Genomic DNA, 72089 nt, shown 5'->3' on the forward strand with positions numbered 1-72089 from the left:
CCAAGGGACCTCACGTCCTTGCTTGAAATGACTGCTTGTTTGCTTGTGCTTTGGCAGAAGCTCGAAATGTGGAGGCGATCAGCTTTTCTGTGTGCGACTGCCACCATGAATGCGCTATTTGTGTATTCAGTGTAATTTTTGGATTGGTACATTGATAATTCTACTATACCCAATATATTATCTCCTACTGTAACTCAATCAATTGTATCCAAGAATATTATTGAAGTATTTTTGGAGTATCTTTCCCTCAAATGTGCTTCTAAGGCTATTTTCACTTTTAGCAAAAACTACATTTCAGGCTCCTACATGTTGTCAGCCATTTTTGGAGCATCATCAGTGTGCCAGTTAGAGCAATCTTAAGGTTGTACTGGACTACCAGACCAGAGTATCTTCAGTCTGAGCACCCTTACTTTAGACTGGATCCTCAGAGTACAAAAAGACTGTCCAGTAGCAGCTCCATCATGTTTGAACTGACTGACAGACCACAGAGCGCAGGAAATATCACAGTGTCATATGTTGTGTAGTGGCCATGGTAGCACAGCTTTTTCATATTCACTTGAATAAAAAAACTCTTTAATGTCTTTCCATCAAAGATATTATAAAATGGTCCACAACTCATAAATGAAGATGTCCAATAATGTATTAACTCTTAGTTTGCTCTCAATCAATAGTTAAATGCATTGTTTTTAGTGACCATGGGTCAATGTAGAGCAGCACGTTGGATCAGTGGTTAGCACTATTGATTTTCAATGCTAGGGTTCTGGGATCAAATCCCACCAAGGACAACATTTGGAAGGAGTTTGAATGTTCTCCTCATGTTTACGTTGTTTCCACCAGAGTCTCAAGTCTCCTCCTACTCTCCAAAGATGTACTGATAGGGAATTTAGATTGTGAGCCCCATTGGGGGCAGCGATGATGATCTCGGTAAAGCTCTGTGGAATTAATGGCAATACAGTTTTGTGAAAAAGTGTTTACCCCCTTCCAGATTTCCTATTCTTTTGCATGTCTGTCACACGTGAATGTTTCAGATCACCAAACAAATGTAAATATTATATAAAGGGAAAAAGAAATCCAAACCTACAGGGCCCTGTGAAAAAGTGATTGCGCCCTAAACCTAATAGCTGGTTGGGCCATCCTTAGCAGCAGCAACTGCAATCAAGTGTTTGCAATAACTGGCAATGAGTCTTTTACAACGGTCTGGAGGAATTTTGGCCCACTCATCTTTACAGAATTGTTGTAATTCAGCTTCATTGGAGGATTTCTGATCATGAGCCCCATTTTTAAGGTCATGCCACAGCATTTCATTTGGACTAAGGTCAGGACTTTGACTAGGATACTCCAAGTCTTTATTTTGTTTTTCTTAAGCCATTCAGAGATGGACTTGCTGATGTGTTTTGCATTATTGTCCTGCTATGTAACCCAAGTGTGCTTCAGTTTGAGGTCACAAACAGATGGCTGGACATTCTCCTTCCAGAATTTTTGGTAGACAGCAGAATTCATGGTTCCATTTACCACAGCAAGTCTTTCAGGTCGTGAAGCAGCAAAACAGCCCCAGACCATCACAGTACCATCATCATATTTTACTGTTGGTATGATGTTTTTTTTCTGAAATGCTGTGTTACTTCTACGCCAGACGTAATGGGACATACACCTTCCAAAAAGTTAAACTTTTGTCTCGTAGGTTCACAGACTATTCTCCCTATTCTTCTCGCAAAACTGAGAGGAACCTTTATGTTCTTATGGCTCAGCAGTGGTTTTGTCTTGTAACTCTCCCATGCAGGCGATTTTTGCCCAGTCTCTTTCTTATGGTGGAGTTATGAACACTGATCTTAACTGAGGCAAATGAGGCCTGCAGTTCTTTGGATGTTGTTGTGGGTTCTTCTACGCTCTTGGGGTAATTTAGGTTGGCCAGCCACTCTTAATAATAAAGACCTTCACTTAAAAAGTTCATTTTGTGTTTACTTGTTTTATCTTTGTCTAATATTTACATTTGTTTGGTGATCTGAATCATTTAAGTGTGACAAACATGCAAAGAGTAGGAAATCAGAAAGAGGGCAAAAACTTTTTCACACAACTGTATCAGCGAGTATAGTAAACTAGATGGTGGCCCGATTCTAACGCATCGGTTATTCTAGAATATCTATGTAGTTTATTTATGAAGTTTTCAGAATAATGCAATTTATACACAGGATTCGGCCGGCCGCGACCAATTAGCGAAGCGTGGTTTAATTCGCGGGTGGACTGCAACTGTCGCTGACTGTTCGCAGCCGGGCGTGACCAATCAGTGAAGCCAGGGCCGGCTCCAGGTTTTTGAGGGCCCCAGAAGAAAGAGTCTCAGTTGGCCCCCCTCTTTAACACATACCACGATTCATGATGCATAGATGCGGCAGAGAAATATAGCACAGCCAATTAGCATATAACACAGCCCACGTAGTATATAACAGCCCACGTAGTATATAGCACAGCCCACGTAGTAAATAGCACAGCCCACGTAGTATACTGCCCAGCCACATAGTATATAGCACAGCCACATAGTATATTGCCCAGCCATGTAGTATATAGCACAGCCCACATAGTATATAACACAGCCCACATAGTATATAGCACAGCCACGTAGTGTATTGCCCAGCCACATAGTATACAGCACAGCCCACATAGTAAATAGCACAGACACATAGTATATTGCCCAGCCACGTAGTATATTGCCCAGCCACGTAGTATATTGCCCAGACACGTAGTATATAGCACAGACACGTAGTATAGAGCACAGACACGTAGTATATTGCCCAGCCACGTAGTATATTGCCCAGCCACGTAGTGTATAGCACAGACATGTAGTGTATAGCATAGACACGTAGTATAATGCCCAGCCACGTAATATATTGCACAGCCCACATAGTATATTGCACAGCCCATGTAGTATATTGCACAGCCACGTATTATATAGCACAGCCACATAGTATATAGCACAGAGACGTAGTATATAACACTGCTCATGCAGTATATAACCCAGGCCACGTAGTATAGAGCACAGCAATGTAGTATATTGCCCAGCCACGTAATACATACCACAGCCACGTAGTATATAGCACAGGCCACATAGTATATAGCACAGAGATGTAGTATATAACACAGCCCACATAGTATATAGCAATGTGGGCACCATATCCCTGTTAAAAAAAGAAGTAAAATAAAAAATAGTTGTATACTCACCTTCCGTCGGCCCCCGGATCCAGCCCAGGCATTTACCAATGCTCCTCGCGACGCTCCGGTCCCAAGAGAGCATTGCGGTCTCTCTCGAGATGATGTAGCGGTCTCGCGAGACCGCTACGTCATCATCTCGTGAGACAGCAATGCCTGAACCGGACCGTCGCGAGGAGCGGGAAAGGCGCCGGAAGGCGAGTATATAATGATTTTTAATTTTTTTTATTATTTTTAACATTAGATCTTTTTACTATTGATGCTGCATAGGCAGCATCAATAGTAAAAAGTTGGTCACACGGGGTTAATAGCAGCGTTAACGGACTGCTTTACATCGCGGCATAACACGGTCCGTTAACGCTGCCATTAACCCTGTGTGAGCGCTGACTGGAGGGGAGTATGGAGTGGGCACTGACGGCAGGGGAGTAGGGAGCGGCCATTTTGCAGCTGCACTGTGCCCATCGCTGATTGGTCGTGGCTGTTTGACCGCGACCAATCAGCGACTTGGGATTTCTGTGACAGACAGAAAGGCAGACAAAAAGACAGACAGACAGACAGACAGAAAGACGGAAGTGACCCTTATCAGCGAGTATAGAAAATAAGTAAACATATGCATGGTCACTTGCAATTGCTATAAATGAAAAGTTCTAGTTACTGGTCGATCATTAATAGAATTCTTTTGACATCTCAATTTTAAGTGCCAGCATCCATGTATATTGATGATACTTAGGACAATTAGAAAAAAAATCTCTTAATGATGAATTTCAGATCCATATTCCTTTATGTGAAAGTATCCAACTAGAACGAAAGCCAGATGACATCCCTGCACAAATTTCTATGATACCCAGTTTATACCAAGCTGAGGGTTTTTTTTAAGCCTGGGGCCCAAGTGTATAAGAATATAGTTGCACATTTCATAATACTGTTGCCCTTTCACATTCAAGGTAACTACAAAGGCTATATTAATGCAAAAAAAAAGAATCTTGAAAGGAATGAGCACATCGATTCTTGCACATTTTGTAGGGAGTAGCCACAGATTAGCAACATATATGCTCCATTGAATGGGGTTAAATACTTATGCAACGTTGCTGACACATTTATTGCAGACACTTAGATTTCAGCAGTGGACTATGCTGCAAATTCATGATGTATATTTTGCATCAAAAATTGGAACAAATTAAAAAATGAAATTATTACCTAAAAGGGAAAGTAGTTGTATACTAATATCTCTGTGATTAAAATAAGGATAAGTAAGTTCTGCACCAGGACTGCTGCAGAAAGTACAACCCAAAATGGTTAAAAAGTCAACTTTTACGTAAACCCTGTCTCTTTTCCAGCAAAATTTGCTGAAATTGCTTCACAAAATTAGCGACTTTTGTCAACTATGCCCACGGGGAAAGATGGGATTAAATTAGCAGCCTTTGCTTATCCATTCCGGTCCATGTAGACCATCTAGTGAAGATTCAGGAATGGACAAAACTGCTCTTTGAGTAGAAACCACTTAGTGGCCATCTCTAAGACATTTTAGATTTATTAGGAAATGAGCCACGAGCGATTTGGGTTTTTGACGATTTTGAGGCTCGCAAGCTTCATGTGATAAGTTGTGATTCCAGTTCTACATTATATTATACTCACTTTATTGGACTCTGTGAGTTAATAATTTGGAGGTCGGGCGGTCATCATCCATCTCAGGCTGTTTTCATGGTTGCTATGCCAGTGTAATGAATAAAGGCTTTTATCTCTTCTAAACAAATTAGAAAATCTGTATCTTGATTGCAGGGCCACCTGATTAATCACCCAACATTTTGTCACATGAGAGCCTGTGATTGCTCAGCTCGCGAGCCCGGGCGCAGGGTGTGAGGGAACTGACAGCTCATATGGGTGTTTGTGGTGTGCACAGAAACCACAGAGCCCAAGGCATATGGCTCTCATTCACCGGACTGATGGGGCTCACATAGATCTTCGGAGAACCAATACCTCCCTCTGCAGTGAAATTTTTCTTTTACATTAGGCAGGTCGTATATAGCTGCTTGTAAGCTGCAAGATTCAAGAATATGTATTATTATATTTATTTATTATTTACTTTTCTAGTGTGTGAATCATTGTAACACCTGATTATTAGAGGACTGTGCATCCTTGGGCGTACAGTATATTGCAAAAGTGAGTACACCCCCTCACATATTTGGAAATATTTTATTATATCTTTTCATGGGACAGCACTGAAGATATGACACTGTGATACAATGTAAAGTAGTCAGTGTACGGCTTGTATAACAGTGTACATGTGGTGTGCCCTCTAGATACTGTAACTCAACATACAGACATTAATGCCTAAACCAGTGGCAACAAAAGTGCGTACACCCCTAAGTGACAATGGCCAAATTGTGCCCAATTAGCTATTTTCCCTCTGTGGTGTCATGTGACTCATTAGTGTTACAAGGTCTCAGGTGTGAATGTGGAGCAGGTGTGGTAAATTTGGTGTTATTGCTCTTACTCTCATACTGGTCACTGGATGTTCAACATGACGCCTCGTGGTAAAGAACTCTCTGAGGATCTGAAAAAAAGAATTGTTGCTTCACATAAAGATGAGACCTGGGCAAAGTGCGGCCCGTGGGCCACATCCAACTCTCTGGCTGTCTCAGTCTGGACCTCAGGTTTTCAGCCCCATGGCTGTCTCGGTCCGTGGGCCGCACTGTGCCCGCCCGCTCACTCGCTTCCCCCACAGTCAGCATTGGTGGAGGAGGGGCCTTCGGCCGCCTCCTCCTCCAATCAGCATGTGAAACAGCTGACGTGATGACACCGGAGAGTCAGCGCATCGGAGACAGCAACAGAAGCAGGGCACCTTAGAACGGGACCGAGGTGAGTATGTGGTGGTTTTTTTTCCATGTGTACGAACATGGCGATTCTATGGGGTGAACATGGGGATTCTATGGGGGTGAACATGGGGATTCTATGGGGGTGAACATGGGGATTCTATGGTGGTGAACATGGAGATTCTATGGGGGTGAACATGGGGATTCTATGGGGTGAACATGGGGATTCTATGGGGGTGAACATGGGGATTCTATGGGGTTAACATGGGCATTCTATGGGGGTGAACATGGGAATTCTATGGAGGTGAACATGGGGATTCTATGGGGGTGAACATGGGGATTCTATGGGGTGAACATAGGGATTCTATGGGGTGAACATGGGGATTCTATGGAGGTGAACATGGGGATTCTATGGGGTGAACATGGGGATTCTATGGGGTGAACAAGGGTATTCTATGGGGGTGAACATGGGGATTCTATGTCGGTGAACATAGGAATTCTATGGGGTGAACATGGGGATTCTATGGGGTGAACAAGGGTATTCTATGGTGTGAACATGGGGATTCTATGGTGTGAACATGGGGATTCTATGGTGTGAACATGGGGATTCTATGGGGTGAACATGGGGATTCTATGGGATGAACATGGGGATACAGTGGGGTGAACATGGGGATTCTATGGGGGTGAACATGGGGATTCTTTGGTGACATGCAGCACATGGGGAGGCTATGCGGTGACATACTGCACATGGGGAGGCTATGGGGTGTCATGCTGCACATGGGCTGGGTATGGGGGTATCATGCTGCACATGGGGAGGCTATCGGGGTGACATGCTGCATATGGTGAGGCTATGGGAAGGCTGCATACTCTCATGCAATATATGGGGAGGCTGTGTGGGGCTCAATCAGTATATGGGGAGGCTGTGGGGGCCTCATGCAGTATATGAGAGGCTATGTGGGGCCTCATTCAGTATGTGGAGAGACTGTGGCGCTCATGCTGTATATAAGAAGGCTGTGTGGGGCTCATGCAGTTTATGGGGAGGCTGTGTGGGGCCCCATGCAGTATATGGGGAAACTGGGGCAAATGCAGTACATGGGGAAGCTGTGTGGGGCTCATGCTGTACATGGGGAGGCTTTGTGGGGCTCATGCTGTACATGGGGAGGTTGTGTGAAGCTCATGCTGTACATGGGGAGGTTATGTGGGGCTCATGCTGTACATGGGGAGGCTGTGTGGGGCTCATGCTGTATATAGGGAGGCTGTGTGGGGCTTATGCTGTATATAGGGAGGCTGTGTGGGGATCATGCCGGATATAGGGAGGCTGTGTGGGGCTCATGCTGTATGTAGGGGGGCTGTGTGGGGCTCATTCCGTATATAGGGAGGCTGTGTGGGACTCATGCCATATATAGGGAGGCTGTGTGGGGCTCATGCCATATATAGGGAGGCTCTGTGGGGCTCATGCCATATATAGGGAGGCTGTGTCGTGCTCATGCTGTATAAAGGAAGGCTGTGTGGGGCTCATGCCGTATATAGGGAGGCTGTGTGGGGCTCATGCCGTATATAGGGAGGCTGTGTGGGGCTCATGCCATATATAGGGATGCTGTGTGGGGCTCATGCCATATATAGGGAGGCTCTGTGGGGCTCATGTCGTATATAGGGAGGCTGTGTGAGGCTCATGCCATATATAGGGAGGCTGTGTCATGTTCATGCCGTATATAGGGAGGCTGTGTGGGGCTCAAGCCGTATATAGGGAGGCTGTGTGGGGCTCATGCCATATATAGGAAGGCTGTGTGAGGCTCATGCTGTATATAGGGAAGCTGTGTGGGGCTCATGCCATATATAGGGAGGCTATGTGGGGCTCATGCCGTATATAGGGAAGCTGTGTGGGGCTCATGCCACATATGTAGTAGGCTGTGTGAGGCTCATGCTGTATGTAAGGGGCTGTGGGGGGATTCAAAGATTGGGGGGTGTCAGCAAACTTAATTATGCTCAATATTAAGTGTTACAATTAATATTAATAAATTAATATTGAGTAGGATTAATTTCAAGCTATTAGTTCGGCCCTCCACAACAGTCATGGTCTCTCATGTGGCCTCTCGGGAAAATTAATTGCCCACCCCTGGCCTAGGCTATAGGAATATTGCTAACACCCTGAAATTGAGCTGCAGCAAGATGGCCAAGACTACACATCGGTTTAACAAGACAGGTTATACTCAGAACTGGCCTCGCCAGGGACGACCCAAGAAGTTGAGTGCTTGTGCTCAGCATCATATCCAGAGGTTTTCTTTTCAAAATAGACGTATGAGTGCTGCCAGCATTGCTGCAGAGGTTACAGGGGTGGGGGGTCTGCCTGTTAGGGCTCAGACCATATGCAGCACACTGCATCAAATTGGTCTGCATGGATATCGTCCCAGAAGGAAGCCTCTTCTAAAGATGAAGCAAGAGAAATCCTGCAAACACTTTGCTGAACACAAGCAGACTAAGGACATAGATTATGCTAACCATGTCCTATGGTCTGATAAGACCACGATAAACTTATTTGGTTCAGATTACATCAAGTGTGGTTGCAACCAGGGGAGGAGTACAAAGACTAGCGTGTCTTGCCTACTGTCAAGCATGGTGGTGGGAGTGTCATGGTTTGGGGCTGCATGACTGCTGCCGGCTGTGGGGAGCTACAGTTCATTGAGAAAGCCATGAATGCCACCATGTACATACTGAAGCAGAGCAAGATCCTCCACTTTGGAAACTGGTCCACAGGGTAGTATTCCAACATGATAATGACCCCAAACAAACCTCCAAGACGACCACTGCCTTGCTAAAGAAACTGAGGGTGAAGGTGCTGGACTGGCCAAGCATATCTCCAGACCTAAACCCTACTGAGCATCTGTGGGGCATCTCCAAATGGAAAATGGAGGAGCGCAAGTTCTTCAACATCCACCAGCTACATGATGTCATCATGGAGGAGTGGAAGTGGAGGCCAGTGGCAACCTATGAAACTCTAGTGAACTCCATGCACGAGAGAGTTAAATGGTGGCTACCCAAAATATGGACACTTTAGGCACAATTTGGCAAGTTTCAATTAGGGGTGCACTCGCTGTTTTTCCCAGCGGTTTAGGCATTAATGTCTGTGTGTTGAGTTATTTAGAGGGCACACCACATGTACACTGTTATACAAGCTGTACACTGACTGCTTTACATTGTATCATAGTGTCATATCTTCAGTGTTGTCCCATGAAAAGATATTACAAAATATTTACAAATATGTGAGGGGTGTACTCACTTTTATGATATACTGTATCTGATGTGGGTTTCCTAATTTATGCAAATTTTCTTGTGAAAATGCTGCAGGTTTAGTGCAAATTTCATCTTGTAGGAAATGTTCACTTATAGAAAGATACTGTAGCTACAACTGCTCTGCAGCAGAAACTACAAGTGTGTGTGTACATTTATGTACAGATTTCTGCATACATTCTACAAAATTTCTACTTCAAAATTTTCAGCAATGTGTAAATAAGATTTGTCGAAATCTCAGTTTGACTTATGCCTCACTTGCACATCTACAAAGAAAACCTGCAATGATGAAATCTGCTGTAAATGGATGCAGCATACATTGACAAGCTTCAGAAGTCAAATTTGCAGAGACTTTAATTTTATATGACTGCAGCATGTAGATTAGATTTCATCTGCAAAGCTGAAACTGAAATACGAGGAAAACCTGCCAATGGTCCATACACAAAGGGAACTTTGAGACCCTAATTCTTATGATTAGTGGGAATCTCAACACTGATCATGCATTTATCACCTAGATAGTAGAGATGAGTGAATCCATTAAAATTCAAACACATAACATTCTACAATTTTTTTAAAAAAAATTTGATTCACCACGAATCGATTTCCTGCAAATCAAAATTACTACAAAGTCTCCAAATGACTTCTTTAGTCCTAACCCCCTAATCTTTTTAGCTGCTGTGCAGTTGCACACTATCTGTACAATTTCTTCAGTCTTTATGGTTTTCTCTCCCTATCTCTATGGCTAAGCTGTGAGCTGTGACGTCCTATCACTATCCAGATTCATGACAAAATTGCTGCTTTATTCCCTACTTTTGCTTTTACATGGGTACTGATATTCCCCCCTGATTGTGCTATACCATGTGGTATGAGAGCTGCAGAGTTTTATAGGGAAGCCCTCCAAAGGTGCTGTGCTCCATCTCTGGCTCTCTGGCTGATACAATCTTCAACAATGTATAATATAGAAGTAGCCATTTTAGGCAATTCACAAGAATTGCATATTGTTAGATTTCCATAGGTTCAGTGAACTCCTAAAAATTCTACAATTGATCAATTCATTCTTCACTAATAGATTTCTAACAAATTATGAGACAACCTCTTTAACCCCTTAGTTTTTCGCTCCCCTCCTTCCCAGAGCGATAACTTTTATATTTTTCCATCAATATGGCCATGTGAGCTTTGCTTTTGAATGACATCATTAGTTTTAGCATGTTGTGTACTAGAAAATGGGAAAAAAATTCCAAGTGCGGTGAAATTATAAAAAAAGTGCAATCCCACACTGATTTTTGTTTGGCTTTTTGGCTAGGTTCACTAAATGCTGAAATGACCTGCCATTTTGATTTTCCAGGTCATTACGAGTTCATAGACACCAAACATGTCTAGGTTCTTTTTTATCTAAGTGGTGAAAAAAAATTCCAAACTTTGGTAAAAAAAAAAAAATTGCGACATTTTCCAATACTCGTAGCATCTCCATTTTTTGTTATCTGGGGTCGGGTGAGGGTTTATTTTTTGCGTGCCGAGCTGACGTTTTTAATGATACCATTTCAGTGCAGATACGTTCTTTTGATCGCCTGTTATTGCATTTTAATGCAATGTCGCGGTGACTGAAAAAAAGTAATTCTGGCGTTTCAAATTTTTTTCTTGCTACGCCATTTAGCGATCCGGTTAATCCTTTTTTTTAATTGATAGATCGGGCAATTATGAACGCGGCGATAACAAATATGTGTATATTTGATTTTTTTTATTGTTTTATTTTGAATGGGGCGAAAGGGGAGTGATTTAAACTTTTATATTTTTTTTATTTATTTCATAATTTTAAAAACATTTTTTTTAACTTTTGCCATGCTTCAATAGCCTCCATGGGAGGCTAGAAGCTGCCACAACTCGATCGCCTCTGCTACATAGGAGCGAAGCTCAGATCGCTCCTATGCAGTAGAATTGTTGCATTGCTATGAGCGCTGACCACAGGGTGGCGCTCACAGCAATCCGGCATCAACAACCATAGAGGTCTTCAATAGACCTCTGGTTGTTATGCCGACGCATCGCTGACCCCCGATCACGTGACGGGGGTCAGCGATGCGCGCATTTCCGGCTGGATGGCCGGAAGCGCTAGTTAAATGCCGCTGTCAGCGTTTGATAGCGGCATTTAATCGCGATTCCACCCACCGCTATAGCGGGCACATGTCAGCTGTTCAAAACAGCTAACAAGTCCCGGCTTTGATGCGGGCTCACCGCCAGAGCCCGCATCAAAGCAGGGGATCTGACCTCGGATGTACTATCCCGTCCGAGGTCAGAAAGGGGTTAAGGAAGACTCATACTTCTCCATGATTTATTCCATTATTATAGCTGGTTGCCACTCTCGTCAAAGTCCATAATAATAATATGTTATTGTAAATGTGTAGGAACCATGAGCAAATTTCCCTGACATGGAGGCGGCTGTTGGACTCCGAGTTACATCTAACTGGAACATGGCTTTGTGCAGACTCATACACAGCCGCAGAACTAACCACACTGTAAAGACCAGATTGTTTAATCTATGTCTGCCAGTCTTCTTATTTTTTTTTGTACATATGTATGCAAAGCCTGGACGTTGTCCAAAACCATCACAAAGTGTCCAAAGTTATCAGCAACGACCCACCCACCTACCAGATGATTACTGTCTGCTTCACCCCATCTGGTTCCTCGTGAACTGTTGACAATGGAGGAAATTCTGATCCTGAAAGACAGCAGTAACTTTGTGTAAAGGATATAGTAGCCGGTGACACTGTGCTGCTCATAATGTTGCCAGTTTATAGTGAATCCATCTTAAGAAAACACTATAGAATAGACTTTCTAAACTGGGCTTATTTAAAGGGAACCTCATAGCTGATAGTTGTTGCCCAATCCTCGGGCAGCATATACCAGGCACTAATTGTATGTTTTCAGCCTTCACAGACTCTGTCTTGCCCTGAACACTCTCTCTTTACAGGGGGCAGCTTCCTTACTACTCTGCTCTGGAAGGCACTAAGTTCTCCACCCTGTACAGTACATAACATAAAGGAAACTTCACATGTAACCCAATTGTCATGCATGTCCATCCCCACTTTACTACTAATTTGCTTTTAGGATGCAAGAAGCTCCAACCTGCTCTAATATCCTCTGCAACTTTCACTAGTGGTGGGAAACCAATGCCTAAATACCCTTTATCACATTCTATGATGTGTTCTGCACATCTCCCATGTTTCTGGAACACTAACTGAACTATTTCCCAATGGCAGGAAGCTCCAGTCGCTTGGATTGTCATTCCTGGTATTCTTGTAGGCAAATTGAATAATTGTAATAAGCCATGGATTTCTCTCGGACCCCTGCCATTAAAAGTATGTTCACATTTCCATGTGGGACCCAGTCTGATCCCAAGAATGAGGCTTGCCTGTCCTTTAACTTTGGTGCAACATCCGCTAGGGCTGTGGGGTACTCGGAACTGGGTAGAAGAGCTCTTAAAGGGTTGGTCATGGCAGTAGTGACCCTGGGCGTGCAAAAAAAGGGATGAGGGAAATGTTTGTAGGGGATTATTCGTGATGCCACCTGTGGTGTTCGGCTAGAGATGGCCAACACTGCTTAAGGGGACCAATGGGGCCGGTGGTGTTGCAGCTGAGATGGTTTTATTCTCCACAGGTAGAGCGGGGCCCCGGGGCTACCAGAACAGTCTATGAGGGGTTGTGGACATTGGGGTGCAAGAATAACTGGAAGACACAGGGGCTGTTCAGAATTCCCCTAGACAGGTTGGGTTGGAAGCCTCCCTACTGCGCTGCTCTCTGGATTCCTGATGCTTGTAGTTCTCCTCAAGTCCCTCTCTCAGTCTGTCCACTTAGTGAAACGCTACCTGCATGGCAGGCTGCTTGGGCCTTTTCCAGGTGTCACTCCCTCGTGGTGACTTTGGGCTCTGGCAGCTGTGTGTTTGGGTGTCAATTGTGGCCAGGAGACCTGCAATCTCCTGTCCTCCGGATTTGGCTGCCAGGCCTGTAGTTCCCACACAACCATGCAGTCTGGTGTTGGCTCTGTTGCGCTGCACTCTGGGGTGAGCTTGGTCTCAGCTCCAGTCCCAGGCTCTCCTCACATGCTTCCTCTCCCTTCACTGTCTCATACCGCACTCACTAACCCCGCCTCCAGGCCAGCACTTATAGGGAAGCTACCCTGAAACTGGGCTTAGAGCTCCCCCTTCTGGTCTGGAATCAGGAAATGTATTGTATGCCAGCGTACCTGCTAAGGGAATCCCTTCTTGCTTCCAGGCATGGCATCACCCCTGTGAGGAAGGCAATGCCACTGTGGCAACCGGACTCCTGGGGTGCCACATTGGTACATGCACAGTCAATCTACATATGACAGAATGGGAGATATAGAAATAGTGCAGTCACGAAACCTAAAGGATTTTCTATTAAAGTGAACCTGACTGCTGATGCATGGGTAGGGAGAAACTGACAGGGAGCCGCCTGTGCTAGTAGTCTCCAGTGTGGCTCGTTCCACCACAATGTTACAGAGTCAAACATACTGTACAAGGATGAAACCAAAGAGATCACGCAGAATCCCACCACTGTTACATCCGCAAGATCACGTGGTATAGTCTCCTCACTTGTACCAACTTGATGTTCCACACCCTGTTGGGACACACACGGTCAGCTTGGCGCAGTTTTACACACACAGCCCCTGTCTACACAGCTCCAGGAAAGCATGAGGAGTGAGAGGATGTAGCTCACACAGTCATTGACATGGCACCATACTTGCTCACAACCCTGACAAGCTGAGAGGCCCCTTTCACTAGCACAAGTGAAACAGAGCGCTGCCAGCCTGGTAGGACTGCTACCAGTTCCTTATTAAATATAAGCCCGACCCATAAACTGAATTAAATCGAGCCAGAAACCATTCCTAGTAGCATGGGAAGTTAAACTGAGAAATTGACATGTGGATTTAAGGATCGAGATAAAAGAGCAGCCCAAAGTTAAATTATATATCTAATATAAATTCCTTCACACATGGCTACCATGGCAACTTGCTTCTTCGGGCACCCCATAACTCTCTATCAACTATCCTTTCTTGGTCCAGGTAACGCTGACCTTTTATATCGTTGACACTGTGCTGTGATGGAACCGAGCTCAACTAATTTAATCAAATCTAAAGATTGTTTTTTTTATCCTTGTCTCCATGTTAGCCCTGGCTACCTAATTCATTTTGTAGGGCTTTCAGTACCTCACTTGTTCTTTTGTTTACAGCCCTGGAGTATATACTTAGGGGATGATTACTTGCCATTCCCACCTGGAATACCCCCCTTCTATTTCTTGTTTTTGTTGTTCTAGATATATGTTTTTGTTTGTTACGTTACTGTTCCTTCCTTAGGATACGTGGACTGATACCTGATAACTAACAATCTGGACCGGAATTTTTGTATACTCACTCAGGATTTATGGACGCTTCCGGTGCGAAAACTGAGCACTGGTCATCCCCAGCTTGTTTTTATATATAACTTGTCCTGATATGTCTCATGTTCATGTATTCTTTGCTCTTGTTTTTGTGATTTAAAAATTTAAAATAAACAATTTAAAAAAAAATAAAAAAGTTATATATCTAATAGCCTTAAATTAAGGTTATACTAGACAGTACACTACATACACGATGGTGTATATATGGTTGTATGGTTACACATATACAATGGTCAGATATGCAAATACAGATAGAAGTAGAACAAAAGATATAAGCAGAATATACACTCACTGGCCACTTTATTAGGTACACCTGTCCAACTTCTTGTTAACACTTAATTTCTAATCAGCCAATCACATGGCGGCAACTCAGTGCATTTAGGCATGTAGACATGGTCAAGACAATCTCCTGCAGTTCAAACCGAGCATCAGTATGGGGAAGAAAGGTGATTTGAGTGCCTTTGAACGTGGCATGGTTGTTGGTGCCAGAAGGGCTGGTCTGAGTATTTCAGAAACTGCTGATCTACTGGGATTTTCACGCACAACCATCTCTAGGGTTTACAGAGAATGGTCCGAAAAAGAAAAAAAATCCAGTGAGCGGCAGTTCTGTGGGCGGAAATGCCTTGTTGATGCCAGAGGTCAGAGGAGAATGGGCAGACTGGTTCGAGCTGATAGAAAGGCAACAGTGACTCAAATCGCCACCCGTTACAACCAAGGTAGGCCTAAGAGCATCTCTGAATGCACAGTGCGTCGAACTTTGAGGCAGATGGGCTACAGCAGCAGAAGACCACACCGGGTACCACTCCTTTCAGCTAAGAACAGGAAACTGAGGCTACAATTTGTACAAGCTCATCGAAATTGGACAGTAGAAGATTGGAAAAACGTTGCTTGGTCTGATGAGTCTCGATTTCTGCTGCGACATTCGGATGGTAGGGTCAGAATTTGGCGTAAACAACATGAAAGCATGGATCCATCCTGCCTTGTATCAATGGTTCAGGGATGTGCAGGGATGTGCAGCCGACAAATCTGCGGCAACTGTGTGATGCCATCATGTCAATATGGACCAAAATCTCTGAGGAATGCTTCCAGCACCTTGTTGAATCTATGCCACGAAGAATTGAGGCAGTTCTGAAGGCAAAAGGGGGTCCAACCCGTTACTAGCATGGTGTACCTAATAAAGTGGCCGGTGAGTGTATGTCAATTACCAGGTGATGTTAGATCATGTGTGTGTTGGGCCACAGTGGGCATGAGCTGCCAGCTGTCTCCTTGGTCATTTCTCAGCACGTTACTCGAAGTGGCCCCACTTCCGAAGTGGACAGCATGCATGACAGAGAGAGGGACCACATGGCCGTACAGTAGCCTTTATGCCCTTTGAGTTAATCCCCTCCGGTCCCCGGGGCTGAACCTAACTCCCCTCTCCTTGCCTCTGCAAATGCAAACTACAAAACTTATGAAAGATCATAACTCCTTCCTGGACAGTTCTAGGTATGTGGTTCTGGTGCCATCAGATTCAGTCTGGCCCCTGCAATGCGTTAAGATTAGAACAAACAGATAATTTTGCTATCTGGTTTTTATTGGCTGTTCTATGTATCTCGATACCCCTAAGTGCTAGAAGGGGTCACAACCAAGCCAGCCCCTTGCCATGCTCTGGGGATCTCAGAAATATAACCGGTGTGTGGCCAGGATATATGGTAAGTCCATATTCTCCTTAGGAAATCATAGCTGACTAGTGTTGAGCATTCCGATACTGCAAATATCGGGTATCGGCTGATATTCGCTGTATCGGAATTCCGATACCGAGTTCCGATATTTTTGTGATATCGGAATCGGAAGTTCCTATAAGTTCCAAGGCGTGTGCGGTGCGTATGGTTCCCAGGGTCTGGAGGAGAGGAGACTCTCCTCCAGGCCCTGGGATCCATATTCATGTAAAAAATAAAGAATAAAAATAAAAAATATGGATATACTCACCCCTCCGACGGACCCTGGACCTCAGCGATGCAACCGGCAGCCTCCGTTCCTAAGAATGCAGTGAGTGTAGGACCTGCGATGACGTCGCGGTCTTGTGATTGGTCGCGTGACCGCTCATGTGACTGCGACGTCATCGAAGGTCCTTCACTCACTGCATTCTTAGGAACGGAGGCAGACGCTTGCACCGGTGAGAGCCAGGGTCCGTCGGAGGGGTGAGTATATCCATATTTTTTATTTTTATTCTTTATTTTTTACATGAATATGGATCCCAGGGCCTGAAGGAGAGTTTCCTCTCCTTCAGACCCTGGGAACCATCCACAATAGCTTCCGATATTTGTGTCCCATTGACTTGTATTGGTATCAGGTATCGGTATCGGCGATATCCGATATTTTTTTGGATATCGGCCGATCCAATCCGATACCGATACTTTTGAATATCGGAAGGTATCGCTCAACACTATAGCTGACTCAACAAAGCAGTTAGATGGCATGGTTTGGATCCACATGGCAAGCAAGTATTTTGTTTTGCTCAGAGCTAACTCTGAGGTGTGAGATCTGTCATTCATTTTTTGTTTTTGTAAATATTTTTAACACTATGTCTTTTTACTATTGATGCTGCATAGGCAGCATCAATAGAAACAAGAGAGAGAGCGAGAGAGAATTTCCCTGACTGGAAATTCTTCCAGGCATGCTCAGTTTCAAAAGACGGCATCCGTCACTGGATTCCTGCTTTTGACAGTCAGCTTCCATTATAGCCTACGGTCGTCTACCAGGTCGTCTGACAGACAGCGGTAATTCCGCGTTTGACCACTGTTTGCTCATTGGCGTCGGCTAGTTTTTGTCTGGCTGCTCCGGGGTTAATTTATCTGATCCTCGGATTGGAAGCTGGGCCATGCCCATTTCCTTGAAATGGTTCTCCTGATCTTTGGGCGTCGCCGATTATAGCTTCTGTCTTATCCGTAGTTATCTCGGTCCGGTGTGGAGAGCTGGTTGTTGGAGAATCGTTGCTGGTGGTGTATTTTCCTTGTCTTATTTACTCCTTCCTATATTTGTATTTATTTTGCCCTGCACCGTTATAGTGTATTCCTGATTGACTGCGGCGTGGTGTATATTTTCCTTTATCCTTGTTTGTTATAACTGTGAGTATTGGTCTATTGCATTCACTGGGTGGTGGGCGGTGGTATTCAGTCTAGGGCTGAATCAGGAGTGAGGGTGAGGGTGGAGGCCTGAACATGCACACCTTTAGTGTAAACTTCAGGTAGAGGGTCAGACAGGGTTTCCCTAGTCTGAGGGAAATTGCAGGGGCCCGGGTTATTAGCTCTCGCCCTCCTTGTATCCCCGTGACATGCAGGATCCGTCGCTGAGCAATTTTCCGATGTACAGAAAAAACATTCCTCTGTGCGTTGTCTCTGCCTGACGGACAGCAATTTGACGACGGATCCAGCGCACGACAGATGAAACGAAAGGCCATCCGTCACAATCCGTCACTAATACAAGTCTATGAGGAAAAAAAGGATCCAGCAGAAACATTTGCTGGATCCGTTTTTTTCACAAAACGACGCATTGTGACGGAAAAAGAAAGACTGAAGTGTGAAAGAGGCCTAAGAGATTACTATCTCCTGTATATAGCTCTGCACAATGGTAAAGTCTGTGCCTCCAAATAAATAAAGTACTAGGTTGCATTATAGGCTTTTTTGTTGGGATCCTTCCAATATAACAATAACAATACTGTTCTCCTTTTATGACAATTAAAGTTGCACAACGCACCATTAACTTTCACTATTCTCAAGATGCAGCTCAGACATGGTGGCTTGAAAGAGCTCTATGATTACTAATACTGGCACAGAACTTTATGGTTACACACTCTGCACAGATCTTTGTGGTCTCAGTCACTGGCACAGTGCTTTATGGTTACAGACACTGGCACAGTGCTTTATGGTTACAGACACTGGCACCATATTTTATTGTTACAGACACTGGCACAGAGGTCTACTGTTATAGACACTGGCACAGATCTTTTTTATGGTTACAGACACTGGCACTGAGGCTTATATTTGGAGTCACGGGTGAAGAACATTAATGTTACTGACACGAGAAAAGCGCTTTATGGTAAGACACTGGCACAGAGCTTTACGGTTGCAGACACACACAGTACACATAGGTCGTTGTGGTTGCACACTGCACAGATCTTTGTGATTTCAGTCTCAGGAAGAGTGCTTTATGGTTACAGACCATTCATAGAGCTTTATGGTTACAGACCATTCTTAGAGCTTTATGGTTACAGACCATTCATAGAGCTTTATGGTTACAGACCATTCTTAGAGCTTTATGGTTACAGACCATTCATAGAGCTTTATGGTTACAGACCATTCTTAGAGCTTTATGGTTACAGACCATTCATAGAGCTTTATGGTTACAGACCATTCATAGAGCTTTATGGTTACAGGCCATTCTTAGAGCTTTATGGTTACAGACCATTCATAGAGCTTTATGGTTACAGACCATTCATAGAGCTTTATGGTTACAGACCATTCATAGAGCTTTATGGTTACAGACCATTCTTAGAGCTTTATGGTTACAGACCATTCAAAGAGCTTTATGGTTACAGACCATTCATAGAGCTTTATGGTTACAGACCGTTCTTAGAGCTTTATGGTTACAGACCATTCAAAGAGCTTTATGGTTACAGACCATTCATAGAGCTTTATGGTTACAGACCATTCATAGAGCTTTATGGTTACAGACGCTGGTACAGAGGGTTATGTTTGCAGTCACAGGCACAGAGCTTTATTTTACCAATACTGATAATATACTTTATAGTAACAGACCGAGCTTTATGGTTACAGATACACACAGAGTGCTGTATGGTTACCGACACTAGCACAGATGTTTGTGGTCCCAGTCATAGGCACAATGCTTTATGGTTGCAGACACTGACACACAGCTCTTCATTTTCAAATGCAATTTCTCACACAGATAACTTGGGACACCATGACGACTGGTTCTCAGTTCTAACATGTGGTTCAGGTAGAGACGTAGCCAAGGGTTCAGCTCAGGGGGCAAAACAACTGTGTGGGCTCCTAACCGGGTAATCATGTACTGTATACAATTACGGTGATGCTGCATAATCATAGGTATAGGGGAACTTCAGCAGATGACTATGCTGTTGCTGAAAATCTGTATGCAAAGATTAACACTGATATTACCGCCATATGTCGACCATATAGTGGTAGATACCAGCACTGCCGAACATATGAGAGATTACAGTGCAGTTATTGATGGTGACTCACAGGTGATGTTCTTTCCCATGGAGTTGTTCACTTTTCCCATCTTTTCTATGTGGTTCAAGCTGATATTACAACTTCTCCAGCAACTACTCGTCTGCAGAGATTGCAATAAAGACACAGTTGACTTCACATATTTCCCAATCTATTCCCAACCTGCACAAACTCCTCTGGCTGCCACCCAAATGCTGAGCCGCTGCTGCCGTATGTCTCCCTAATACTGACTGATCCTCTTAGTACCCCAGATAATAATGTCCACCACTGTGCCCCTTGCAATGTAAAATGCCTCCTTTGTGCCCTGTAGATGGTAAAACTGTGCTTTAGAAAATATTAATGTGGAGCGCCCCCAGACGCAGGGCCGCGGGGTACTCGGTACCGGGCCTCTCTGTCTCGTTCCTGGGGTTGTCACGGTGGCTAGACCCGGTCCGTGACCCTGCTAAGGGGCGTCCAATAAAAGGCGTGATGATGGTGCGTGGTGCAAGGCGCGATGAATAACGAGGACACAGGGTTGCAGTCTCTTTACCTCTTTACTGAAGGCTTCGGGATCCGCAATCCAGAGCACTGCTAACAGGGCTGGCTGAGACCGGTCGGTCCGAAGGCACATCCAGAGTTCCCTTTGCAGGTGGAAATCAGTGCCTACCTACTAGCGCCTGTGTGTTGTAGAACTTCCCTGCTGAGCACCACGGGATAGTTCTCACAACTGTTGTGTCTGTTTCTGATGTTCTCTCTCTCTCCGTCCCCCAGATGATATGGCTAGGACGCACCCGTATGACGGGGTAGGCCTGGAGTTATTTTATAGGGACTCTAGAGATGCCCCTCTCCCACAATTGCCTCCGGTGTCTTCGTTAGGTGTAAAAGGGTGAGACAACCAACCTGAAGTTAACTGTCCTGCCGTGGTTCGAAGTAATGCGTAGAGTCTGTTACTTCCTCGGTGCTCCGTCCACCGGCTATGCGCCTCAGTAGGATGTTGCCACGATCTTAAGACACGACTCCTACTGGTTCTATTCTCCTTTGTGCTGTGATCCCGCTTCTCACTTCTCCACAATAAACCTCGCTTCGTGTCCTTTCTAAGAAGCCTGCCGCTATATCACTCAAGCACGGCTCCGTAACGATCTGTCCTTTTCGCTAGGCCACTGTCAGGATCCCACCCCTGACAGGTCCTCTCCCGAACTCTCCCGGGCTGCTTTCTCTCTAACTTCCTGTCCAACCCCCAGTTTTACCAGAGCGTGAGGAGTGGCCTACTAGATAGAACCACTCCCCCTGGTGGCCGGAGTGTGAAGTGTAGTGTGTGTGTGATACCTGGTCAGGTGAACTCCTTTAGTGCAATCAGACGTAACATCACCCCCCTTAGAGGCAGAGCGACATTACTGTAACGACCAGGACTCTGGGGCGCTGCAAATGCCCTGTGCAAGTACCCTAGAAAACAGTATCAATATTTTGCCCATTTGACAGTTCCAATACCCTGAGTGCCCTATAGCAATTATGCTTCTTCAACATCCACTTAACATTAATAATGTCCCAAGTCCCCCCTTATGTAGTTCCCCTCTACACAGCATGATGCCCCCCACCGCTTCCACATACACAACATGTTGAGCCCACAGAGCCCCCACAGCTGCGACATACACAATACAATGGGCTCGACAGTCCCCACATACACGGTCCCACAGCTCCTTATACACAGTATGGTGGGCTCCACAGTAGCCCCCTCCCACTGTATCATAGCCCCCTGTATTCCCCCACTGTATGACAGTCCTCTATAGCCTCCCACTGTATGATGGCCCTCAGTAGCCTCCCCACTGCCCCAAGTAGTCCCCCCACATTGTATGATGGTGCCCAGTAGTCACCCCAAACTGTATGATGGCCCCTAGTACTCCCCCCACATGTCCCTCTGTAGTCCCTCTACACTATATAATGGCCCTCAGTAGTCCACCCCACATTGTAATATGCCCCCAGGATTCCCCCCACACTGTAAGATGGTCCCCAGTAGTACCCCATGGACGCATGCGGATGTATGCGGATCATACCCTGCGCACAGAAACGCTAATGTGAACCTGGCCTAATTCAGATCTCACCCTGACCAGAAGTACAGCACCGTCTCTGTACTGACTCCATTACATGACTCACTATTAGTTTACTACCACTCATCACTCTCGGACAGCTCTCACACGTACTGTATGTCCTCTTCTGCATTACTCTCCAAAATACCCACCATTGGCACTATGAAGACCTTTTATCTACAGTGGGGGAAATAAGTAAATTTAAAAAAATACGGGAAGCTATATGCCATAAAATTACATGAAAATTTTTATTGATATAATATTAAAAGATTCTACGTTAAACCAGTTAGTATGAGCACAGCAATATGCAAAAAAAAAAAACAGCCCAAAAAAGGTAGACAAATTACAGGTGAATCATCACCTTTAAGAATGGAGCTGCTATTAGAATTGGAGTGAAGATTAAATATTTATAAATTTGTGGAGCAATGAAGCTTCCAAAAATCTTTTTTATATATCATACATAGTGAAGTAGTCCAAATATAACAAGCCCCATGACAGTGTTTGTAATATCCTTAGATATTTTCCATTGTCAATCCCTATAATGGTAACTGCCTCCACGTGATTCAGCCACAGAAAAAGTATGAAAAGTTTTCAATTAGTGCCTAATTATGGTGTATACCAGAGGTGTCAAACTGCATTCCTCGAGGGCCGCCAACAGGTCATGTTTTCAGGATTTCCTTGTATTGCACAGGTGATAATTTAATCACCTGCACAGAATGATTCCAGCACCTTGTGGAATGCTAAGGAAATCCTGAAAACATGACCTGTTGGCGGCCCTCGAGGAATGCAGTTTGACACCTCTGGTGTATACAGCAATAAAAGGGGGCATGATTGTAAGGGACAGGGATAGGAAACCTTAGGGATGGAAGTAAAGGTAGTGAGTACTGTACCTTTAAATGACTGTGGCACCCCTGACGCACATTTCGCGTTTAAGCTTTTAAGATAGTACCACTCCCTTGGAAAAAGCTTAAAGGCGAAACTCGCGTCAGGGGTGCCAGCTCACGCGACCAATCACAAGCCGCGACGTCATCTAAGGTCTTTCAAACGCTCATTCTTAGGAATGGAAGCTGCCGGTTACATCGGTAAGGTCCAGGCTGCGTCGGAGAGGTGAGTATATCAATATTTTTTATTTTTATTCTTTATTTTACACATTAATATGGATCCCAGGGCCTGAAGGAGAGTTTCCTCTCCTTCAGACCCTGGGAACCATACAGGATACCTTCCGATGCTTGGTGTCCCATTGACTTGTATTGGTATCGGGTATCGGTATCAGCGATATCCGATACTTTTCGGGTATCGGCCGATACTATCCGATACCGATACTTTCAAGTATCGGACGGTATCGCTCAACACTAGTCATAAAGCGTCTTCAATGCCCCAACAACTACATCATACCCATTTCTATTAGTGGTTCAGGGTTTAATATATGTATATGCAGTACAAGCACCTATTGCATCCTGCCCTGGACACAAAGTCCACACCTATTGCACTGTGCCCCAAACAGTTACTCAAAAACCAGCAAGACAATTTATGCCAATCATTGTTGGTCCACCTTATCTATATGCAGGTTTCACCTTCAGGTTTTTAGCAGATGTGTATACATGAAAAAACACCTATTGCACTGGCCCCAGAAAAATCAATAGCCGACACAATGAAAATATCAATTCATGTCAGTCTAGCTTATCTGTACTCAGGCTTCGCCTCGACGCGTTTCCCTCCCATGATAGAGTTCTTCAGGAGGCTTATGGGAATGTCTGTGTCTCTCTGACATCAGGATCAGATATGGCTCCTGGTTGTAGGTGTCATCCAGTGTAAACCAGTGACTACCATCACAGTAAGGGCAGAGATAGACCGCCGTATTTCTCTTGTGAGAATCACATCGTAAACATGGTACTGGCTGTCGGCTCTCCTGGCCTGAGCTTGACCACTGCATAGAAATACATTATAGTGTCTTGCACAGGTCAGGAGAGGTGCCAGTCCAGTGCATGCAGCGTCACGAGATTCTCGCACAAGAAATACGGCAGTCTGTCTCTGCCCTTAGATACATACTTGCTAAAGCATTTAGGTCACACAAGGAATAGCAAATTAATTATCAACATAACACAAAAAATAAAAAGGTTCAATACTGAATGTTGGGCAATGTGGCCCAACTAAATGGCACTTTGCTCCGAGCCCACCTTACAGTCCCATCATCAGTATCTTTTCTGTTTTTTATCTTCTTGTGTCTTTTTTTTTTCAACATAAATCTATGCAGCGAATACTTTATTCATTTACATCACACTCCATATCTAGATCCTTATTAAATTCTTACATTGTTAAAGTGACTCTTTTACCCCTGCAAGGCTATTCTTTTTAGACTTTGTCTTGGGGTGGAAGTAAAATATATAAAAACGAAAAATCTGCAGGCCTCCTTTAAAGGGAGTCTGTCACCACTCCTGCCTTGTTTCTTTAAATAAATCCCTGTTTACCCCATGGAATAGGAATTATGGATCATCTTTTCCTATAATTATCTGTTTTGTCATTTCTCTATTATTCCTCTGAGAAATGTGTGATTAAATGGACAATTGAATTTTACCAGTTAGGGAACCCGTTGAAGCACCTGTCAGGTGCGAAACGGCCGTCGTTCAGCTTCCACATTTCCTTGTAAATACACCCCCGTGCCGTGAAGATGTCGTTGTAATAAAGTGACCTGCATAGGAGATTGTTGAGTGCTGCCGCATTTCTTTTCGCTAATACTGATTGGATAATGACATCATGTGCAGTGACACGCCCCCAACTGGAAATACTAAAATGACAATTTATTGATACATTTCAATGAGAAATAACCGTGGAACAGTGCAACAAAGAGCTTTAAGAAAAGATGTCCCAGGATTAATAATGATTATTATTATTAATAATAATAATAATGATAATAATAATAATTTTATTTCTATAGCGCCAACATATTCGGCAGCGATTTACATTTTAAAGGGGACTTGTACATACAATAGACATTACAGCAGAATAATAATCACATAAATCAACAGATACCAAGAGGAATGAGGGCCCTGCTCGCAAGCTTACAATCCATGAGGAAATAGGGGAGACATGAAAGGTGGATGGTAATAATTGCTTTCATTGTTCTCACCAGCCATACTGTAAGAATTCAGGTGTTCATGTAAAGCTGCATGAACCGGTTATCAGCCAGAAAATATAACAGTACAGACACAGAAGGCTATTAAATGCATAAAGCATGTGAGGAGAAGGGTCCTGGTAATAAAGAAAATTTTGAATGGGCAACACAGGGATAGTTAGATTGTTGTGTTGAAGCGGTAGTCCAGTCTGAAAAAATGCATTTTTTGTGCACGCTTAAAACTGTGGATATTGGGGATTAATCGAACTATCCTTGGTAGTGCACTCCAAAGAATTGGCACAGCATGCGAGAAGTCTTAGAGACGGAAGTGGGAGGTTCTGATTATTGAGGATGTTAATCTTAGGTCATTAGAAGAACGGAGGGTACGGGTAGGGTGGTGGTAGACTGAGACAAGAGAGAAGATGTAGGGTGATGCTGAAACGTGGAGTGTTTTGTGGGTGAGAGTGATAAGTTTATATTGAACTCTGGAGTGGATGGGTAACCAGTGTAATGACTGGCACAAGCTAGAGGCATCGGTGTAACGGTTGGTGAGGAATATGATGCTGGCTACAGCATTCAAGACAGATTGGAGAGGAGAGAGTTTGGTAAGAGGGACAAGAATGGATAAGAGCAACAGTAAGAGTTTTTGCAGAGTCAAAAGTAAGAAAAGGTAGAATTCTAGAAATGGTTTTGAGGTGCAGATAACAAGAGCGAGCTAGTGATCAGATGTGGGGGGTGAATGAAAGATCTGAATCAAGTGTGACTCCAAGACAGCGGGCATGTTGCTGGGGAGTAATGGTAGAACCACACACAGAAATGGCAATGTCGGGCATAGGTAGGTTAGTGGAGGGAGGAAACACGAGGAGTTCAATATTTGACAGGTTCAGTTTCAGATAGAGGGAGGACATGATGTTGAAGACAGCAGTAAGACAATCACTGCTGTTTTGGAATAATGCAGGCGTGAGGAGTAGAGGTGTATAATTGGGTGTCATCAGCATAGAGATGGTACTGGAGCCCAAATCTACTGATTGTTTGTCCAATAGCGACAGTATACAAAGAGAAGAGGAGGGGGCCTAGGATTGATCCTTGAGGAACCCCAACAGTAAGGAAAAATGAGAGGAGGAAGAGCCAGCAAAAGATGCAGTGAAGTAGAGGATTCTTATATTTTGAAAATGAAAATAATTCACTAAAACCTACATGTCAGGAAAAATGAGATATCCCCTTTAAGTGCAAGAAAAAAGAAGATTACAGTGACTATCTTTCTTCCTTGATCAATTCCCTCCCCCTTCAATAGAAAAGTAGAAAGAATCTATGAGACAGAACTGGTTAAACATCTTTTTCTGCCACAAAGTCCAGTGCGTGTCACGTCACGAGTTCTCAGTCGTTTCACTTTGTTCAGTCTTGTGATCTCGCTGCCAGTCTGAATCTTTCCATGAAGTATTCTTTCTCATGCAGTCTTGTGTGGTGTGAAGCATGTCCGCCTTCTGCTGCTGTGTACAAGCCAGTGATAATGAGGACGAGGTAGGAACAGATTTATTGCTAATTCATTATAGACCATGTCTCGACACTAAAGAACATAACTATTCTGTCTGTTGTTCACTGTTATCAGTCAGCTCAGTCTAGGCTGTATTGATCTTCAGTAAAAAAGATAAGAAAATCAGGGAAATTTCCTTTCCCCATGAACACAACTCAGCTTTATGCCAGTATTTTATAATGAGAACCTCTGTAAAGTTTTACATCTATTAATATGATTGACATCAGCCACTCTTTTTATACCTTGCACCTTTACAATGGCATATATAACGTGCACTGATGATCAAGATTCTTATGCCGGTGTGTTATCTCTCATGCAAGGGTGTACATACTAAAAATGTAGTAGAAGGGGCAGATATATCATTGGTGCAACCTGTGCAGCCACAAAGTGGCCCACGAGGTAAGAAGGTCCATTTCCACCTTCAAAGCAGGTGGAATTGTACATTATGATCAGATATTAGACTGCAAAAGGACCATATATTGTTCTAGCACAGGGTCCCTTCTCTGTCTCTGTCTGCCAGTGGGTAGTAGCCTATCCAGAAGTGGTTCAGTTGATTGGCTCCATCCTTTTCCCCTAGAGATGAGCAAGACAAACCGTTGCGTCACATACCAAATGGATATTCGTAGCGTCACTACCATTACTGTCCAATCTGAAGTAAATGAGAGAACAAGTTACGCAAGGTGTGCCATAATACCACAATAGCATGCCAGCTGTTACCTAAACTGCTCTTCTTGCAATGTAAACAATGGTAGTAGGAAAGTCAGTAAGGACATACTGCCTTTTAAGCAGGGTTGTATCTATAGTCGATAGAAAGGTACAATCATACCAAGGCCTTGAAATCTAGAAGAATCCAACTAGGCTCTTTGACCCATTTGAGAAGACCAATGCTATTAAATGACCTACGATAGTTGGGGACCCTTGAGGATATGTTGTATTGGGGTCTACAAGTTTCAAGTAACAACACTAAATGAATGAGAAAGGTATAGGGGGCAAAAGAGGCACTTAGTGTGTTCTGCTCTGAAGCAAAAACAGAAGGGGGCTATACTTTGATTTCTGCTTTGAGGTCAGCTATATTCTGTAAATGCCTAATGAGAAGCCAGGCTTTGGGACCAGCAAATGTGATCTGCCCATGGTACAGTAATGGGGGCGAACAGAAGCCTGCTCTGCTTTAAACAGTGACCAGTACATGGTCACTGCAATGCACCACATACAACTTTCTTTATTTCCTCATCTGAACCAGATCCTATGAAAAATAATTATAATAACACATTAAAAAGATATAATCATACCAGGCAGAAATACAATGACAATGTATATAGATTAGATCCTAGAGTGAATGATGTCATCAGGTATGGTGCAAGTGATATCACAGTGAGCGTAGATTTCTCCAGGGGCATGTCATAAAGTGACGACTGTGATACTATTGGTTGTAATTTGGTTTAATTGCTGCAATTTGCCTTCACTTTTTTATCAATGAAGCTACTTAGAGGATATATGAAAGCTGTTAAATCAGATTATTTTATAAAAGATAAAAAAAAAATCATAAAAAATAAAGAAAAAATAAAGCAAACTTTTCTTGGTTTTCTTAACCACAGCCTAGTAATAAATATATAACTGGGTATTTGCCATGTAATTACAGGACGGGAATAAGAGAGACACAGCACATAATAATAGACTTCGGTCCTGCATTGGGTAACCCTTTAAAAACTCAATTTGTGGAGTGGAAAGAGGTAGAGAACACAATGACAGCAATCAAATGGTATTTTTTGTCACATGACTGCAGTAAACAAGGCTGAGCCCTAATGTGCAAACACTGAGAACTTCCTCATGTGGAAATGTATGTAAGGGAGAAGGTGCTGACACCATTACAGCATCTGGTAATGGATGTGATCTTGCAGCTTGGATGAAAGATACTGCAATGGGGCATGGTGCACCAGTAATAAGGCACAGCAACTTCTAATATGGCATTATCGCAATAAGTGATAGTGAATGTGACCACGTTGCTGCTGACAAGCTACAGCACCCATAATTGGACAGTTGACAAACATCCAATACTATGAGATTATTGTTGTCCACATTCATTATCATTTGTTTCAATTAGAGATGAACTGCTCAATCCATTGAGGTTCCAGTTTGAGTTGATTTTTCTGAAATTCGCGGTTTCACCCAAATTCGAACATTTTGAGATTTGATTCTAAATTCGTAACATTAAAAAAAACATGCCCAGCACCATTTCTCACACTGCTGAAGCATCAGGCGGCAGGCTAGCATCATTTTGCTCTGCCATGTGGGCTTCCCCATGTTGCCCTATAGCTATGACATCTTCTTATCATACCTTGTACAGTCGTGGTCAATACCTGGGTCATCACCGCTCAGCCGCTCCTAGTGGAGTTCAGGTTGTACGGCAAAGTCATTTTCCATCTCCAAAGTCACCGGGCAAGCCTTTATCCTCTATAATGTAAGCAGGATTCTCTTTCTCGTGCAGAGTGTAAGCTCTTACGGTCTGTGGGTTCCTCTCTCTCTCTCTCCTGTGGAATGTAAGGTCTTATGCTCAGCAGGGTCCTCTCTCTCCTGTAGAGTGTAAGCTTTTATGGTCAGCAGGGTCCTCTCTCTCCTGTAGAGTGCAAGTTCTTATGGTCAGCAGGGTCCTCTCTCTCCTGTAGATTGTAAGCTCTTATGGTCAGCGGGTCCTTTCTCTCTCCTGTAGAGTGTAAGCTCTTATGGTCAGCAGAGTTCTTTCTCTCTCCTGTAGAGTGAAATCTCTTATGGTCAGCAAGGTCCTTTCTCTCTCCTGTAGAGTGCAAGCTCTTATGGTCAGCAAGGTCCTTTCTCTCTCCTGTAGAGTGTAAGCTCTTATGGTCAGCAGGGTTATCTCACTCTCCTGTAGAGTTTAAGCTCTTCTAGTCAGTAGGGTCCTCTCTCTTTTGTAGAGAGTAATGTTATGGTTCTCAATGGCAAGAGAACATAGCCCAGCAAACATAAGAACTAGCTCTTGGAAGGATGGAAACTAAACTGACCATGAACTAAACCTGCCGCACAACTAACAGTAGCCGGGTAGCGTAGCCTGCATTTTATCCCTAGACGCCCAGCGCCGGCCGGAGGACTAACTAATCCTGGCAGAGGAAAATATAGTCCTGGCTCACCTCTAGAGAAATTTCCCCGAAAGGCAGACAGAGGCCCCCACAAATATTGGCGGTGATTTTAGATGAAATGACAAACGTAGTATGAAAATAGGTTTAGCAAAATTGAGGTCCGCTTACTAGATAGCAGGAAGACAGAAAGGGCACTTTCATGGTCAGCTGAAAACCCTATCAAAATACCATCCTGAAATTACTTTAAGACTCTAGTATTAACTCATAACATCAGAGTGGCAATTTCAGATCACAAGAGCTTTCCAGACACAGAAACGAAACTACAGCTGTGAACTGGAACAAAATGCAAAAACAAACAAGGACTAAAGTCCAACTTAGCTGGGAGTTGTCTAGCAGCAGGAACATGCACAGAAAGGCTTCTGATTACAATGTTGACCGGCATGGAAGTGACAGAGGAGCAAGGCTAAATAGCGACTCCCACCTCCTGATGGAAACAGGTGAACAGAGAGGATGATGCACACCAGTTCAATTCCACCAGTGGCCACCGGGGGAGCCCAAAATCCAATTTCACAACAGTACCCCCCCCTCAAGGAGGGGGCACCGAACCCTCACCAGAACCACCAGGGCGATCAGGATGAGCCCTATGAAAGGCACGGACCAAATCGGAGGCATGAACATCAGAGGCAGTCACCCAAGAATTATCCTCCTGACCGTATCCCTTCCATTTGACCAGATACTGGAGTTTCCGTCTGGAAACACGGGAGTCCAAGATTTTTTCCACAACGTACTCCAACTCGCCCTCAACCAACACCGGAGCAGGAGGCTCAATGGAAGGCACAACCGGTACCTCATACCTGCGCAATAATGACCGATGAAAAACATTATGAATAGAAAAAGATGCAGGGAGGTCCAAACGGAAGGACACAGGGTTAAGAATCTCCAATATCTTGTACGGGCCGATGAACCGAGGCTTAAACTTGGGAGAAGAAACCCTCATAGGGACAAAACGAGAAGACAACCACACCAAGTCCCCAACACAAAGCCGAGGACCAACCCGACGCCGGCGGTTGGCAAAAAGCTGAGTCTTCTCCTGGGACAACTTCAAATTGTCCACTACCTGCCCCCAAATCTGATGCAACCTCTCCACCACAGCATCCACTCCAGGACAGTCCGAAGATTCCACCTGACCAGAAGAAAATCGAGGATGAAACCCCGAATTACAGAAAAAGGGAGACACCAAGGTGGCAGAGCTGGCCCGATTATTGAGGGCAAACTCCGCTAAAGGCAAAAAAGCAACCCAATCATCCTGATCTGCAGACACAAAACACCTCAAATATGTCTCCAAGGTCTGATTCGTCCGCTCGGTCTGGCCATTAGTCTGAGGATGGAAAGCAGACGAGAAAGACAAATCTATGCCCATCCTAGCACAGAATGCTCGCCAAAATCTAGACACGAATTGGGTACCTCTGTCAGAAAAGATATTCTCCGGAATACCATGCAAACGGACCACATTTTGAAAAAACAGAGGAACCAACTCGGAAGAAGAAGGCAACTTAGGCAGGGGAACAAAATGGACCATCTTAGAGAAACGATCACACACCACCCAGATGACAGACATCTTCTGAGAAACAGGAAGATCCGAAATAAAATCCATCGAGATGTGCGTCCAGGGCCTCTTCGGGATAGGCAAGGGCAACAACAATCCACTAGCCCGAGAACAACAAGGCTTGGCCCGAGCACAAACGTCACAAGACTGCACGAAGCCTCGCACATCTCGAGACAGGGAAGGCCACCAGAAGGACCTTGCCACCAAATCCCTGGTACCAAAGATTCCAGGATGACCTGCCAACGCAGAAGAATGAACCTCAGAAATGACTTTACTGGTCCAATCATCAGGAACAAACAGTCTACCAGGTGGGCAACGATCAGGTCTATCCGCCTGAAACTCCTGCAAGGCCCGCCGCAGGTCTGGAGAAACGGCAGACAATATCACTCCATCCTTAAGGATACCTGTAGGTTCAGAATTACCAGGGGAGTCAGGCTCAAAACTCCTAGAAAGGGCATCCGCCTTAACATTCTTAGAACCCGGCAGGTAGGACACCACAAAATTAAACCGAGAGAAAAACAACGACCAGCGCGCCTGTCTAGGATTCAGGCGTCTGGCGGACTCAAGATAAATTAGATTTTTGTGGTCAGTTAATACCACCACCTGATGTCTAGCCCCCTCAAGCCAATGACGCCACTCCTCAAAAGCCCACTTCATGGCCAAAAGCTCCCGATTCCCAACATCATAATTCCGCTCGGCGGGCGAAAATTTACGCGAGAAAAAATCACAAGGTCTCATCACGGAGCAATCGGAACATCTCTGCGACAAAACCGCCCCAGCTCCGATTTCAGAAGCGTCGACCTCAACCTGAAAAGGAAGAGCAACATCAGGCTGACGCAACACAGGGGCGGAAGAAAAGCGGCGCTTAAGCTCCCGAAAGGCCTCCACAGCAGCAGGGGACCAATCAGCAACATCAGCACCCTTCTTAGTCAAATCAGTCAATGGTTTAACAACATCAGAAAAACCAGCAATAAATCGACGATAAAAGTTAGCAAAGCCCAAAAATTTCTGAAGACTCTTAAGAGAAGAGGGTTGCGTCCAATCACAAATAGCCTGAACCTTGACAGGATCCATCTCGATGGAAGAGGGGGAAAAAATATATCCCAAAAAGGAAATCTTTTGAACCCCAAAAACGCACTTAGAACCCTTCACACACAAGGAATTAGACCGCAAAACCTGAAAAACCCTCCTGACCTGCTGGACATGAGAGTCCCAGTCATCCGAAAAAATCAAAATATCATCCAGATACACAATCATAAATTTATCCAAATAATCACGGAAAATGTCATGCATAAAGGACTGAAAGACTGAAGGGGCATTTGAAAGACCAAAAGGCATCACCAAATACTCAAAGTGGCCCTCGGGCGTATTAAATGCGGTTTTCCACTCATCCCCCTGCTTAATACGCACCAAATTATACGCCCCACGGAGATCTATCTTAGAGAACCACTTGGCCCCCTTTATGCGAGCAAACAAATCAGTCAGCAGTGGCAACGGATATTGATATTTAACCGTGATTTTATTCAAAAGCCGATAATCAATGCACGGCCTCAAAGAGCCATTTTTCTTAGCCACAAAGAAAAAAACGGCTCCTAAGGGAGATGACGAAGGACGAATATGTCCCTTTTCCAAGGACTCCTTTATATATTCTCGCATAGCAGCATGTTCAGGCACAGACAGATTAAATAAACGACCCTTAGGGTATTTACTACCCGGAATCAAATCTATGGCACAATCGCACTCCCGGTGCGGAGGTAATGAACCAAGCTTAGGTTCTTCAAAAACGTCACGATATTCAGTCAAGAATTCAGGAATCTCAGAGGGAGTAGATGATGAAATGGAAACCACAGGTACGTCCCCATGCGTCCCCTTACATCCCCAGCTTAACACAGACATAGCTTTCCAGTCAAGGACTGGGTTATGAGATTGCAGCCATGGCAATCCAAGCACCAACACATCATGTAGGTTATACAGCACAAGAAAGCGAATAATCTCCTGGTGATCCAGATTAATCCGCATAGTTACTTGTGTCCAGTATTGTGGTTTATTGCTAGCCAATGGGGTGGAGTCAATCCCCTTCAGGGGTATAGGAGTTTCAAGAGGCTCCAAATCATACCCACAGCGTTTGGCAAAGGACCAATCCATAAGACTCAAAGCGGCGCCAGAGTCGACATAGGCATCCGCGGTAATAGATGATAAAGAACAAATCAGGGTCACAGATAGAATAAACTTAGACTGTAAAGTGCCAATTGAAACAGACTTATCAAGCTTCTTAGTACGCTTAGAGCATGCTGATATAACATGAGTTGAATCACCGCAATAGAAGCACAACCCATTTTTTCGTCTAAAATTCTGCCGTTCACTTCTGGACAGAATTCTATCACATTGCATATTCTCTGGCGTCTTCTCAGTAGACACCGCCAAATGGTGCACAGGTTTGCGCTCCCGCAGACGCCTATCGATCTGGATAGCCATTGTCATGGACTCATTCAGACCCGCAGGCACAGGGAACCCCACCATAACATCCTTAATGGCATCAGAGAGACCCTCTCTGAAATTCGCCGCCAGGGCGCACTCATTCCACTGAGTAAGCACAGCCCATTTACGGAATTTCTGGCAGTATATTTCAGCTTCGTCTTGCCCCTGAGATAGGGACATCAAGGCCTTTTCCGCCTGAAGTTCTAACTGAGGTTCCTCATAAAGCAACCCCAAGGCCAGAAAAAACGCATCCACATTGAGCAACGCAGGATCCCCTGGAGCCAATGCAAACGCCCAATCCTGAGGGTCGCCCCGGAGCAAGGAAATCACAATCCTGACCTGCTGAGCAGGATCTCCAGCAGAGCGAGATTTCAGGGACAAAAACAACTTGCAATTATTTTTGAAATTTTGAAAGCAAGATCTATTCCCCGAGAAAAATTCAGGCAAAGGAATTCTAGGTTCAGATATAGGAACATGAACAACAAAATCTTGTAAATTTTGAACTTTCGTGGTGAGATTATTCAAACCTGCAGCTAAACTCTGAATATCCATTTTAAACAGGTGAACACAGAGCCATTCCAGGATTAGAAGGAGAGAGAGAGAGAGAAAGGCTGCAATATAGGCAGACTTGCAAGAGATTCAATTACAAGCACACTCAGAACTGAAGGAAAAAAAAAAAAAAAAAAAAAATCTTCAGCAGACTTCTCTTTTCTCTCCTTTCTCTGTCAATTAATTTAACCCTTTCTGGCCGGTCAAACTGTTATGGTTCTCAATGGCAAGAGAACATAGCCCAGCAAACATAAGAACTAGCTCTTGGAAGGATGGAAACTAAACTGACCATGAACTAAACCTGCCGCACAACTAACAGTAGCCGGGTAGCGTAGTCTGCGTTTTATCCCTAGACGCCCAGCGCCGGCCGGAGGACTAACTAATCCTGGCAGAGGAAAATATAGTCCTGGCTCACCTCTAGAGAAATTTCCCCGAAAGGCAGACAGAGGCCCCCACAAATATTGGCGGTGATTTTAGATGAAATGACAAACGTAGTATGAAAATAGGTTTAGCAAAATTGAGGTCCGCTTACTAGATAGCAGGAAGACAGAAAGGGCACTTTCATGGTCAGCTGAAAACCCTATCAAAATACCATCCTGAAATTACTTTAAGACTCTAGTATTAACTCATAACATCAGAGTGGCAATTTCAGATCACAAGAGCTTTCCAGACACAGAAACGAAACTACAGCTGTGAACTGGAACAAAATGCAAAAACAAACAAGGACTAAAGTCCAACTTAGCTGGGAGTTGTCTAGCAGCAGGAACATGCACAGAAAGGCTTCTGATTACAATGTTGACCGGCATGGAAGTGACAGAGGAGCAAGGCTAAATAGCGACTCCCACCTCCTGATGGAAACAGGTGAACAGAGAGGATGATGCACACCAGTTCAATTCCACCAGTGGCCACCGGGGGAGCCCAAAATCCAATTTCACAACAGAGTAAGTTCTTATGGTCAGCAGGGACCTCTCTCTCTCCTGTAGAGTGTAACCTCTAATGGTCAGTAAGGTCATCTCTCTCTCCTGTAGAGTGTAAGCTCTTATAGTCAGTAGGGTCCTGTTATGACCCCAATTTCAGAGGGTCTCAAAAGTACATACCAAGTCTGCAAACACAAAAAAAACAGCTCTTAGGGCAGTGGTAACTGGGCTGACCATATATCTAATCCTAGCACCACAAATAGCAGCAGCCGGGGAACGTGCCTACGTTGGTTCTAGACGTCTCGCGCCAGCCGGAGAACTAACTAACCCTAGAAGGGAAAAGATAGACCTTTCTTGCCTCCAGAGAAAAGACCCCAAAAGTTGGATACAAGCCCCCAACAAATAATAACGGTGAGGTAAGGAGAAAAGACAAACGTAAGAATGAACTAGATATTTAGCAAAGAGAGGCCCACTGACTAATAGCAGAATATAGTAAGATGACTTATACGGTCAGCAAAAACCCTATCAAAATTTCCACGCTGGATATTCAAGAACCCCCGAACCGTCTAACGGCCCGGGGGGAGAACACCAGCCCCCTAGAGCTTCCAGCAAAATCAGGAATCACATTTAGTACAAGCTGGACAAAAAATAAGAGCTATGGAAATAACCAAAAAACAAGGAAGCAGGACTTAGCTTAATTTTGCAAGATCCAGGACCAGCAGACAGGAGCAAACAGAAAGGAACTGATTACAACGATGCCAGGCACAGGACTGAGAATCCAGGAAGTTTATATAGCAACACCCCTGGACTAACGACCCAGGTGGGTGCCAAACTGAGGAAAGACAATCCCAGAGTCATATCACTAGTGACCACAAGAGGGAGCCAAAAAAGTCTAATTCACAACAGTACCCCCCCCTTTAAGGAGGGGTCACCGAACCCTCACCAAGACCACCAGGGCGATCAGGATGAGCAGCGTGAAAGGCACGAACTAAATCGGCCGCATGCACATCAGAGGCAACCACCCAGGAATTATCCTCCTGACCATAGCCCTTCCACTTGACCAGATACTGAAGCCTCCGCCTGGAGAGACGAGAATCCAAGATCTTCTCCACCACGTACTCCAACTCGCCCTCAACCAACACCGGAGCAGGAGGCTCAACAGAAGAAACCACAGGTACAACGTACCGCCGCAACAAAGACCTATGGAACACGTTGTGAATGGCAAATGACACCGGAAGATCCAAGCGAAAGGACACAGGATTAAGGATTTCCAATATCTTGTAAGGACCGATGAAGCGAGGCTTAAATTTAGGAGAGGAGACCTTCATAGGAACAAATCGAGAAGACAGCCATACCAAATCCCCAACACGAAGTCGGGGACCCACACCGCGGCGGCGGTTGGCAAAACGCTGAGCCTTCTCCTGTGACAACTTTAAGTTGTCCACCACATGATTCCAGATCTGCTGCAACCTATCCACCACGGAATCTACCCCAGGACAGTCAGAAGGCTCCACATGTCCCGAGAAAAAATGAGGATGGAAACCAGAGTTGCAAAAAAATGGCGAAACCAAAGTAGCGGAACTAGCCCGATTATTAAGGGCAAACTCAGCCAACGGCAAGAAGGTCACCCAATCATCCTGATCTGCAGAAACAAAACACCTCAAATAAGCCTCCAGAGTCTGATTAGTTCGCTCCGTTTGTCCATTAGTCTGAGGATGAAAGGCAGACGAAAACAACAAATCAATGCCCATCTTAGCACAAAAGGATCGCCAGAACCTGGAAACAAACTGGGATCCTCTGTCAGACACAATATTCTCAGGAATGCCGTGTAAACGAACCACATTCTGAAAGAACAAAGGAACCAGATCGGAAGAGGAAGGCAGCTTAGGCAAAGATACCAAATGGACCATCTTGGAAAAGCGATCACATACCACCCAGATGACAGACATGCCCTGAGACACCGGAAGATCTGAAATGAAATCCATGGAAATGTGTGTCCAAGGCCTCTTCGGGACAGGCAAGGGCAAGAGCAACCCGCTGGCATGAGAACAGCAAGGCTTAGCTCGAGCACAAGTCCCACAGGACTGCACAAATGACCGCACATCCCGTGACAAGGAAGGCCACCAAAAGGACCTAGCCACCAGATCTCTGGTGCCAAAAATTCCCGGATGCCCTGCCAACACCGAGGAATGAACCTCGGAAATGACTCTGCTGGTCCACTTATCAGGAACAAACAGTCTGTCAGGTGGACAAGAGTCAGGTCTACCAGCTTGAAATCTCTGCAACACACGTCGCAAATCCGGAGAAATGGCTGACAGGATAACTCCCTCTTTGAGAATACCAACTGGTTCTGCGACTCCAGGAGAGTCAGGCACAAAGCTCCTTGAAAGAGCATCAGCCTTCACATTCTTTGAACCTGGTAAATACGAGACCACAAAGTCAAAACGGGAGAAAAACAATGACCAGCGGGCCTGTCTAGGATTCAGGCGTTTAGCAGACTCGAGATACATCAGATTTTTGTGATCAGTCAAGACCACCACACGATGCTTAGCACCCTCGAGCCAATGACGCCACTCCTCAAATGCCCACTTCATGGCTAACAACTCCCGATTGCCAACATCATAATTCCGCTCAGCAGGCGAAAACTTCCTAGAGAAAAAAGCACATGGTCTCATTACAGAGCAACCAGGGCCTCTCTGCGACAAAACGGCCCCTGCCCCAATCTCAGAAGCATCCACTTCAACCTGAAAGGGAAGTGAGACATCAGGCTGGCACAAAACAGGTGCCGAAGTAAACCGGCGCTTCAACTCTTGAAAAGCTTCCACGGCTGCAGGAGCCCAGTTAGCAACATCAGAACCTTTCTTGGTCATATCCGTCAAAGGTTTAACAACGCTAGAAAAATTAGCGATAAAACGACGGTAGAAGTTAGCAAAACCCAAGAACTTCTGAAGACTCTTAACTGACATGGGTTGAGTCCAATCATGAATAGCTCGGACCTTGACTGGGTCCATCTCCACCGCAGAAGGGGAAAAAATAAAACCCAAAAAGGGAACCTTCTGTACTCCAAAGAGACACTTTGAGCCCTTAACAAACAAAGCATTCTCACGCAAAACCTGAAACACCATCCTGACCTGCTCTACATGCGAGTCCCAATCATCAGAAAAAAACAGAATATCATCCAGATAAACAATCATAAATTTATCCAGATACTTCCGGAAAATATCATGCATAAAGGACTGAAACACTGAAGGAGCATTAGAGAGCCCGAAAGGCATCACCAAGTACTCAAAATGACCTTCGGGCGTATTAAATGCAGTTTTCCATTCATCTCCTTGCTTAATGCGCACAAGGTTGTACGCACCACGAAGATCTATCTTGGTGAACCACTTGGCACCTTTAATCCGGGCAAACAAGTCCAACAACAGAGGCAAAGGATACTGAAATTTAACAGTGATTTTATTCAGAAGCCGATAGTCAATACAAGGTCTCAAAGATCCGTCCTTCTTAGCCACAAAAAAGAATCCCGCACCAAGAGGGGAAGAGGATGGACGGATATGCCCCTTCTCCAGAGATTCCTTGATATACGAACGCATTGCGGTATGCTCAGGTACAGACAGATTAAATAATCTTCCCTTAGGAAATTTACTACCTGGAATCAAATCTATAGCGCAGTCACAGTCCCTATGAGGAGGAAGAGCACTGGACCTGGACTCGCTGAATACATCCTGGTAATCAGACAAATACTCAGGAACTTCCGAAGGAGTAGAGGAAGCAATAGACACCGGCGGGGAATCACCATGAATTCCCTGACAGCCCCAACTTGACACAGACATTGCCTTCCAATCCAAGACTGGATTATGGGTCTGTAACCATGGCAGACCCAAAACGACCAAATCATGCATTTTATGCAGAACAAGAAAACGAATCACCTCCCGATGTTCAGGAGTCATGCACATGGTTACCTGTGTCCAAAACTGCGGTTTATTTTCCGCCAATGGCGTAGCATCAATACCTCTAAGAGGGATAGGATTTACCAACGGCTCAAGAACAAAACCACAGCGCTTGGCAAACGACAGATCCGAAAGACTCAGGGCAGCACCTGAATCCACAAACGCCATAACAGGGTAGGAGGACAATGAGCAAATTAAAGTCACAGACAAAATAAATTTAGGTTGTAAATTACCAATGGCGACAGGACTAACAACCCTAGTTAGGCGTTTAGAGCATGCTGATATAACATGTGTAGAATCACCACAGTAAAAACACAACCCATTCTGACGTCTATGATTTTTCCGTTCATTTCTAGTCTGAATTCTACCACATTGCATTAAATCAGGTGTTTGTTCAGACAACACCACCAGAGGATTCGCGGCTTTGCGCTCCCGCAAACGCCGGTCAATTTGAATAGCCAGCGCCATGGAATCATTCAGACCTGTAGGAATGGAGAAACCCACCATCACATTCTTAATGGCTTCAGAAAGGCCATTTCTGAAATTTGCGGCCAGAGCACACTCATTCCACTGAGTAAGCACGGACCATTTCCGAAATTTTTGGCAATACACTTCATCTTCATCCTGACCCTGAGAAATAGCCAGCAAGGCTTTTTCTGCCTGAATTTCAAGATTGGGTTCCTCGTAAAGCAATCCGAGCGCCAGAAAAAACGCATCAATATTTGCCAATGCCGGATCTCCTGGCGCTAGCGAGAAGGCCCAATCCTGAGGGTCGCCCCGTAAGAAAGAGATAACAATTTTTACTTGCTGAGCTGAGTCTCCAGATGAACGGGGTCTCAGAGATAGAAACAATTTACAATTATTCCTGAAATTCCTAAACTTAAATCGGTCTCCAGAGAACAGTTCAGGAATAGGTATTTTAGGTTCAGACATTGGACTACTGGTAACAAAATCTTGTATGCCCTGCACACGAGCAGCAAGCTGATCCACACTTATAATCAAAGTCTGGACATTCATGTCTGCAGCAAGCACAAGCCACTCAGAGGTAAAGGGGAGGAAAAAAGAGAGAAAAGAAAAAAAAACAAAAACTCAGACTTTCCTTTCTTGTAATCCCACTTCTGCAATGCATTAAACATTCAACCTTGGCCTGGCATACTGTTATGACCCCAATGGCAGAGGGTCTCAAAAGTACATACCAAGTCTGCAAACACAAAAAAAACAGCTCTTAGGGCAGTGGTAACTGGGCTGACCATATATCTAATCCTAGCACCACAAATAGCAGCAGCCGGGGAACGTGCCTATGTTGGTTCTAGACGTCTCGCGCCAGCCGGAGAACTAACTAACCCTAGAAGGGAAAAGATAGACCTTTCTTGCCTCCATAGAAAAGACCCCAAAAGTTGGATACAAGCCCCCAACAAATAATAACGGTGAGGTAAGGAGAAAAGACAAACGTAAGAATGAACTAGATATTTAGCAAAGAGAGGCCCACTGACTAATAGCAGAATATAGTAAGATGACTTATACGGTCAGCAAAAACCCTATCAAAATTTCCATGCTGGATATTCAAGAACCCCCGAACCGTCTAACGGCCCGGGGGGAGAACACCAGCCCCCTAGAGCTTCCAGCAAAATCAGGAATCACATTTAGTACAAGCTGGACAAAAAATAAGAGCTATGGAAATAACCAAAAAACAAGGAAGCAGGACTTAGCTTAATTTTGCAAGATCCAGGACCAGCAGACAGGAGCAAACAGAAAGGAACTGATTACAACGATGCCAGGCACAGGACTGAGAATCCAGGAAGTTTATATAGCAACACCCCTGGACTAACGACCCAGGTGGGTGCCAAACTGAGGAAAGACAATCCCAGAGTCATATCACTAGTGACCACAAGAGGGAGCCAAAAAAGTCTAATTCACAACAGGGTCCTCTCTCTTCGGTAGACTGTAAGCTCTTATGGTCAGCAGGGACCTCTCTCTCCTGTTGAGTGTAAGCTCTTATAGTCAGTAGGGTCCTCTCTCTCTTCTGTAGAGTGTAAGCTCTTATGGTCAGCAGGGACCTCGCTCTCTCCTGTAGAGTGTAAGCTCTAATGGTTAGTAGGGTCCTCTCTCTCTCATGTAGAGTGTAAGCTCTTATGGTCAGCAGGGACCTCTCTCTCTCTTGTAGAGTATAAGCTCTTATGGTCTTATGATCTCTCTATTTCTCTTTACCTCTCCTCTTATGGTGAGTGGAGTCCTCTCTCTCTTCTACCCCATGTGTATTTTCTAAGCAATTGAAAGGTTTCCAGTATTGAGATTTGCACAAATAAATTTTTTTCAAATACAGTTTTTGGCAAAATTTTTAGAAGTTGGTGATTTTGAATTTCAAAAGATCTGCCCATCTTTAGTTGCAATGCACTGACTGTTTGACTGGCAGGTCAGTGCAGCTGACAGCAAGAATGTTTTCTCAACTGTCAGGTACAGAAGGAGGTGCCAGTATCAGCACAGACTTAGGAAGAGCTTGTTGCTGATGTAGGAGTGTGTAGTGATGTTGCAATGCTTTGCCATACTGCTGATAGGAGGGGCAAAGGAGAGCTAATTAAAGTTTGGCACCAAGTAGGCAAAGAGTGGATGGTAATCGCATGGTGTTAAGTGGACCTATGGTTAGCCTATGCAGACTAAAAAACTTAAGGCCTGTTTATTGAAGGAGAGTTGGTGAGCTGGTTGGCAGAGTGGTCTTGTTCCAGGCAGAGACATACTCTAACAAAGGTGCGAATTGTGCAGCTACACAAGGGCCTGATGGGTGGGTGAACCGACTGTCATATTAAAAGCAGCTTCTTATTTTCTATTAGATTGCATGTGAGGGACTTAGCTAATAAATTTCATAGTTAATAATTACTGGTGGATTATTGTGTAGAAATGAATTAGAGAGTGCTCCCTGAAAAACTACAGAATAACAAGTGGCCCATACACTGTTATTAATTGGGGGCCCTGTGTTGTCACTGGCCACCATCTGGCTTGTTCATTGAGGGAGCATTGGTGGGCTAGAGGCCAGAAGAACCTTGACAATACAATAAAGGGGATGTGCTTGAGTGTGTGATGTGAGGCCTATGGAGGTATTGATCAGTGAGTTGAATGGTGTTTTTTTAAGAGACCCATTTGGAGAAGGTTGTCCTTTTTATCCTGTCAAGAAAGGTCTAGATCACATGTTAGAGTTAAGTCTGGTAGGACAACTGGATGGGTTAACTGCTGCTCAACTTGTGGGTGGCTAAAACTGAGTTTAAGTTGGGTCTGTATCAGACATCAGCCTGGGAAGGAGTGGTGAGCAGCAGATACTGCTGCTATGGTTCAGTTTGAGGTGTAGTGGACTGAACAGGAACATGATAGGAAGAAAGGTTTGTTAAAGAAGGGATTTTAAGACTAGGCCAAGACCAGTAGTGCAGAAAGCTGTGATGTAAATTTAAACTGGGAATTATTGTTTAACTGTGATGATGTGAAACAAACACCATCCTGAGGTCTGTGTGACGTAACATTGTCCTGAAGCCCTTGTAAAAATCAACACTGGCCGTAAAAAAAAGTCCTCATCTGATGTATATTGAAATCTGCTCAGTTTGTATTTCGAATTTTTAAGCAATAGTAGTATCTACAGTTAACTGCAACTAACAAGTTATTGCACCTATATGAGATTTGTAACCATCAAGCGTGTTCTTCCACTGCTGTCTGATGAAAGAAGAAAAGGGACCAGGTGAGGATTCAGCTGCATTGTTTTATTCATATATGTAACATAATGTGCCCTTGGTAGAGTAGCACTTGTGGAGATACTCAATATATATCACAATCTACCACTTGTGCATCCTAGGCCTTGCACTAGAGAGTGAAACACAACCACAACAATCAAGCTCTAGTGACTTGCATGAGATTTATAACCAACAAGTGTGTTCTGCCAGTGCTATGTGAAAAAAAGGAGAGGGAAAAAAAACCATGTTAGCCCTTGTCTGCATAGTCATATACAGATATGCAAATTTACATGCCCCTGATAGAGTAGCGCTAGAGTCAAAATCCACTGTATTGCACGGCAATCTACCACTTGTGCAGCCCAGGCCTTAAACTACAGAGTGAATCACATCAAACAAGCTCTAGTGCCTTGTATGAGATTAGTAACCAACAAGTGGGTTCTGCCCAGGGCCGGACTGGCCATCTGGCAATTCTGGCAAATGCCAGAAGGGCCTGTCTGGTCATGGGCTGCCTTGTTTGCTATGGTATTAACAGAATCTGTGTTCTCAAGATACCCATACTGTTAAAAGTTGTGATGGAGCACAAAGTCTCTGACTCCATCACTTACCCCATCAGGCCACGGGTATCATTAGAAATATTGGTCTAGAAAATCTTCCTTTCCTTCACCCAGAGCAATATTAGTAATATATCCCATCTGGTTCATGGGGACGGGGACAACATGGGCCTGTGTTATTTCAAATGCCAGGGCTGAATTTCAGCCCCAGTCCACAGCTGGTTCTGCCAGTGCTATGTAAAGAAAGAAGAAGAAAAAAGGACCATGTGAGGCCTTGGCTGCATTGTCAAATACACATATATAAGTTTATGTGGCCCTGGTAGAGTAGCACTAGCTGCGAAACCCACTATATTGCACAGCAATATTCCTCTTGTGGAGTGTAGGACTTGCGCTTTCATTGTAAGGGGAATCTTTTCAAATCTGAAAGGAAAAACTCCTGCAATTCAACTCTTGACAATCTGATGATATATTGACATCAGAATCCTTAAGATTTGTTCTACGCTTCATTAACTTCTGTCTTCCATTAAATATATTTCATTTTTATTTCTTTTGCAGACTGTACCTTTTTCTAAAAGTATCCAGGTCCCAAAGCAAGTGAAGGGTAAGTGTCTGACTCCACATTTCTTCAGTCTTCTAACCTCTTATGACTAGAGTTTCTCCTGATTTATCTATCACCTTTTGTAGCTACTATGAAATACAATCTGTAGAAATGATAATTATGTTGAGTAGGAAACTGTTACGTAGTTTGGCCTTTGTTACAGAAACAATCTAGGAAGGAGCACAATGTCCTGCTGGGCTTACTTTTTCTGTGCAACAAAACTATTGACCATGACTGGTACTGTTCAGTACAATGCAGTGGATGGGGAATGGATGGTTTTGCATCAAGTTGGTGACCTTGATAGATATCTGCACAGTATTGAAAACTAAGCGCCAACCAAAAAAGTGGAGGCACCTAGTCAACCAAATGGGGTGCTGTCTTGGATGCACAGCACCTGCAAATAAATCTCATTAGGCAACGTTCCCACAATGAGTTCTTGTGAATTTTTTACTCTGCGTATTTTCGAAAATGCAAGCAACCTATTTTACTTAATGGGTGCAGAAATGGTGCAGAAAATCTACAATATCAAAAACTGACCAAAAGATAATCGTGGGAATGTAGTTTAGGGGTGTTAGAATGAGTAGAGATTACCTTCAAATGAATGTTAAACATTTGTGTATTCTGAAGTGCGTCCTCTCACCTAACATGGTAACAAGATAGCAAAGAAGTTACGGCAGGTGCATATCTTCAATATTTGCAGCATTTTTCAGTGAATTTTTTCATTAGTAAAAAATCTATGTATGTTACAGTACCAGCAAATGAACGAGATTTTAGAAATCACATGCCCACGCTACTTATTTTTTCCTTACATATTTGATCCATCAATTCATTTTTACAAATCTACATTATGTCAATTCTTTCAGCGTTTTTCACCCATTCAAAGAAATACAAATAAAAACACATCAAGTATTATACGTGGCATTTTTTCTGATAAAAGAAGTGTTTTAATGCAGAAAAATCCACTGCAACTGTGGTGTATGGCAATCCCATGCCCATTGATGGCCAAATCCAAGTGGAGAATTGATGAAAAAAATGACTGCACTGCTCACTCTATTCACTTCAATGGCAGCAACCATTATTTGGGACCAGAGTGATATGTTACGTCTCAAATTGTAATTTTCTGTATGCACAATACTGACACTACAAATCCTGATGACTACAAAACTCATATTTTTCCTCTTATTTTTAGTGCTGGAGAAAGGCAAAAACCTTGCCGTAAAGACAGTAAATGTCAAGGAATACGATGAAAAATTTATTGAGATTGCTGAGCTGTACAACAACCAGGTGGAAAGTTACACAAGTATGAAAGAATCTTTATCCCAACTTAACGAAGTCAATGATTCTGCCGACCTTACCAGTTGTATACAGAAAATAAAGGAAAAGTACAGTAAGTGTAAATACTGAATCATATCATACAAAATGATTCTGGAGCTCACCACCTCCCTCCCTATCTAATCTCCAAAGATCTTGGAATCAGAGCGAGAGTCATTGTAATAAAAAATGTGAGCGTACATAGGTTGGGGAAAACCTAACCCTTTCATGGGGCGTCAACACACCAGGAAAGGACTAGATCTACCCCAAAATACATTACAATTACCTTTCATGAGCATCACTCTTCATACTAATCATTTCAAAGCCCACTTTTCCTTTAAGGTGACTTTTTAAAATAAAGTGTCAAATATATACATTGAGAAGAATACAATTTCCAGCCATTAAATGACTTACATATTAAATGTTTCAATTTACCCCTCTGCAAAGTCTTTAATTTTCAGTTGTTTCTGAGTTAGTGGGTAGAGACTATCTGCTATGATATCATCCATAACTTGCACACACAGACATGAGGGAGTCCTACTCTCCTGCCTGTATCTAACCCATGTTCAGAAGTAGCAGCATGAAACACTTTATAAAGATGTACTGAACAGTGTAGATGTGAATCCAGCTCTGTAATGAGCTAAAAGCAACAGCAGAGTCTGTGTGTATCTATGTATGTCTCAAAGTCACTCTGTTTTCACCTTCAATAAACAGCTGTAGCCTGATCCCACAGTGAGTTGGCAGGTCTTCATATCTTGAGCAAAATGGCCTTTACTAAAATTTCAGACTGAATTATGAGTTTAAGGGGCATGGAGAAAAGAAGAAATGGTTCATAGTTGAAGAAAGAAGCAGATCTCTCTGATAAGATGTACTACAAACATTTTTTTTTTTGCTTGCACTATTACGGTAATTTGTGCAAAGTTTGTTGAGTTGACAACTACCATTTATTGATGGTGGCACCCAGAACGCTGTACTTTTTCCTTCTGTTATTCTCAACAAAATGAAAACAAGGTTACAAAATTACTTTCTTGAAAAAAAAAATTTGATGAATGACTAGTGCAATGCAAGGTATCTGAGGCTTACATTTTGATAGCAATGCCAATAACCATGTGTTCTTGGCAGGAAGCTGCTGCTCTTCATTTCTTACTCTTCAATAATTAGTTAGAAGAGATCTATATTTATTTTCACTTTTTATTTGAAGGTATGTTTTTCGATCTAATGGGCAACATGGCAGTATCATAATTTTTCATAAGGGACCCTTTCAGACTTTTTCAATTTTTCCTCATCCCACTCCAGTTTACTGACTATATTTTGTTGGTGGTGTGTGCAAATCAAAACCATCTCGCTAGCCATAAATCTCTCCGGCCAGTCACAGAAAGAGGCAAACATGTGGCCAAAATACATAGGACTCTTAAACAAACCCGCATTAAAAAAAATAAACCAGCAGCCTGCAGAGTTCTAGGCGAATCATGAGGCAATTCCATTAGGTTATGGTCTAATACACGAAGGAGAACGCTCTAACCGGTTGACTAATTAATTATACAAAGTGATTGAAAAGACAGAGGCCTCAGGGTAGATAACATAGGCAGCAGCCTTTTCCCAATATTTCCCCAGATAAGTACCTGTTCATCATACATAAAGTTGCAGGCATACTATATGCAAATTCAATTTTAAGGAATTGGCCAGTAGACAATGGTTATTTTTTTGGAAAGCGCTTTAGTTAAAAGAAATGTAGTCTATTTAAAAAAAAAAACATGAATACTCAAACTGAATGATACCTGACAGCTACTGTTTCCATCCTCAATTATCTCTTCTTCCTGATCCCATCTTAACACAATGGAAATGCTGATCAGCCAAAAAATGGCTGAGGCAGGTCACAACAGTAGCTGATTGGCCAAGCAGACATTTCTGGTGTACCTAGATGTACACCAGAAGTAGAAGTAGAAACCAGTGGGGACTGGGTAACTTGTGGAAGATTGGTTAAAGTAAAAAATTCAATTAATTCTTAATTAGTTAATTAAGAGTTAATTCTTTAAAAAAAAAACAGTTTGAACCAGGGCCGGACTGGGACTAAAATTCAGCCCTGGCATTTGAAGTCACACAGGCCCACTTGTCACATGGTGACTGTATAATATCTTTGTACACTTGTAGGCTACAAGAAGTGAGGGGAGTGTAACACGACTATATAACATATAATTACAGCTGTATCCAGCATTACAGCTCAGCCCCCATAGAATGTAATACAGCACAGCCCCCAAAGAATGTAATACAGCCAGCCCCCATAGACTAGAATACAGCACAGCCCCATAGAATGTAATGCAGCACAGCCCCCATAGAATGTAATGCAGCACAGCCCCCATAGAATGTAATGCAGCACAGCCCCCATAGAATGTAATGCAGCACAGCCCCCAAAGAATGTAATACAGCCAGCCCCCATAGACTATAATACAGCACAGCCCCATAGAATGTAATGCTGCACAGCCCCCATAGAATGTAATGCAGCACAGCCCCCATAGAATGTAATGCAGCACAGCCTCCATAGAATGTAATGCAGCACAGCCCCCATAGAATGTAATACAGCCAGCCCCCATAGAATGTAATACAGCCAGCCCCCATAGAATGTAATGCAGCACAGCCCCCATAGAATGTAATGCAGCCAGCCCCCATAGAATGTAATACAGCCAGCCCCCATAGATTATAATACAGCACAGCCCCATAGAATGTAATGCTGCACAGCCCCCATAGAATGTAATGCAGCACAGCCCCCATAGAATGTAATGCAGCACAGCCCCCATAGAATGTAATGCAGCACAGCCTCCATAGAATGTAATGCAGCACAGCCCCCATAGAATGTAATACAGCCAGCCCCCATAGAATGTAATACAGCCAGCCCCCATAGACTATAAAACAGCACAGCCCCATAGAATGTAATGCTGCACAGCCCCCATAGAATGTAATACAGCACAGCCCCCATAGAATGTAATACAGCCAGCCCCCATAGACTATAATACAGCACAGCCCCATAGAATGTAATGCTGCACAGCCCCCATAGAATGTAATGCAGCACAGCCCCCATAGAATGTAATGCAGCACAGCCCCATAGAATGTAATACAGCCAGCCCCCATAGAATGTAATACAGCCAGCCCCCATAGAATGTAATGCAGCACAGCCCCCATAGAATGTAATGCAGCACAGCCCCCATAGAATGTAATGCAGCCAGCCACCATAGAATGTAATGCAGCCAGCCACCATACAATATAATGCAGCACAGCCCCATAGAATGTAATGCAGCACAGCCCCCATACAATATAATGCAGCACAGCCCCATAGAATGTAATGCAGCACAGCCCCATAGAATGTAATGCAGCACAGCCCCCATACAATATAATGCAGCACAGGCCCATAGAATGGAATGCAGCACAGCCCCATAGAATATAATGCAGCACAGGCCCATAGAATATAATGCAGCACAGGCCCATAGAATACAATGCAGCACAGGCCCATAGAATGGAATGCAGCACAGCCCCATAGAATATAATGCAGCACAGCCCCATAGAATATAATGCAGCACAGCCCCATAGAATATAATGCAGCACAGGCCCATAGAATGGAATGCAGCACAGCCCCATAGAATATAATGCAGCACAGCCCCATAGAATAAAATGCAGCACAGGCCCATAGAATATAATGCAGCACAGCCCCATAGAATGTAATGCAGCACAGCCCCCATACAATATAATGCAGCACAGGCCCATAGAATGGAATGCAGCACAGCCCCATAGAATATAATGCAGCACAGGCCCATAGAATATAATGCAGCACAGGCCCATAGAATATAATGCAGCACAGGCCCATAGAATGGAATGCAGCACAGCCCCATAGAATATAATGCAGCACAGCCCCATAGAATATAATGCAGCACAGCCCCATAGAATATAATGCAGCACAGGCCCATAGAATATAATGCAGCACAGCCCCATAGAATGTAATGCAGCACAGCCCCATAGAATGTAATGCAGCACAGCCCCCATACAATATAATGCAGCACAGGCCCATAGAATGGAATGCAGCACAGCCCCATAGAATATAATGCAGCACAGCCCCATAGAATATAATGCAGCACAGGCCCATAGAATATAATGCAGCACAGCCCCATAGAATGTAATGCAGCACAGCCCCCATACAATATAATGCAGCACAGGCCCATAGAATGGAATGCAGCACAGCCCCATAGAATATAATGCAGCACAGGCCCATAGAATATAATGCAGCACAGGCCCATAGAATATAATGCAGCACAGGCCCATAGAATGGAATGCAGCACAGCCCCATAGAATATAATGCAGCACAGCCCCCTAGAATATAATGCAGCACAGCCCCATAGAATATAATGCAGCACAGGCCCATAGAATATAATGCAGCACAGCCCCATAGAATGTAATGCAGCACAGCCCCATAGAATGTAATGCAGCACAGCCCCCATACAATATAATGCAGCACAGGCCCATAGAATGGAATGCAGCACAGCCCCATAGAATATAATGCAGCACAGGCCCATAGAATATAATGCAGCACAGGCCCATAGAATGGAATGCAGCACAGCCACATAGAATATAATGCAGCACAGCCCCATAGAATATAATGCAGCACAGCCCCATAGAATATAATGCAGCACAGGCCCATAGAATATAATGCAGCACAGGCCCATAGAATGGAATGCAGCACAGCCCCTTAGAATATAATGCAGCATAGCCCCATAGAATATAATGCAGCACAGGCCCATAGAATATAATGCAGCACAGGCCCATAGAATGGAATGCAGCACAGGCCCATAGAATGGAATGCAGCACAGGCCCATAGAATACAATGCAGCACAGGCCCATAGAATATAATGCAGCACAGGCCCATAGAATGGAATGCAGCACAGCCACATAGAATATAATGCAGCACAGCCCCATAGAATATAATGCAGCACAGCCCCATAGAATGTAATGCAGCACAGCCCCATAGAATGTAATGCAGCACAGCCCCCATACAATATAATGCAGCACAGGCCCATAGAATGGAATGCAGCACAGCCCCATAGAATATAATGCAGCACAGGCCCATAGAATATAATGCAGCACAGGCCCATAGAATGGAATGCAGCACAGCCACATAGAATATAATGCAGCACAGCCCCATAGAATATAATGCAGCACAGCCCCATAGAATATAATGCAGCACAGGCCCATAGAATATAATGCAGCACAGGCCCATAGAATGGAATGCAGCACAGCCCCTTAGAATATAATGCAGCACAGCCCCATAGAATATAATGCAGCACAGGCCCATAGAATATAATGCAGCACAGGCCCATAGAATGGAATGCAGCACAGGCCCATAGAATGGAATGCAGCACAGGCCCATAGAATACAATGCAGCACAGGCCCATAGAATATAATGCAGCACAGGCCCATAGAATGGAATGCAGCACAGCCCCATAGAATATAATGCAGCACAGCCCCATAGAATATAATGCAGCACAGCCCCATAGAATATAATGCAGCACAGGCCCATAGAATGGAATGCAGCACAGGCCCATAGAATGGAATGCAGCACAGGCCCATAGAATACAATGCAGCACAGGCCCATAGAATATAATGCAGCACAGGCCCATAGAATGGAATGCAGCACAGCCCCATAGAATATAATGCAGCACAGGCCCATAGAATACAATGCAGCACAGGCCCATAGAATATAATGCAGCACAGGCCCATAGAATGGAATGCAGCACAGGCCTATAGAATGGAATGCAGCACAGGCCCATAGAATACAATGCAGCACAGGCCCATAGAATATAATGCAGCACAGGCCCATAGAATGGAATGCAGCACAGCCCCATAGAATATAATGCAGCACAGGCCCATAGAATATAATGCAGCACAGGCCCATAGAATGGAATGCAGCACAGCACCATAGAATATAATGCAGGAGAGGCCCATAGAATGGAATGCAGCCAGCCCCATAGAATATAATGCAGCAGAGGCCCATAGAATGGAATGCAGCCAGCCCCATAGAATATAAGGCAGCACAGGCCCATAGAATGGAATGCAGCACAGCCCCATAGAATATAATGCAGCAGAGGCCCATAGAATGGAATGCAGCCAGCCCCATAGAATACAATGCAGCACAGGCCCATAGAATGGAATGCAGCACAGCCCCATAGAATATAATGCAGCAGAGGCCCATAGAATGGAATGCAGCCAGCCCCATAGAATATAATGCAGCAGAGGCCCATAGAATGGAATGCAGCCAGCCCCATAGAATATAATGCAGCAGAGGCCCATAGAATGGAATGCAGCCAGCCCCATAGAATATAATGCAGCAGAGGCCCATAGAATGGAATGCAGCCAGCCCCATAGAATATAATGCAGCAGAGGCCCATAGAATGGAATGCAGCCAGCCCCATAGAATATAATGCAGCAGAGGCCCATAGAATGGAATGCAGCCAGCCCCATAGAATATAATGCAGCAGAGGCCCATAGAATGGAATGCAGCCAGCCCCATAGAATATAATGCAGCAGAGGCCCATAGAATGGAATGCAGCCAGCCCCATAGAATATAATGCAGCAGAGGCCCATAGAATTGAATGCAGCCAGCCCCATAGAATATAATGCAGCACAGCCCCATAGAATGGAATGCAGCACAGCCCCCCCCCAATAGCTCCACAATCCAGTCATCACTCATTGATAAAAAAAAAACAAAAAACACTCTACTCACCTTTCCTCCTGCCCTGCGCTGCTCTGGTCTCAGCAGTCGCAGTCTGCCCGCCCGGTCACACAGCAGGTGCGCGATGATATGACGTCATCGCGCACCCGCAATGTCAGCGGCAGGCAGAGCGGGGATTGATGGGAGAGGAAGCATCAGCAGACGCTCTCTCCTCCATCATTGCATTCAACTGTACTGGTGTCTATGACGCCGGTATAGTTGAATGCGGGGCCGGGAGTGCGCCGACAGCGGGGAGAGTGTGCGGACAGCGGCACACTAGAGCGGCCCACAACTGCCACCGGCCCTTCTGGCATTTGCCATAACTGCCCGATGGCCAGTCCGGCCCTGGTTTGAACCCTTGAAAAAATGAACTCAACTGGACCAAACATTTGGCTTTCTAATTGCCAATATTGAAGGACCTGTAGCGTTCCTACTACCCGGATGTTGAGATATCGCTGCTGCTCCCTTGTCCACTTTTGAGTCCAAATTGACACAAAGGTGGACTTTTTTTCCCCTCCTTATGTTGGTGTCATGTATAAAGGTGGCTGCGTGTCTTACAGAAAATGTGTCTGGCTTAGCTATTAAAATTAGCAAGCAAGCCTCCTTTACGCACAACGCTGGTCATGTTCTGACATAAGGAAGGGCATGATGCTTTCTCTTGTGTTGGCACCAAACCACAAGTTGAGCCTTGAGGAACATCTCAGCAGCTTTCTTAGTTTTACTATAGTCAGGTTACGTCAGCAGTAGGGAATGGACTACATAAAAAAATAACCTATAGTGATCTCCTTAACTCTCCATCACTCCAATGACACCACTTCATCTTTTCTTTTTTTAATTTAACTTATTTCATTTTCTTGGCAACAGTTTTTTAAATTCTGGAAAACCCGTATATGCTGGACAACCCCTTAAATATAAAGTTAAAGTGCAATAAATTCCCAGCATGCTACTTTACATATATTCCGTTACACCTTAGATCTTATAAGTTTCTGCTCTTCCTTTGCAGGCAACTATAACATCCAGATACAAATGAAAGGATACAACTTTAATCTACTTGTGGAACCGACTGAAGATATCCCAGAAAACTTACAGGAATCACAGAAACTAATAAAAGAGCTGAGCAGGACAACCAAAGTTCTTATTGGAAGCCAGACCAAGCTGGGGGGCATGGTGTTTTCTTCGTCTCAGAAACAAGAAGAAATGGCTAACAAAATAAAGGAGGTCAATCCTGGATATCTGGACCAGATACGTCTGGTGGAAAACCTAGAAGAGAACATGAAGAACATAGAGAAAGCTAAACTATTGTCCACCAAGTATGAAGAAGAAGCCAGCGAGGTTCTTAGGAACATTGCCCATATTGCAGGTGCTGCCATCTGAAATAACACTATGTATCTTATACATTTGTACTTTCTGCTTCAATTCAAGTGGATGACTTCCAATTCTTGGAAAATATGAGTGAATTGAAGATACAATGGTAGCACCACTGGGACACTGAGAAATATTTGTGCCAACACTGGCTGATGTTGGTCATTCCAAATATGAATTTCTGATCTACTGCAATAGGAACACGATGGTCTAAAGCCTCACTATAATGCATCTGATCAGTCAAAGATATTATACAACGCTAAGGCTTTAGACAAATAAAGGATGTAAAGCCACTATATGGTGAAATCCGATCTCAATATGAAACTTTCACACTTAATTTCAGTAATTTTTGTAATAACTACAACAATTATGTAATATAATCTGTATTAAATGAAAATAGATATATAATAATTTATTGGCCATATTAAAAACCATTGGTGTTGGCATAGTCCCTATATTTCAGTGAGTACCTACAAGTCAGTTATCATTTACCAGTGGCCATCTCACTTGGTGGGTTGGAAGTAAGGGGACCCCACCCAATAGTTATGAGTGGAAAAAGGTTGGAAATATGTCTATTGACCATTTATAGCATATCCTGTGCAGCAGGGAATAACCCTTTTAATTTCATGGAGGATTGACTGACAGGGCAAAATTATATTCTAAAGTGAGGACATTTCCATGTAGGTAGCTTGCCCTAAGAAAAATCATAATCTGTTTTCTTGACGTGATCTAGATGGCTAAAAAAGTTCTTTAAAGCTCTATGCAAAATAAGTACTTGGTACACCATGTGTGGGGCCACAAGGTCCAGAGCATTATCCATCAGTCAGTCAGGCTGGCCAGCTTTGTCCAGCACTTTCTTTATTGACAGCGTTGGCTTTTTGACAACATTGCCCCAACTGATATCCCACGCATGTGCATCTCTCAGAATATGTGCAAAACAGCCTTTCTTGTAGACTTGGCCATCGGCTACCTGTTCTGCACGTTCATCAACACTATGGGGATGTGCGCATGCCAATCATGTGCATTTCTGTCAATCTTGTATAAGGATTCTTTTTTACACATGACTCGCCATTCAGTCCCTTTTTTTAATTAGGCTTAAACCATACTTACAAACTGGCCCAATGTCCAGGAGGCTCCTGGAAAAAGTTAAGACCTCATTGTCTCTTGGAACAGTTAGTATATCTTTTGGCATATGCTGAATCCTCCTGAAACTTGAGCGTAAAGTTGGAATACAAATGATTATTTAAGGTGCAGGAAATTTGGATGTTGTCAACAAAAGAGCTGAGTAACTGTCCTTTACGTCTACCTCTAGTCCTGATCATTTTTATTCCTGTTACTGCATTCATCTCTGGTGGTAACATCTCATACATCCCTGAGTCTTATCTATGGTTTATGACTTTCACATTTGTCTGCTCCTTGATACCACTTTCATCTAGTCTTCAGGTGTGACCATGAATTGAGAATTGATTGGTCAGGTGCTACTTTTATGTTTGAACATAAAACAACTGTTTGGGCAAACAACTCCAGGGCCTCTGTTGGTCTACAAATGTGAATCCCACCGTTTGCTTTCATTGCTTTCATTGTAGGCTTCCTCAAGGCATGGATAGTAAGCTAGCATGGTGGTGAGCAGTAGACTAGTGGTCATCATTGCACCATCATAATGGAGACTACATGCTGTCCATTGTTTGCTCTGGTTTCCTTTGGCTGTCTACCTCCCACATACCAAAACATATACAGTTGAGTTGACCATCTGAGACATAAGCTTTAATCATGTAGAAGGAAGCCCAGAAGGACAGTATTTTCCAATCTCTAGGTGTAAAAAGTACAGATGTTCATCACAATGCTCTGTATATTTGCTCAGTGAATAATGTATCTTTTTAGTGTACATATACCATATTTTCGGTGTGACTTGTTCTGTGAGTTTCCATGCAGTCTGTCTGGTTTTTGCTATTTCAATTAAATGCTATTTTATGGCCCATGTGTCTTCCCTGAAAAGAAATTCCTGCAAGGATTTTTTTTTTTTAAGTAAAGATGAATTCCTTTAGATCACAAAGTTGGAAACTGCTAGTCGATAATCCAGTCACATAGAAAAGTCACAAAGGTCGGAAACCTCGGAATAAATCAATGTTCTTTGTTTAAGCAGGTGTTTTTGTCCTTTTTGGATTCTTAAATTGTCCATTACATGGCAGACTAATTTAATTATGCAATCCTTCAGATAGGAACACACTTTAAAACACTTACTTTAAAACAAAAAAAAATCATTCTAAAATTGCGTCCTGTCAATAGAAATGCACTGAGTAGCTGGAAAATATAATCAAAATCATATTAACTAGTAGTCATGGATGTGAAGTTGACAGATAAATACTGTAGTCAAGGTGCCCATATTCTAAACACTGCAACTAAGTTTGATTGACATTCTTAAGAAAATCAGATAACATCTTCCGCCTCCTTAAGGTACCGTCACACTCAGCGACGCTGCAGCGATATAGACAACGAGTCGACCTAAACTAGAGCGTCGCTGTTTAGGTCGCTGTAGAGACGTCAAACACAGCAGCTCCACAACGATGCAGGAACGATCCTGTGACGTAGCGGTGACTCACTTATCGTTCTCACAGGTCATTAGCTCCATGTTTAACATGTGGCCAAGATTGGCTGCCAATCCAGGACCACACAGCTGGGCGCGAGATGCGCCGCTGACCCCCAGACCCAGGATAGTACAGGACAGCTCTGCAAGCTGAAACCCCCGCAGCCTACCTTAAACAGGACTCCTCTACTTATCTCATAGGAGCCACCATTGGATTTACAAGGTTATGCCTTAAAAGGACCATTGTCTTGCCTTCTAACACTGCCACACCTTTATATGGGTACCAAAAGAGTTAAGTAACCCCATGAATAAGACCCGGGAGGGTCGAAACGTCGGGTTCCTTTCTACATACTATCACAGTGGCAATTGTTGTTCCTTTTTTTGTGTGTAAATAAATTTGGCATATCCCCTTTTTCACATCATATCAACTTTGAGTGTGCGGTACTTTTTTCTCTACTAGGTGTGAATACTGCACATGCGCTGAATGCAGCCCCGCCAGGGCTTCCTTCCTATATGGCTGTCATGACTACTCAACTGATTTTACTTCTATGACTGCTAGTAAGTAGAAATGAGCAAATAAAGTTGAGAGAAATTGAATTATACTTGAATTTTGCAAATTCCCCAAATTGAGGATTTTTTGTAATTCGCTTCCTTGAAGATTCAGCACTATAAGTATAACTGTGTTTGTTATTTTTAAATAAAAAAAGTAAAATTGTGGGATTTTTTTTTATTTCAAATAAAGGACTTTATTCTGGCTTTGTGTTTATTTACAATTTAACTATAGGATTAGTAATGGATAAGTGTATTATAGATACCTCTCCATTACTAAGCTTGATGTCACCGGACAATACAAAGGTGACATGAACCCCACAAATATGAACCCCTCTTGCCTCCTCCACATGGCAAGTGTGAAGAGACAGGAAAAGAGCCAGAATACATGTGCCTTTTTTGGGTGGCTGCAGACTGTTATTTTTTGGTTGGGGGGCAATATTCATGGCCCTTTACCAGCCCCCAGCTGTCTGCTTTAACTTGGTTGGCTGTCAAACATGTGGGGGAAACCAAGCTGTTTTTTTTTTAATATTTATTTAAATAATTTAAAAAAACAGTGTGTGACCCCTCTATTCTTGGTAACCGGCCATGATAAAGCTGAAAGCTGAGGATTGCTGCCAGCAGCTGTCAATTTTGCCATGCTGGTTATCAAAAATACAGGGGAACTCACGCCATATTTTTTAAATGTATTTATTAGGGGCAGCAGGCATAGGCTGATGGAAGTAGTAGACCCCTCAGCTGATGCCAGTGACCGGAGGTAACCTTTTTATGCCCAATTACAGCTGCAGGCTCACACTGTCATTTGACAGCATGGGAACCACAGATCTCTGACCGGCGGGATGATTTTACTGCTGATCAGAGGCATTGTTTGCCGCACTCTTATGCACATGACAGCATGAGAAACACCCGGTGTTTGTTGTGCCAAACCCAAACAGTAACACGGACTTCCTGATGATTTCCATGTTCAAGGTCCGTGGACGAACAGAAGGTGTTCGGACCCTGAACTATTTATGTTTGGGTTCGCCCATCTCTAGTTAAGATCTTTCATAGGTTTTAGAGGTTTTAACTGCAGAGGCAAAGGAAGGGGATTTAGGTTAAGCCAGTAGTGACTCAAAGGGGATAAAGGCTAGTGTAAGGCCATGTGGTCTCTCTCTGTTATGCACAGTGGGGACCATGTGAAGTAACGTGCTTTAAGGACCAAGGTGTCAGGTTACAGCCCATGCCCCCTTGCGGCCCAGCATACCCATGATCTAACATCACTTGATAATTGACATATATTCTGCTTGTATCTTTTGTTCTACCACTATCTGTATTTGCATATCTGACCATTGTATGGTGTAACCATAATGTACATAATGTATTGTCTAGTGTGCTCTTAAGGCAATTAAATATATAATTTAACCTTGGGCTGCTCTTTTATCTTGATCCATGAATCCACATGTTAGTTTCTCGTTTTAACTTTCTATGCAACCGAGGCTGGTTTCTGGCCCAATATAATCCCTTTAATGGACTGGGTTTATATCTAACAAGGAACTGGTGGCAGTCCTACTGGGCTGGCAGCACTCTGTTTTACTAGTGCTAGTGAGAGGGGTCTCTCATCCTGTGAAGGTTGTGAGCAAATGTGGTGCCATGTCAGTGACTGCGGGAGCCACATCCTTTCACTCCCCGTGCCTCCCTAGACCTGTGTCCAGGGGATGCGTGTGTAAAACTTCACCAGTATTAGCAAAATGTTTAATTATCCTATCACAAAACGTTGGAAGATAAGCCATGGTATCATTTTTGTGGATATATTATCTCCCTTTTTACTTCTGAATGTCATCCATGTTTCATACCTACAAGCTCTTTATGACAGCGTTAGTGCACTGAGGAAACATTGTGGACTTCTGGGCATGGGACAGCTGAACAACATGAAGTATATATATGCATTATATAGCTAAGGTATTAATTTTATGATTTATTTTCTTTCCTGTCTGCATAACAGTCTTTTACTAGTCCAGGGGGAGACTTTGTTCAGACGCCTGCAGTTTTGCAATTTACATTTTTTTTCTCGCTGTGGGTTCTTACTGAAATTTGATGTAGATTTAGTTAAAATGATAAATGAAAACACGCAGCAGTGAGGAGACGAGGGAAGACATGTGCCATCTGTAAAGATTTACCGCTAATCTGTCTATTACACATGTACGGAGACTGGGTAATATATACAATGGCGCACGGATATCCAACATACACATGTACAGGGTTTTGTATTATGGTAGAACGGTTTCCAGTATGTATATATAGTCTGTAGTTCCAGTGGAAAAGATCTCCAAAAGTAAAATTGACACATTGCAGAACCACTTTTGCCATATGTGATATATACCCAATGGGACATAATGGTTCTCAATAACGGAAGAACATTTAATTGGAGATGCCCCCAGTGAAGAGAAATTGGCAGACATCCCACTAGGTATTTAGATCTTCTTTCCTCTGGATTAACATGGCTCATTTATCTGTATACAGGAATAACTGACACAACAACCACTATTACTGGATTATAGGGGCATGATATCATGCTCTTTTACAGTACGATGCAACATTTTTAGGCAGGTGGTTAAAAAACCAGTACAGAATGCATACCAAAAATAAAAGTGTTAATTGTTATCAATGTAAAGTGAGCAAAAAAATAGAGAAGTTAAATCAAATCAATATTTGGTGACGCTGAAGACAGTTCTTAATGGGTCATTGTTCTGTTGCAGAATACATTTGGAGTCAATCAGACGTCTCCATGATGGCATTACATAATTGATACATATCTACCTGTATTTCTCAGCATTAGAGCAGACGACCATATTTTTTGTCCGAGTGCGATGCGACAAAACTTCTGATCACATTCGGGACAATGTTTTTCTATGGGGCGGTGCACATGTCCGATTTTTTCCATGGTCAAATTATGTCCGAGGAAAAAATCACAGCAAACACGGTTTGCATCTAATGTTCATATCGCACTCGGCCATGCAAGTCCCTGAGTTCGTAGAAAAAATAAAACTGAACTCGGATGACATCTGAGTACATTCCGATTTTTACAAACTGACAGAGTGGAGAAGATGGAGAAATGTTTTCTTCTCATCAGAGAAAATTGGATCACACCGTGATGACACTCTGATCATAGTGTGATTAATGTAATCGGCCTGATTTTCTCAGATGACAGAAAATATAATGGTGTGACCCTAGCCTCATTGATTGTGACTAGGGTTGAGCGAAACGGGTCGGCCATTTTCAGAAGTCACCGACTTTTGGCAAAGTCGGGTTTCATGAAACCCGACCCGACCCCTGTGTGGGGTCGGCCATGAGGTCGGCGATCTTCTGAATCTGGTATCGGAATTCCGATACCGAGTTCCGATATGTTTGCGATATCGGAAATCGGTATCGGAATCCATATTTAAGTGTAAAATATAGAATCAAAATAAAAAATATTGATGTACTCACCCTCGGACGCGCCCTGGTACTAACTGGCAGCCTTCCTTCCTAAGAATGAGCGCGTGAATGACCTGCGGTGACGTCGCGGCTTGTGATTGGTCACATGGGCGGCCGCGACCAATCACAAGCCGTGACGTCATCTAAGGCCCTTCACGTGCTCATTCTTAGGAAGGAAGGCTGCCGGAAAGAAGCCAAGGGTGAGTATATTCCTATTAGGTATATACTCACCCTCGGACGCGCCCTGCTTCTTTCCGGCAGCCTTCCTTCTTAAGAATGAGCGCGTGAAGGGCCTTAGATGACGTCACGGCTTGTGATTGGTCGCGGCCGCACATGTGACTGCTCACGCGACCAATCACAAGCCGCGACGTCACCGCAGGTCATTCACGCACTCATTCTTAGGAAGGAAGGCTGCCAGTTAGTACCAGGGCGCGTCCGAGGGTGAGTATATCAATATTTTTTATTTTGATTCTTTATTTTACACTTAAATATGGATCCCAGGGCCTGAAGGAGAGTTTCCTCTCCTTCAGACCCTGGGAACCATAGTATCCCATTGCACTGCATTGGGTTTCGTGTTTCGGCCGACCCCGACCCCGACTTTTTTATAGGATCGGCCGATTTCACTCGACCCGACTTTTGAGAAAGTCGGGTTTCATGAAACCCGACCCGATCCTATAAAAATAAAAGCCGCTCAACCCTAATTGTGACCAAATCTCCAGCTACATATTCTTAAATGCAGCCTCAAACTTGCAGGAAGCCTCTCCTATGCTTCACTGTTCTCTGCAGACACTGCACCCTAGTTTTTGGTTGAGTTCATTGGCCTTATTTCCATGTTGAAGGTATGACTTTTGACTGCAATACTTCTATGAAGACCACCTTCTGGCCAGACTTCTCCAAACACTAGATGGGCGTAGCTGGGTCCCACTGATTGTTGTCAGTTTTGAGCTGATGACACTGCTGGACATCTTCCAATATCAAAGTGAAGTAAGCATGCAAGTATGTAGTTGACCACGACAGAACACTGCATCCACGATCCTCAACGTTGGCTAGTTCTTTAATATTGCTTGAACAGCACACCTTAAAAACCCAGTCTGCTTTGAAATTTTTCCCTGTGAGATACCTTCTTGTGTCTTGTTACAGTGCTCAGTCTTTCCATGGTATATGACCTGTGACATGAAACTGTCTTCCACAGTCTCACCTTTGTAGCAGAGTTTGGTTCCTGCTCACCCAGTTTTAAGCCTCAAAATACAACTGTTTCTGTTTCAGTTAATGACTGCGTTTCCACCTACATAAGAAAATGATGATTATCACCCGTTTGGTATAATTGGTTACTCATACAACTGACTATTATCCCTGACAATGTGCACATGTGACTGGAAGAATTTACATAGTTTTCAAGCCAAACAGCATTCACACGGAATATTGATGTGATTTAGATTTCTCTTTTGCTCATTCACTTAGAAATGTGTTAACTGATAGAATAAACTATTAGAACTTTGATTTTTTAAAGCATTCTTACTTTTGAGCATTTTTTAAACACTTCCCTAAAACGTTTGCACATTATCGTACATATATACTTGTTTCACAGACATTAATACTATTACTACAGGCATGGCTGTGAACGGGTTAATACGGCTTACCACTTCAGCACGCCGCTGAATACAGAGCTTTCGGCAGGCAGCATATAAAGCCTGTGCTCAGTGATGGATTTCAGGCCTAGCGCGCTCGCTGCAGCCTGACACAGTTGCTGTTTATTGTGTGTGTCTGGTCTCCACGGTAACACGCTCCTGCTGTTTCACTGATTTTATAACTTTCCTGTAAATGTTAGGTAGGGCCTGGATTTATTTTAAACTGTCAACACCTACAATGGATCCCACCTCTTCACGTGCTCGGTCTGGCCAGACGCCTCTGTCATTTTTTTTCTTTTTTTTCAGCTTTTTTATTTCTTTTTTTTTCCTGCTTCAGAAAAGAAAGGAATGGGAAAAAAAAATAAAAAAACAACAACAATACACGTGATTTTCCAGAAACGCTGAGCTCATCGCTAGAGGAGAAGAAAGGAATATCTGACTTATATGCAGAGGTGGTTTCATAAAATAAAGTTTCCAATTTTCCAAATTAAAAGTTAGTCAAATCATCTAGATATAATAAGGCAGACTTTTTGGCGATACTACTGGGATATTTCATGGCTCCGCAGGAGATTTTTAACACGTGATTAGAGATCGATTTGTCACAAATAAAATTCATTATGAATTTTTGCAAAATTTCAGATTTGCCAGAATCCAACTTTTTTCAGCACAAATCCCTTGAAATGACACTCCACCAGCTGCGATGTTGCTAAATTCATTTAGTTTTTTACGAAACCTAAGATAGAAATAAAATAAACATATACCCTGCTGTAAGTAAGTTAATAGTAACGTGAGGTACTTAGTAAACACTGTTTTTGATTAAAAAAAACTATAATAGCCATCCCACCACGACAAGGTGAACCCCAAATGGGACGGTCCTATCCTCTAATACAGTGTTCCCCAACTCCGGTCCTCAAGAGCCACCAACTGGTCATGTTTTCAGGATTTCCTTAGTATTGCACAGGTGATAATTGCATCACCTTCACAGGCAAGAATTCAAACACCTGTACAATACTGAGGAAATCCTGAAAACATGACCTGTTGGTGGCTCTTGAGGACCGGAGTTGAGCAACACTGCGTCTAATACTAAAACTTCACCTTGTGTCAGACTAATTCAATGGAAATGGGGGCAGAGCAGGATTGGGGTCCGAGTGTTTGGACACCTGCTTATAGGAAGCTGTATAAATTAAATGCATAGCTCAAAAAAGGGGACAGACCCCAGTTTTTACAAAAAGTCTACAGCAAAATCAAAGAAATTAGCCGGAGCACAAGTTGGTATACTGCACATGCAACCTATAAGAACCAAGGGGAGCTTAAATATTCCAAGGTTTTTTTTGTTGTTTTTAGTTTGAGAAATTAAATTGGTCATCATGGAGTGTCCCAATTCTACCTTAAAGCAAATGCAAGACCAAGGGATGGGACATGTCACATTTCAACATGCCCTATCCTCTTCTCCTCACGATAGATAACTGTAGGAGTCTGGCAACAGCTTATTCCTCTCTTCCCGTACATAAAATGTACATGCTACTCAGTGCTGAGCATGCATGTTTGTACATGGAAATGAATTGCGTAGAGAAGCCAAATCACTGACAACTGTGGCCATCGTAAAGACTTCAACTTTTTCTCCATACAATCAACCTCTTAAAGATAAGCCATTTAGGGTACTGCTAGAGATGACAGAATTGATCCATAAGGAATCACATCAAAATCATTCCAAATTTCCCCAAAATTTTGGATTTTTTTGGTCTTCTTTTGGGTGTCGGGAAGTGGTTAAAATAATAAGATGCCGGTCTTCGGTTCTTCCGGTGCTCTGAAGTCAGTGGCTGGCTTCATACCGTCAGGTGACGGTGGCAACTCATATCATTAACTTCTTCCTGACATTTGCCAAATGTGTATGGCACATGTCAGATGCAGGTATTTGGAGAGGGCTCAGGTGCTGTGTAATGCTGCCATCATCTTCCTGGAAAAGCAGCAATCTGAGCTCAGTACCGTTCACTGCTGTTAACCCTTAAACACTGATGTTAATCTCTAAGGTCCTAGGGGTGCACCATTGTACGATGCCCCTGATGGATGCCTCCCATTGCTGTCATGTTGGTATTGTCGAGGCATGATTTTATCTATGTATGTAGTATAAGTGATGAGATGATTGCAGGTTCAAGTCCCCTATGTGGAACTAAAGAAATAAAAATACACAAAAATTCAAATAACCTTCACTTTCCGCCATTAAAAATAAAGACGTTAAAATAAATAAAATGAAAAAATAAACATATTCTGTATCATCACTGTGTTCGTAAACTTTTGATCTATCGAAATATAAAATTATAAAACAAAAGTCAGAATTATTGTTTTTCAACAGCAGAATTTCCTCAAAAAATTAAAATAATCGAAACGTCGTACATACCCCAGAATGATACCAATATAAACTTGTCATATAAAAACAAACCCTCACACCTTTAGGGTGTCACGGCACTTTCGATCCATGCCACTTTAATTTGGACTGAATCAAACCTGCCGGCTGAATCAAGAGAAAATGCTGTTAACAAATTTTGGGATACTCACCCATCTCTGAGTCCTGCAACATGGCTCCATTCCAGGTAATGGCATGGTGCACAGCAGGTGGACCCTTGATTCTGAGAATTGGTGAGGATCCTGATCCTTGTCAATTAATAAGCAATGGCACCTCATAGTGATATGCCATCATTTATATCTGTACAAAATATTAATATACGGTACATATTTTACTATTATTAATGTTTTTTAGAAAGGTGCTGGGTGTGCAATATGGGATCTTCTTTAGTAGACATATATAAACATCTATCCAAAGAACCGCAGAAGAAGAAAATCGCTGGCGAAACATAAATACCATATAAGAAGCTTTGTGGATCCCAAGCTTTAATCATCTTCTCATGAATTGCAAAACATAAATGACTAATAATGAGAAGAAACCAAACTAGGACCCCCGGTCATATTGAATAAAGGTATTGCTTAGTAATCAGCGTGGGGGTAAGAACAATCTGCTGTGGTTGTCTAGGAACCTTCTTCATACTGCTGATTGCAGAGACCAGGTAATGAAGCACAGGTCTCCTAATATTTACATAACAGCAGAATAAAAATGTTCTGTTTTCCGTCTCATCACTTGGAAATATCTATATAGTTACAGAGGTTCCTTATTTTTCTCCGTTGCTTTTTATCAATCCAACTTTGGTTCCGAGCCAAACTGGCCAGGGATGAGATGTTCTCCAACCCCAAACACGATACAAGACGTCTTAAAAAAATCTCTGCTAATACATGGAATGTTATAGTTAGGATGCGAATGAAAAATTCTAAAAGTTTTTCATACTCCATCATTCTGACATCTCTGCCCCTATTTTCTAAAAAATACATCCAGGTGAGAAAACTGGCGTCTCCAGCTTATTGCATTTATTATTATGACCCTGACAATTAAGGTAATTGTGGTAATTGGACACATACTAGAATCAATCAACAATGAATATGGATAGATAGATAGATAGATAGATAGATAGATAGATAGATAGATAGATAGATAGATAGATAGATAGATAGATAGATATGGGATAGATAGATAGATAGATAGATAGATAGATAGATAGATAGATAGATAGATAGATAGATAGATAGATAGATATGGGATAGATAGATATGTTATGGATAGATAGAAATAGATAGATAGATAGATAGATAGATAGATAGATAGATAGATAGATAGATAGATAGATAGATAGATAGATAAAAATTTGATAGATTATTTCGATATCTACAGTGGCATGTCATTAATTCACTCTTTAAAAAAATATTGTAAGTGGGGATAAATAATTGAAACACTATGATTAAGAGCCTTAGTGCACAAAATACATAGGAAGAGAGTTTCTATGTTTAATCCCTCCTTATAATATTTTTTTAATAATGTAAAGACTGACACTTTGTTCTCCTGAACTTAACGCAAAGGTGTGCGTGATAACAGCTAACACAGTACAGCAGACCTAAAACAGTACAGCAAAGCTGAGCTTTGTCTCATTGCAAACACGTCTGCAGTTGTCCTTTTATTATCCTTTAGCTTCAATTTTACAGGCAGTTGGTGTGGGGGGAAAGGGCAGTACAGCAGAACTTACAGCACTGTGAGAGGACAAGTACAAATGTGTTCATAATCAGGCAAGGTCCAACATTGCTGTACTGTGTTGGTTATAATCAAGTACTACTCTGCAGCAGAGCTGCCAGCAGTATGAGAGGACAACTGCTCCTGCAAATGTGTTTAGAATGAGACCCTGGAACAAAACATCGGATCACAGATATCATAGTAATTATTTTATTGAACTTTACATTTCCTACATTCCGCTATACGGTAGCAGTGGTAAAAGTTTGAGCACCCCTGGTCAAAATGAATGTTATTATGAACAAGTTGAAGCAAGCAAGTTGAAGATTAAATGTTCTCTAAAAGGGCTAAAGTTCAAGATAACACGTTTCTGTTGTGTTTTAGGCAAAAAAAAATAAAAATAAATATTTTTATCTTTCAAATTTTATAAACTACCAAAAGGAAAATAGGCCTATGCAAACGTTTGGGCACCTTGCACCCCATTTTGAAATTATCACAGCTTGTAAACGCTTTTTATAGCCAGGCAAGAGTCTTTCAATTCTTGTTTGAGGGATTTTCATCCATTCTTCCAGTTCTGTGAGATTCCTGGGTCGTCTTACATGCACTGCTATTTTGAGGTCTATTCTGAGATTTTCAATGATGTACAGAGACTGTGAGGGCCATTGTAAAACCTTCAACTTGCGCCTTTTGAGGTAGTCTATTGTGGATTTTAACGTGTGTTAAGGATAATTATCGATTTGTGCAAGCCATCCTTTTTCAACTTCAGCTTTTTTACAGATAACGTTATGTTTGCGTTAAGAGTTTGTTGAAATTCCATTGAATTCATTTTTCCTCTACTCGTTAAATGTCCCTGTGCCATTGGCTGAAACACAACCCCAAAGCATGATTGATCCACCCCCATACTTATTAGTTGGTGCGATGTTCTTCTCTTGAAATTTGGTGCTCCTTTTTCTCCGCACATACCTTTGATCATTGTGGCCAAAGAGTTCTATTTTAAACTCATTGGTCCACAGGACTTGTTTCCAAAATGCATCATGCTTGTTCACATATTCTTTTGTATACTTTCGGGTGAGAACGCAGGAGAGGTTTCTTTCTGATAACTCTTTCATGAAGGCCATATTTGTGCAGGTGTCTTTGTAGAGTAGAACAATGTGCCACAACTCCAGTGTCTGCTAACTCTTTTTGAAGGTCTTTTACAGTCAAGTGGGGGTTCTGATATGCAATCCTACAATCAGCTCTCACTGAAATTTTGCTTGGTCTTCTAGACCTTATCTTGACCTCCACTGTTCCTGGTAACTGCCATCTCTTAATTACATTTCGAACTGAGGAAAGGGCAACTTGAAAGCACTTTGTTATCTTCTTACAACCTTCTCCTGCTTTGTGGAGCTCTGCCATTTTCATTTTCAGAGTGCTAGGCAGCTGCTTCGAAGAAACTATGGCTCCTGTTTTTTGTCACAAGGTTAGAGGAGTCTGGGTTTTTATAAAGCTTGGAAATTTGCACCTGGCCTTTCTCAGCGATGATAGTGAACAAGCCATAACCCTAACAGGCTAATTAAGGTCTGAAACCTTGGTCAAAGTTATCTGGGCACACGAATCTCCAAGGGTGTCCAAATGTTTTGCATTGGATCATTTTCCCTTTTGTAATTTTTAAAATGTAAAAGATGAAAATATCTATCTATCTATCTATCTATCTATCTATCTATCTATCTATCTATCTATCTAGATATTTTTATGCTTAAAATTCTAAGGAAATGTGTTATCTCTAACTTTAAGCCTTTTAGAGATCATTTCATAGTCAACTTGCTTAACTGTTCACATTAACAGTAATTTTGACCAGGGGTGCCCATAATTTTACATGTCACTGATGATAGATAGATGATGAATTGCTGAGTTATTAATATGATATTGCAGCAAAGTAATATTCTTTAACACTTAAATGACAAGTTCACCTCTGCTACATCTGTAACATTATTCCTTGCGGGGTATATTGTGTCCAGTCGTGGAAGATTTCGGAATCATCTCCTTTTTCTCCACTCGGCTTTTGGTTGCCAGATTTTACAGGAGTTTTGTACAAATTCCACTGGTTTCTCAATTTCTCACGTTCACCTTGAGGAATAAGTGGATATGTCAGGAAGATTGGGGAGGAAAGCAGCATTCCTCAGACAATTACACCAGTCCAGCTCCTGCACCATATGTTTTATCATCTTGTACAAATACACATCCAGACAGGATGAAATGCTTAACCCACTCATTGCCAGAGATGATGAGGAAATGGCAGACTATCTGAATTAGATGAGCAAACTTGCCGGAGACCCACATTACTGAGGTGCTATAATAAATGGGGCCATCTCCAGGTAACTGCAATACAACTGGCAAAATTAGTAGATTGATGTATGAATACACAGAATGATAGGTGGATAGATAGATAGATAGATAGATAGATAGATAGATAGATAGATAGATATGGGATAGATAGATAGATAGATAGATAGATAGATAGATAGATAGATAGATAGATATGGGATAGATAGATAGATAGATAGATAGATAGATAGATAGATAGATAGATAGATATGGGAGGGATAGATAGATAGATAGATAGATAGATAGATAGATAGATAGATAGATAGATAGATATGGGATAGATATATAGATATAGGATAGATAGATAGATAGATAGATAGATAGATAGATAGATAGATATAGGATAGATAGATAGATAGATAGATAGATAGATAGATATGGGATAGACAGATAGATAGATAGATAGAAAGATATGGGATAGATGGATAGATATGGGATAGATAGATAGATAGATAGATAGATAGATAGATAGATAGATAGATATGGGATAGATAGATAGATAGATAGATAGATAGATAGATAGATATGGGAGGGATAGATAGATAGATAGATAGATAGATAGATAGATAGATATGGGATAGATATATAGATATAGGATAGATAGATAGATAGATAGATAGATAGATAGATAGATAGATATGGGATAGATATATAGATATAGGATAGATAGATAGATAGATAGATAGATAGATAGATAGATAGATAGATATGGGATAGACAGATAGATAGATAGATAGAAAGATATGGGATAGATGGATAGATATGGGATAGATAGATAGATAGATAGATAGATAGATAGATAGATAGATAGATAGATAGATAGATATGGGAGGGATAGATAGATAGATAGATAGATATGGGATAGATAGATAGATAGATAGATAGATAGATAGATAGATAGATAGATAGATAGATAGATAGATAGATAGAGTAGATAACATTAAAAAAGGAAGGCATCACTCCAAAAATTTCCAAAATAGAAAGTGGATTTATTTCAAACCTATATGGCATGGCGATGTTTTGGCTCATAATGAGACTTTCTAAAACCACAAAACCTCCTATTGCTGCCATTCAAAAGAACATGCTGAAAAAAACGTTTCAAAAAACCTCTAAATATCCTCAATGCCCAATATAGTTTGGCTTAAAGAGCATCTGTCACTCATACTACATCTGTTTGTTTGTTTTTCACCTGTGTAAATGCTGCTGTTCTCCTGAATCCGGCGTTGTTTTTCTTCTGTTCCTGCTCCTCTCAGGTCCTGAATATGTTTTCTTACAGAACAGGATAACAATGGACTCTCAGCCTATTGATGGGCTTTGTATTACGCATCCTGTGATGTCACTAGTCCCAATTTGGAGGCTCAGGTTGGTGTCAGACTGATGCCTGGATTTGCATTTCGTTACCAACTAAGTTTTTTTTTTTTTTTTAAAAAGTAAAAACTTTCTAACCAATTTCTGTACAACGTAAAGGCAAGGTTGTATTTATATCTTCCCAGTCTTTGCCATTAAATTACCAGTAGCTGAATATTCTTACTGGAAAGTCTAAGAAATGACAAGCGAGTCCTGTGTGTCCTGTTTGCTCATATCATGGAGGCTCCGATGCACCAGCGCCCACAATTTAGGGTCTTAGGTTTGAAGGGTCGCAGACTGCACAAATTTCCGTGTGGCCTCTACTCAAACATGGAATTTCAATATCCAGTCAGTCGATTCCAGTTAGCGGAGATTATTTCAGATTCCGATTCTCGCTGATTAGACGGCTCGTATTTATTTGTTGTGATCGCAGCTATTACATGTGCGATGCCGGGACCGCCTGTGTAAACAGCGTGCAGACCTCAGACATCAGGGCCATAATTTGATGATTCGAGGCCTGGTCTTCTTTGAAGTGGAATGCAGCCTTCAGTGGCTTTTAGTGTAAACTAGATTCCGGCTACTGTATCTCGTTGGCTGGCCAGCATTGTGGTCGCTAATGTAATATACATCCTAGAACCAAAACTCATTCCTTCCAGCTGTACTTCTTCACAATTCGTGAAGGGGATGTAATAAAGTAATAAACAAAGCATGTCCTTCCAGTTGCAGTTCCAGTTCTTCTCGATGGTATTTATCTACTTGGCTCCAGCGTTGGCGTGCCATATATCATACATGACCGCTGCAGCTGATCACCGCTAAGTCTAATCAAAAAACTTGGGGTATTCTCTCGTCTCTTGGTCAGAATGAAAAGTAGCTTCTAAGAACGTCTCTCGCTCTTGACAACCTGTCGTGTCCTGCATTACTCAAATAGGCAACTGTGTAATGCATCATTTATCCTGTAGTGGCACTGCAGGGAAATTGACCACTTACAGGTATCTCCACAAATCACATCTGATTGTTGTGGGTTCCAGCTCTGAGACACCTTCAGATCTGCTCATTCTCAAAATAAACTTCTAAGTATAAATTATGCTAAACGGAGTATCCCCTTAAATGGAATCTGTCAGCATGTTTTTGCTATGAAACTGAGAGCAGCATGATGTAGGGGTAGAAACCCTGATTCCAGTGATGTATCCCTTATTAGGCTGCTTTTCCTGTTTTAATAACATCGATGATTTATCAGCAGGTGATTCGATTATCATTATAGGACTAGTTAGACTCAAAAATGTCAAAAAAAAAAAGGGGGACCTATGGCAGTAGGGTTCTCTTGTTTTAAGGACCATACATGCAAGGTTCTACTAGATACAGAAGACACCTGTCAACAGTATAGATGGTAAAGGTTGCTTAGATCCCCCACGGATTCCCAGAATGGGGATCTAAAAGGTGGTCACAGATGTGTACTTGCCCTCAGAAAATGACTCTGGGACCTCTATTCTCAGAATTGGTGGATAGATAACATCTCTCAAGGAAGAAAAAGCCATATTAGAAATTCTCATTGCTCTAGGGATTATAAAAGTAGGGACCCACTTCAGTTTGCTAAGCAAGACAGTCCCTGGCAAAGGGAATTAAAGCACTCAGGCACGATTTCTCCACATAAACAGTCTTTCCGGTTTATTAAGACTCATAAACCGTGTCACAAACAGTTCATTATACGCGTCAACGGAACACATTAACCACCGACAGTCTGTTCCAATGGCAGATACTTCTCTACCGTAACCCCCCCCCCGTTATCTGGAGTTACCTTACAGGAGATCCGGCTCCACACACTGACTCCTGTCAGTGCTGGTTCCCAGGGGAAAGCTGCCTCACTGGGGTCATCATCCTTGTGACAGGACACCTCAGATAGTCCAGACCCACAGTAGGAACTGTAGCTTCCCCAACACAGTAGCCATCCCAGGCTCTGCAGGTACGGCCTCTCTGTGCGCTATTCAGGAAGTCCAGTCCCAGGCACTACCAACACACAGGCCTTCAGTCCATGGTCTCACCGTGTGCTTCCAGGAATCCAGTCCATCCCTGGACATTCCAACACACTGACCATTCAGTCCATAGCCTCACCAAGTGCTTCCAGGAATCCAGTCCATCCCAGGACATTCCAACACACAGGCTATACAGGAACTCACACTCTGAACCATGTGACCCACACCCTGGTCACATTATGTACCTGTAACCACTCCCATAGGTGGGAGGTGTGTGTGTGGCTATTTCGACCCACCCAGCTCTGAAACTAGCTCTGCAAGCCTCCCTCTATAAACTATGCAAATACTTGTGGGACTACTGGTCCCAGAACAACAATACTACAGGCTTACAGCGCGGACTCCCTCTGCGACACATACTGGCCATTTACAATCATGCTGGACACTGTTTCATTATCATCATAATTGTGCCTCCAAGCACATCCTGAAGCGCACACACAGCGC

The 72089-nt window shown here is 43.0% G+C and overlaps 1 protein-coding gene across 1 annotated transcript; it reads left to right on the plus strand.

Moving 5' to 3' along the window:
• Positions 1–26542: 26542 nt before the first annotated feature.
• LOC143766066 (uncharacterized) lies at positions 26543–54034 on the plus strand. Its single transcript, XM_077253440.1, has 4 exons — positions 26543–26694; positions 44119–44164; positions 45351–45548; positions 53227–54034. The coding sequence occupies exons 1-4, from the start codon at positions 26647–26649 to the stop codon at positions 53595–53597; spliced, it is 663 nt and encodes a 220-aa protein (XP_077109555.1). The 5' UTR covers positions 26543–26646; the 3' UTR covers positions 53598–54034.
• The last annotated feature ends 18055 nt before the right edge of the window (positions 54035–72089 follow it).

This window comes from Ranitomeya variabilis, chromosome 4 (genome assembly GCF_051348905.1).
Source record: "Ranitomeya variabilis isolate aRanVar5 chromosome 4, aRanVar5.hap1, whole genome shotgun sequence".
Lineage (NCBI taxonomy): Eukaryota > Metazoa > Chordata > Amphibia > Anura > Dendrobatidae > Ranitomeya > Ranitomeya variabilis.

Excerpts from the sequence above, each read along its gene's own strand:
- LOC143766066 (XM_077253440.1), top strand. The coding sequence starts at position 26,647 with ATGTCCGCCTTCTGCTGCTGTGTACAAGCCAGTGATAATGAGGACGAG. Across the intron at positions 26,695-44,118 it reads CCAGTGATAATGAGGACGAG|ACTGTACCTTTTTCTAAAAG; the intron begins GTAGGAACAGAT and ends TTTCTTTTGCAG. Across the intron at positions 45,549-53,226 it reads GAAAATAAAGGAAAAGTACA|GCAACTATAACATCCAGATA; the intron begins GTAAGTGTAAAT and ends CTTCCTTTGCAG.